The sequence below is a fragment of the Apium graveolens genome, chromosome 6, assembly GCF_009905375.1.
Source record: "Apium graveolens cultivar Ventura chromosome 6, ASM990537v1, whole genome shotgun sequence".
Classification (NCBI taxonomy): Eukaryota; Viridiplantae; Streptophyta; class Magnoliopsida; order Apiales; family Apiaceae; genus Apium; species Apium graveolens.
The window spans coordinates 221675576-221747664 of record NC_133652.1 but is presented as its reverse complement, the minus strand read 5'-3'; the positions used below and the strand labels follow the sequence as shown (position 1 = coordinate 221747664).

Genomic DNA, 72089 nt, shown 5'->3' with positions numbered 1-72089 from the left:
ACTGGATGGTCATGACAAGCACAATGTCAAGAAAAATCTGATTCTATTTCTTAAAGATGGAAGGACATATCAAATGTCAGAATCAGATGTGTTGAAGAAATCACTGAAAGAACTTCAATTCTTTCATTACCTTTTAGAGGTAAAGTCTGATATTACCAGGAGATAGTCAAACTTCATATTGAAGACCATCAGAGATAAAGCAAGAATTTCTGTTCAAGAGTTACAGAATTCATTCCTAATATTGTTGAAGATGATGGAAGTGAAACTCCAATGAAGAAGAATTATGCTAAGCTTGAAGTGTTACTGAATGAGAAATGTATGTGCTACAATGAAGATTCTTCTCATCCTAGGGTAATAAAACTGAATGATGGTTTAGAAAGAAACCATATCTCTGCTTTAAGGACTGCAATCTACCAGATTGGGAGTCAGAATGAAGAGATGAAGCAAGTCAAGACTACAATGTCTCAATTCCTGAGGATTAAAGAAGAAAAGCTGATATCAAACTTTGTCAATAATCATTATGGATTCAGATTGACTCAGTGAGATTGGTAAAAGCTTCAAAGACTGTAAGTTGTAGTTAGTTATCTAGTTAAACTCTTATTTGTATTTGTACTTAAATGTTTTTGACATCATCAAATCTATTAACTTGTATATTTTGCATAATTTACAAGTTGGGGGAGATTGTTAGATATATTTGAGATGTCATGTCTAATATGATTCATGTTTAGTTTTCAGATCTTAACAAACAGGACATATCAGGACTTACTGGAAGTCAGAACTTAATATCAGAACTTAAGGTCATATCAGAACTTAAGTGCGGGAAGACTTTCATATAAGGAATGAAGCTGATTTACAGTAGAAGATCGAGACTAAAATAAAAGAAGATATGCATTGAAAGAGTTAGAAGACTAGAAGACTTGTAGAAGATATCTGATTGATATATTTTAGGAGACAGAATTATATTCCATATCAATTAGAAGTTATCTTGTAACTGTGTACTATATAAAGACAGACTTAGGGTTCACACTATATGTGTTATCATTATCGAGAAGATTATACATTATAACCTAGCAGCTCTTAGTGATATTTGTTCATCACTGAGAGAGAACAACAGTTCTTATTATAACAGAGTTTATTCAATATACTTGATCTTTGTTACATACTTGTGTTAAATTGATTTGATTGTATAAACACTGTATTCAACCCCCTTCTACAGTGTTGTGTGACCTAACAAACTGTCCCATCTAAACTTCAAGACCATGAATGAGCTTGTCAAGAAAGAATTGGTTAGAGGAATTCCTCAAGTGGAGTTTACTAAGGATGGATTGTGTGATGCCTTCCAGAAAGGAAAGCAGATCAAAGCATCATTCAAAAAGAAGCTTGATTCAACAATTGAAGAACCTTTACAACTCTTGCACTTGGACTTATTTGGACCAGTTAATGTATTGTCTATCTCAAGGAAAAGATATTGCCTAGTAATTGTAGATGATTTCTCAAAGTTCTATTGGACAAATTTTCTAAAGTCCAAAGATGAAGCTAGTGAAATCATTATCAATCACATAAGTCAAGTCAATAATCATCCTGACTTTAAAGTAAGTCAGGATAATTGTTTTATTCTCATCCGTCGAATTGTCTCAATCTTAGTCGTTTGAACTCTGAACATTATCCATCGGATATACTTACAGTCTGTAAGTATAACACGACGGATAATTGACAGAATTTTGACAGATTATTTATTTTTAAATGGCTATTTTAGACTATTTTGATTGGTTACTTTATTTCACTTTATTACTTTTGACAGTTTATTTCTGAGACAGTATAAAAGCAAAATTCATTTTCATTCTTTTCTTTTATCATTCTCAAATCAATTGCTCTAACTCTCTTCTTCTCCAAAGAAAATACTCTCTCTCTGCAAATTTCTCTACTTTAACAATGGCACCAGTAGTCAAAATCATGTCTTAGTCTGGATTCAGCTATGAAAAGAACAAATTTGTAGCTCTTGTGAATAAGGAAATTCCGGCATCTGAAGACTTTCACAAAATGATGGATTTTGTGAAAAATTGCAAGCTCAATTATGCTATGATGGAATCACCCACAATCTACTGTGAAGTTGTGGAGGAGATGTGGATAACTGTTGTGTACCGGTCTTCAGACAAAACCATCACTCTTACCATCAAAGGTAAGGACCATTGCATTAATAGTGACATTATCAAAGCATGCTTTAAAATTCCAGATAACACAACTACTGTTCCACACATAGATGCTAATTTAGTTACCATGCTTAATTCTATTGGTTATGCTCTCTCTACCTCTAAGTTAAGTGAGATTAGGAGGCTAGGTCTTAGAAAAGAGTGGAGTTATTTGTGTGATATAGTTACCAAAGTGTTTTCTGGTAAAGTGAGTAATTTTGATTATGTTAATATTGTCATGCTTAACATGCTTTATATGTTTGTTACTAATAAGTACTTTAATTTCGGTGACATGATCATGTTTGAGTTAGTTTATAAGTTAGGGGAAGTTAATAAGAGAGGTAAAAGTATTTATTATGCTAGATTCTTTATGATGCTTGCTAACCATCTTATTAAGAATATTGCTATTGAGAACCCAACCAACAAACTGAATTGTTGGGTTAAAGAAAGGAGAATCATTACAGATCTCAATAGAGTAAGTCACCACAAAGAGGTGCTCCTCTTCTACTTTCCAATCATGGAGGGCCCTCAGGTAAGTGAGGTGAACGCCATTGTTTCTACTCTTCCAACCTCATAAATTTCTTTGCCTTTAAGTGTAGCTATGGCATCTGTGTCATTGACCCAACAGATGCCTACCCAAGCTACCAAAACAAAATCTTCAAAATCCAAAACAAAGAAAGCCCCCTTGATTTCTCTCAAAAGAAACCAGTTGCAAAATCTACCAAACCTAAAGAGGGGAGTGTGTAGGGGAGTGTGCAGGGTGAGGGACAGGGTAAAAATCAAAGAAACCCTAAGGATAAGGTTGGAGAGGTGAGTGCACCCAAGCCTAGCCATACCACAGTTTCCCAATAAACTGTGGTGATTAATAAGGAAATTAGCACAACTATAGTTTCATCATCCCAAAAGGATGTCACTATTAAAACAAACTCCCAACCAGGAGCACAGGCCAAGAGGGCAAGGGACACAAGTTCACCTCAAATATATGCCAGAAATAAAAGATCTAAAACCCTTGGGGATGCACAGGGAACACATACAGTGCAAACTGGAGCAAAAGACTCAGTCACTGCACCATCTCAAATTCAGCTTGATGTGGCTCCAATAAATGTAGAGTCACAGCCAAAATCTTTAGTGATAGAAGCACCTCAAACACCAAACTCTCCCACAATTTCTCTGGATGTGGATATGATAAACATATCAATTCCTGATTCCCCTTCTTTAACTCTGTTGGGGAAGTCAAAATCTGGTGCAAGTGAGAATCATCTTTTGGATGATTTATTGGCTCACTTGCCAATTCTTTCAGGATCTATTGAGACATCTGTGCACAAATTTTCATCAATTTGCATAGAGTCTACAATAGTCTCCACTCCAAACTCATTCATTTCTTCTATTCCGATGGATATTTTTCATCCGTCGGTTAGTGATTGTATCCCGATGGATGTGTCTAACAGCAGTCATCCGTCGGCTAGCCTAACTACTATCCTTTCTACACACACTAAAAATTTAACAATTGTAACAAGTGTAGATGAGTTAGTAGTTGTTCGATCACTCTTAAGACTGAGGGAAGGGAGTGAAATGAGTGAGAGGATAGGTTGCTCCCAGGAAAAAGGAGAGGAAAAGAGTGAACTCATGCAGGCTATTTCTTTCAGCCTGGAAAAAGAGAGTGAGAGGAGTCCCACCTTCAAAGGTGATGGTGAGGGTGTGAGGGTGGTGAGCCAAGGGGAGCCCTTGATGCAACAAAAGAGAGATCATGAGAGAAATGCAGGTACAGGAGTTATAAGGGTGGACAACATTACTAGTGAGTCAATGAATGTCAGATTGTCTAATGTGGAGAAGTCAGTGGCCAACATACTTTCAAATCAAGAAGCTCAGACTGCTCTGCTCCAACAGTTGGTGGCTCCACAACTACCTTCTTCTCAATAACTTGATGCTAATAAAAAGGGGGAGAAAGGTTCATCAAGTGGGGGGGAGAAACAGCTCAACATTCAAGTCAGTAAAGTAATTATACCAGCAATTGCTTTCACTAAGCCACCAGCTATAGATAGCATTGATCTCATCAATCTAGCAGCAGCAAAACTGGAATCAAATGACAAACTGACAAAGATTAATGTAGATGCAGCTGAGAAAGAGCTAGATGAAAAATGGAAGAAGATTGATGCAGATATTCAAAAGAAATTTGGTCAGCTACAGAAACAAGACAAGACTTTTCATCACCATTCTCAAGTCAAAAAAAATTCTGTGAATGAAATGAGTCTAGGTAGCTTGGAAAAAGGCCAAACCTCATGCATCAAATCTCCAAAAGCTAATCTGATTTTGAAGCCAAAAAGGAACTATTCAAAGTTCTCAGACAAAAATCCTGTGGATGTAATGTTTGAGACACATAGGCCAGATGAAAGGAAGTTATTGGCAAGGTCAATTGCATTTTACAAAATCCATCTGATTCAGCTCAAAAGAAAATAATTTCCAAAATCTACAGGAATGGAAAAGAAAACCGTGTGGTGGCTTATGGCGCCCCAGAATCCGGGGTCGGGAATCTCGGAGGCCACGCCATCTAAACCACTATAGACCACATACCTCACACCACTATATATAAATACTCACACTTTACGATCCCACACTTATCGCACACACACTTACAGGTTATTTTCTTGGAAATGAACCATTCATTCTTAGAGTAGATTAAACCGCAAAGTGATAATTATTACAACCCAAAAGTAATTAAGTCTTATCAGGGAATAACCTTTAAGTAAGGCTAGTCCGTCGGCCAAATATACGTTTCTTATTTATTACCTTACATAAGTCATAGTTATAAATAAGCCGAACTAAAAATAACTGAAAACCAATCCAGCTTATTCGGACTACCTGCGGTACAGCACCAAACAATCTACGGAACAGCTGGCCATTTCCTACCCGTTTCCTGGCTGTGGTTCTCACGGTAGGCATCTTGATTCGCTATTGTGTTGTGTCATTTAAAAGAAAGCAAGAGTGAGCTATAGTGCCCAGCATAATAATGTACAGTATGAAAATGACTATATGATAAACTTATGTAAAATATCATATATGATAATTACGTTTTATTCGAAAATAGTTTCACTTGGTGATACACACCTTTTATGAAAACAATCCTTTAGTGGATTTTATTAACCTGCGAATACCTTAATAGTAAACCCATCACCTAGGCTTGGATTACGGTATTGCATCACAATTCCAATTGGAAGCATAGCAAATTCGTTGGAGCCACCGCATACGATGATCAGTCATACTACGATAAAAGTAACCTTTGCTACTAGTATAAGGACGACACCTTCGTATCCCGGTTATCACCCTTGCCGCATACGGGCTATGTGTTCTCATTTCGGGTATACACACACTTCTCAGGTCCTTAGGTACATGTTGTACCGTCTTTTACGGTACCAGTAGTCTATCCAATAGACTAAGTACTTGGATCCTACCCCATCCTTGTCCTTTAGGAGTTCCTATCATATCCCGAGAACTCGAACCACATCGAAGTTCCCCCAAGCATTTTGCTTGTTGATAGGCATAGCTTTACTTCATATATATATGTACTTCCGAAAGTTTCGGAGGAAGTACTAAGGATGTGAGTTGACCGTTGTCAACTGATAATTAAATAAGGGGGAGTTTCTCTTTGAAACTATATTCAAAATATAAAAATAAGTCGAGATAATATTCTCCGACGATCTGAAATTATTCGAATGATTTTTCAAAAATCAGAAAGTATTTTAAATCAGGTTTTATGATTTTTAAATCATAAATAAACCCTTTAATGAATAATAATTAAATAAATAATAATCGATAAATAATTAAACCTCGAATGAGTTTACTCTTTACAAGAATATTTAAAATAATATGTCTCAATTAGTTTATGTCTACGCAATTAATAATCTTTAATGTTTAATCAGGTTAGAAATAAATAATCGTCGGAGTATACTTCTCCCATAATAAAGGAATAGGTATAACATATTTATTATTCGAACAATAAAATATATTTGAGGGAATATGATCGTTGGGAAATCGTTTTAATAAAAGTTCGAGGTATTTTTAATGTTTCATAAGTGGACGTTGAGTCCCTTTAAAATGTACTATTATGGACTTGTAATCGTCCTATAATATCACCTGAATGATTCCCGGATTTTCATCTTAAAATCCCGACCGACTCTCGGTTTTATAATCATACGTCACGCTTAAAGCGGAATCAAATATTTTACGATATATACTTATCGTACAACATCGCTACATTATGCGAAAAGTTCAATTACTATGTATCATGGAAAGCATGGTATTTATGCAATGATAATAAAACAATCCTTTCACAACACAATAGTACATGGAGTTGGGTTTGTAAACTTGCCTGGGTATCTCGAGGTGGAGGATGCTCTAGGTTCCGCTCGGAAATCTATAATCATGAATACAATTCATTTCATTAGATCCCGTTTTAATTTACGGCTACCCGCACTCCTGCGCTAATTATTATGCACCATCTCAACTTATTTTATCCTTATTATTCCTTTAAGCCCTTATTCACATCATGATCGCTTCATTTTTCAAAGAATCTTAAGTTCATTTTCATTTTCGCCGTCGGCTCCGCTTATGGATTCTACGGTTTCTAATCGCGTGGTCTCAGCTCCGATATTTTTATAAAACTGAAAAATCATTATTTTCGCTTGAAATTTTTATGGCAATTAGGAAACTCAATATGCTACTCTCTGTAAAAATTTCATGATTTATGAACACTTTTAAGTCGATCCTTTCTATCATAAAAAAGGGTTAATTTTCAAGAAACTACAGTTTAAATCTTCGGGACTTTCTGCAGAAACTTAAAGTTATGCTTTGTTTGTTTTAGCGAGATTACGTTTACGACCGGAGTTTCATTTATGCCTTAAATCTTTATACTACCACCAACAATCATCATATCATCATCAACACACTAACTCCTCTCAAGAATATCATGTTCTTGAGGCAACAACCATCAACCTTAAATCTACTTAACTAAACATCAAGATCTCAACAATATCACCACTAAAACTAGGTATACAACTACATACTAAAAGGATCTTGAAATTGAATCTTAAATAAAGATGGGTCAAAGATTTTTACCTTTCTTGAAATCTTGAGATGTGTTCTTGATTATGTTGATGTCTTGGGAGTGCTTGGTATGGTTTTTGGAACCTAAAACCACCATTGAAATCAACAAACCAAAGAAAAGTTACTATTCATACTATTCATTAGCAACTTTCTTGATTTTATTTCACCCATCAAACCTTAATAAAAAGGGATAAAAGATTTATCTTACCTTAGTTTGGTTGTTAGGAAGCTTGAGAATTAATGGGAGGATTTATTCATAATAGAACTTGAAGATTTGAATTTGTTTTCCTTGGTTTTGAAGAAGAAGCCGAATGGAGCTTCTTTGGGAGAGAGGGAGTGTTTTTATGCTTACTCCTTGGTTGATTATAGGAAATGATGTTGGTGATATCTTATATTGATTTGATATTCTCCTAGTTTAGGATCCTAGGTTTATTCTTATTGCCAAATCCATGGACAAATCTATTAGCTTGTGGTAGATTACAAGCTAAGCCACTTGCTTAGCTTCCTTAGCTTACTATTCCATTAGCCTTGGTTGATCATCCTATCTCTAACTCACTATTTGATAAAGTAACCATGGTTACTTTATTACCATGGTTAGTTAGTGCGTTACGTTTATTTAATCATTTACGCGTTCGCTCGGTCGCTTAAACGTTTTCGTAATACTTCCTCGTAAATGGTTCGCGACGTAATTCCTTTCGTATTTATTCCTTATGTTTTGAATTATCATACTTGGGTATAATTCCGTAGGGTTTTATATTCGTAATTATATTATGATTCCCGTAGTCCTCGATGATTCGTAAATATGGTCGTTTTTCAAAGTTTGTTTTCTTCGAAAACTAATAGCGTTTACATACACTTATTTGGTACGTATAATCATAATATCAACTCCGAAACTCATTTTCTCATGCACTACATAGTGTGGGCTCAAAAGTTTTTCTTGTCCGTCAGGGTTACTATTCATTAAACGTTTTACAAGGTCTCAAAAAATTGAGTTATTACATGGTTGGACACCCTTTGTTTGTAAAAGCTGAGAAGGAAGAGAAAGAAAGGATCAAGCAAGAAAAAAAGTAGTCTGTCTTAGATGCTAAGAAGCTTAAAAAAAAGAAGGAGCAAGCTGCTATCTTGGCCATTATGCTTGGTTAAATATTAGGTTCATGGTTTATAATTGTGAGTTAAGGTGGAAGGGATAGTGTAAGGTTTATTTTTTTTTCCAGAATGTTGCACTAGTTTGTAGGAGAGTTTTGAATAGGCATTCGTTGGGAATTGGGAGGCCCAAGCCACCAGAAGTTAGGACTTGACCTATAGTCGATCCCAGAAGATTTAAATATAAGAAATCAACTCATTTAGTTAGGTGCACAAGTCGAATCATGACTTCTGGTCAGAACAGAGTCAGTTTGAGTGAGGAGCACTTTTAAGCCGAGAAAGTGGTGTCATTGGTAGGCCCTCATTAGGCCTTTCTTAGCATTGATACTAGGGAGTTTGTGGGAAGCTTTTTAGGCCATAGTTCGAAGGTTTAGAGTTAAAACCAAGAGTATAAAGTGAGTTCAAATCAGGGCAGTTTGAGTGTCACTAGGACAGGGGAGAGCCATCTTTGAGAGTAGGCCCAAGGAGGCCTAGGTTGAGCCTTGGTATCATTCCAAGTGCACAATTTATATTTAAGATCTAATATTCCATTGTAGTAATTTGAGTATCAAACCTTGAGTGGAAGGGGTTCATTGTCACTTAGTACCATTCGGTGTCACCTAATAGTTGCACTTAGGAATACATTGTCCTTGCACTTAGATTTTTGCATTCTTAGAGATGAGGCATGAGTTGACCATTGAGTCTAATTGTTAAGAGGTCAGTAGGAGGTTGGGCCATAGGTGTGACTAAGTGAAATGGGGTTTGGCTAGTAAAGGCACTTCAAACTTGAAAAGCTAGTTGGGTTGCACTAGACTATGTAGCACTTCGAGTCAATCGTGTTGGTGGAGTGAGATCATTCAATACTCAATAGTGCACAATGACATCAAGGTTGTATATTATGTGATTAAATGTGTTATGTGATCCTAAATGTTTATTTGAGCATAATAAACGATTAGTAAATAGTCGAATGTGTAGTTAGGCCTTAGTGCCAATATGATTTGAAATCTTTAACTAGGATGGAGTTTTTCTGAGAGTCTGTCTTGATGAGGTCTAATATTTTGTGTAGGCTCAGGAGAAGGTCGTAAGCTTGCCGTCAAAGTCGAGTAGTGCTCCTGGTTGCTTCCACGATCAAGACGAGAGTTAGTCCATCCTTCTTAAGGCAAGTGTTTTTACCTTCGCTTATCATTCTAGTGATGTTTTCCATAAATTATGTTATACAAGTGTTCCCGTACTTTCATGATATATTGCAAGTGTCCTATGACCCTCTCAAGATATATGTTGAGAACTATTCTAAACTATTAAGATATTACAAATGTTATGAGCCACTCATTTGAATTACGATAGTATGCTCACAAATTGATCTCTTTTAATATTATTGTCACTATGATATATTGTTACAAATATTCTGATTTTAGATCGAGATTTTGCAAATGTTGTGTATACGCTTATAAAATCCTACCCTTATAAACTATAAAATCTCATATGTGATCTCTCTTAATTAACCGCTATTCTTTTGACTCTTACACCCCCGAGTTACCAACTCCTTACATAAATCCTTACAATCATACCCAAATTTTGTCATTATAGATATCCCATATATATAATCCTCAAATTTGAGACCTCTATCTTGTGGAACAATGTTATGACTCTTTTTCATATCTTCTTCCTTGGTTATCAAACTATTGCTAACTATCCTTGAAAACCCTGCTAGTGAGAAGTCATGTCATTCTGATAAGAGCTTCTTAACTCGAAATCCTTAATCAATGATTTAAACCCCTTTGTATAATTCTTTGTAAAGTTCTCCTTGGCATCAGTTTTATAAAAGTTAATTGCTCTTTAAATAAAAGAATGTTTTCTTGAGATTGGTGAATTGGACTAAGATGCAAGTCTCTTTCACACTTATTATGTTAGGCTTAAAAGATGCCTAAGGATCCCATTAAATTGTTAAGAACCCATCGAGGTTCGGGATTGCTTCGCGGCTGACCACCGGCTGTAATCCGTAGCGTCATAAAATGATTTTGAGCAATGATTTGGTTACAAATATTTTAACTTGAATAATGATGCCATACACATCAATTTCCAGATATAAATTGCTACGATGTTAAATTCTGTTTTATGATATACCTTGTTGAGTGCTTGGCTCACTTCTTGCTTTTCATTTATGTCATTCCAGCTAGCAAGTATGGTTAGATTCAAGCAGACTGCTCGTAAGTCTATCGGTGGAGATGCTGAGGCTTATGTGAGAGCTCAGGTAGTATAATTGGTGTTTGTGTGAGGACCGGTAACTTTAAATATAAGTTGTAATAGGTGTAGTATGGGACTGTTCAAACCCTAAACCTTTGCGATCTTGGATTATGTTGTTAACAGCCGTTTGTAATAACTTTGTATTAATTCAGTTATATTTTGTTAGTGTTATTTTGGGGCTATGACAGGTTTTGGTATCAGAGCTAAGGTTTAGAGTCCCTGAATAGTCCATATAGGCTATAGGATATATATATAGGAAATGCGAGAGTGTAAGTAGATATTATTCGAGTAAGTCCCTAATATATTCCTTCGTATAAATTATTTCTCAGCAAAGGATGCATTCTTCTTCGTCCTCGGCGCCATCTGACACTATAGCATTCTCCATGTACGCTGACTTGAGGCTCCAGTATGACAGGCTCTAAGGGAAGTACGACCGACTTATGGAGCGACTGGATGTGGCTTTCCAGGATGATACCCGGCTTAAGGAGGAACCTAAGGCGCAGTTGAATGCGAGACTCGAGTCTTTAATGCAGTTCGTTAACACTAAGCTTGGGGAAATGCCAGCACACCTTGACTGCAGCAGCCAGTACACCGCAGTAGTCTATAGCCACGACTTGATACTGAGAAGATTGAAGTTCAAGAACTTCCACGAAATAAGGACCCAAAGGGCCAAGAAGCTCTGGACATGGAGGTCTTGGGCTACCTTGGCCTCAAGGGCTTGGTGTCCAGGTCGACCAAGACTCCTTGAAGCCGACTCCTCCATATGGAGGGGTTAGGCCGACTAGACGTCCATGAAAGAACGTCTATAGATGTCTGGAACTAATAGGGATGGCCCACAAATGAAGGTTCTAGGAAAATCATGAACTAGAGCCAAGGGATGCTCTTGGTGAAGACTAGAACGTCCACGAGAACAAGTTTCATGAAGACTAGAACGTCCAAGAGAACAAGTTTCGTGTAGACTGGAACATCCACAGAAATAAGTTTCATGAAGAGTAGAACGTTCACAAGAACAAGTACAGAAAGTCCACGACCCAAGTCGTCAAAACGACTCTTGACCGACTAGAACCCTCTCGGAGGTGAGATTCTTAGACTACCAAGAGTTAGTGACGCCTAGTCCTCCACATGGAAGGGTTGGTCCGAATAGAACCCTCACGGAGGTGAGATTTTAGCCTACCAAGAGTCTGCGATGCCTAGTCATCCACATAGAAGGGTTAGGCCGACTAGAACCCTCATGGAGGAAAACAAGTTTCGTGAAGAGTAAAACGTTCACGAGAACAATACAGAACGTCCATGACCCAAGTTGTCAAGACGCCGGCTAGAACCCTCACGGAGGTGATATTCTGGCCTACCAAGAGTCAGTGACGCCTAGTCCTCCATATGGAAGGGTTAGGCCGGCTAAAACCCTCACCAAGGGAAACAAGTTTTGTGAGAGTAGAACGTTCACGAGAACAAGTATAGAATGTTCATGAGAACAAGTACAAAATGTTCACGAGAATAAGTACAGAACGATCATGACCTGGCTGACCAGAACCTCCTCAGAGGTGGAGGCTCAGCCGACCAAGAGACATCCCCGCTTAGTCCTTCATAGTGGAGGGTGAGGCCGAGTGAGATGCATTCAAAAAAAATCGAGAACAGTCATGACTAGGCCGACCAGGTTCTTCACGGAGGTGGAGTCCTCGCCGACCAAGAGTCCTTAGGGCTGATTCCTCCATATGGAGGCCTCTGGCCGACCAGAACCTCCACAGAGGTTGGTCCAGAGCCTACTAGAGGACTTCCCGTGACCCTCCTGTGAAAATTTTGTGAAAATTTTGATTTTTTTTAAAATTTTCAGGATTTTAAACTTAGCCCCGATTAGTGAGGATTACCCCGGTTAGGGCTAATTAGTGTATATTACACGTAATTAGCCTGAATTAAGGATATTAGTGGCTTGTGTTATATAATTAGCCCCGTTTAGGGTTGTTTAACTTATCTGCGCACATGATTAGTGTGGATTAGGGATAATTAGTGGCTTGTGCATAGTAATTAGCCCTGATTAAGATAAATTAGCTTTGTTTAAGGGCGATTAGCCTCGATTAAGGTCAGTTAGGGTACTTTAGCTTGAAATTAGGTTGTATTGGGCCTAATTAACGGTTTGTACAAAACAATTAGCCCTCATTAGGGCCAGTTAGCAGCTTTCACCCTATACTTAACCTTGACAAAGGTTAAAGGGTGATAAACGCTTGCTTTTTAGTCCTGATTAGGACTATTTAGTGTCAAACACTATTCAATTAGCATGTCTAAATGCCCTAAGTGTGTATACTCACACTAAAAAAGTATAAGTCATTATAAACATGTAGGTCGCTCCACACTTTACGATAAAATGACGATACCCATGAAGAGTTGATACCCATGAAAGGCCAATACACATGAAGGGCCGATATACGAGAAGGGACAAAAGTACCACGAGTTGCGAATAAACCATTAACTTCCACGAAAACTTGAGTAATTTCCCCGGGAGTTGGGGGAAAATGATATGGATAAAAAATACATCTTAAAGACACATTAAATGTCAAATTAATTACATTTGGAATTTTTGTCCAAAGCCCAATACAAACCAGGTTGGTTAAGACTTGTTACAGAATAAAGACGGCCTAAGTCGTCAAGGCCCATGAGTCAAGGTTGTTAAAACCCATGAGAAGAAGTCCTCAAGGTCCACGAACAAAAGTTCACTACTAGAAAAATGCCCTTAGACATCGGTTATAAACCGATGTCTTTTTTTTCAAACCGATGTCTTCGCATGTGTAGAGAAAGGTAGGGGTCTTTAATATCGGTTTTTAGCCGATGTTAAAAATGTACATAGACATCGGTTTTTTTAGCAAACTGATGTATAATATGGCATATCACATCAACTTCAATTAGGTTGGCAATGTTAAATATGGCATATCACATCGGTTTCACTTAGGTTAGCGATGTGAAAGTCCCTATTTACATCATTTTTCATGTCAAAATTGTTGTGTTTTGCTTATTTTTGACATCAGTTGGTTAATAATTAAATGATATTATATATATCCAAGATACATCCTACTACTTTAATTAAAATAAAAGGTATATCAATAAAAAACAATCTTAAACGAGAACAAATATATACCAAAAAAATTATATATCAACATTCAACCAACATATTTCTGTATCTACATCTACGTCAACATTAAAAACTATCTATTTACAATCACATTCCTAAACTATCTAGCTCACTAAAGCCGCATTCCTCAAGCAATTGTCCCTGGATGGATATGCTGCTAAACCATAAAAAGTATCAGCTGAAGCAAAGTTGGTAGCATCACGTACAGCTCCCTCTTGAGCTTGCAAGCCATTTACTAAATCATAAAATTTACATATATTCATTTAAATTGTCTTGTTCAAAAGAAACATAAAATACAATGTAATCAGAGCATTAAAAGAGCTGAATGCAATGATTAAGGACGTCATATTATGTCATTATATATTACTGCAACTGCAAGGCATAACTTATTACCCTGAAGGATGCTGGTCATCTCCAAGACCTCTTTCAATTATTGCAACAGCCCCAAGATCAAAAAGTCTTTTATCAAGCTTCTTTGCAACAAACTGTAGAACGAAAATAGAGATATAAGTTTCACAAACCACAATATAATTCTACCAGATAAATATGAGGTAAATATAAGCAAAATTAAAAAAATAAAAGTGTACATTGCATTGTATTTCTGATAACCTATTATAATCAAAATATACTCATCATCATCAGCAATATAAATCCTAGGACCTGAGTTTCTTGGTTTCTTCGGCTTTCTAGTATTACCTCCCTGGGGAAAAGCAAACCCGGTACCTCTTGAGGAAAAGGAAAGGCATTAACTCCTCGAGGAATATTCCACATCTTTGAGAATGGTTGCCAATTCAAAGCATCTGCTCTACGTTTCTCAAATTCGGACAATGAAATCCCAATTGGGAAATATCCCCAATAACTCACATGTATATAGATCAGGCTAGTACTTGCATGATCATATTCTGATTATTTAGCAGTGCAGATTTGTCTTCTTGCTTGCTTAACGGACAAAGTCAGCTAATCATGTGTTCCACCTTGGAAGTATCTCCTCTCCTATTAAGAGAAGACGGACCTATAACCATATATCCCTGAATTACCAAGAACGGAGAAAACTTTACACCAATAACCACAAGAGCAATTATACACAAATTTCCCTTTAAACAATAAGTTTTCTTACAATATCTCTAGTTGCATCCAAAATATGAACATGATTAATTTCCACCATCACACATAAGTCAACAAACCGCCATGAAAACATTTATGTCAAACCAATACTTAGGTGTTTCTAATATAAAACATATCTGTGTAGAAACGGCATCAGATTCACCATCTTCCCCATTGTCTTCATGTCCTCTCACAAGTGACTGCTAACAAAATCAAACATAATAAAATAGTGCAGGTCCTGCCCCAGTACATCAGTTGACTAAGACTTCAAACATCCCGTATTTGCCACATGCTGACTTACAGACCGATGTGATCCAACTACACGCCTATTTTATAAATTACTAAATTAAGATTCTACAAGCACTCAACTCAACTTAAAATGCTCGGAATCATTTCAAATCTCAGACATCTGAGCACAATTTACACATATTAATCTACACATATAAATAGAAAATAAATATCAGTATAAGAAGAGTTTCAGCATTTAATTTTGAAATCTAGTGGATAGCAAATAAACAACGTAACTGTTCTCATGTTAGAATATAAACTTTAAAACACTTCCATATATTAGTATTAACAAATACCTAGATTCATCAGAAGAGAGATGATTCTGGTATCTCTGATCATCTATACCGGTTATCTTTAATCATTTCCATGATATTGAAATGCACACCCCTCCTTTTTTCTTCTCCAACCAAACCTCCTGCAAATTTTGTTTTTTTGTAAAAAAACAATCATATTCCAAATCTTCTAGTAACTACTTGTACAGGAACATAAAAACAAATCGATTCACACGGTAACCAAAAACAAAGAAAAAACATGGAAGAAAAAACAAAGAAACAACACTAGCAGTAACAATAACAAGGCCACCAGTACAACTTATATAGATCTGTAAACCCAACTTCTTTCAAGATTAACAATACATACACGAACTTTTAATCGATTAGAAGTTCATTTTACCTAATCAAGCAAACTCGACTTCTTTCAACACTAACAAAACTCCAGAGTCCTGTAAACAAAACTCTATTAAAATAAAAAACATAAAATTTGAAAATAAATTCGAAATAAACTTACTTTTCTCACACAAATCGAGTAGACCCAACTTCTTTCAAGATTATTTAGCACCAATCAAGCTTGATTTAGGAATTAATCGAGTTTAATTAAAGGTTTGTACAAATAGGGGTATAATTAGGTTTAGAGAGAGTGATTGAGAAGAGAGACGGTGAGAGATGAGAGAGAATGAGAGAATAGAATAGAGAGACTGAGAGAAGAGAGAACAAAGAACAGAGACGAGACAGTGAGAGAGGAGCGAGAAGAGAGAATAGAGAATGAGAAAGAGAAAAGAGAGAATGAGGGAGAGAGGGGGGAAACAGTTTTGGTTAGGGGGAAACTGAGAATAATTTTTTTGGTCTGAGGGGGGAATTTTTTGGTATATTAATGGGGGAAAGAAAGAAGCGGGCTTTTTTTATTTTTTTAAAAACAATTATAGACATCGGTTGGTTAAGATACCGATGTCTTACAACACCTTTAACATCGGTTTTAAAGCGACCGATGTTAAAAATATTTTTAATATCGGTGACATTTCTAACCGATGTTAAAGGGATGATGTCGTAGACACTATTTCTAGTAGTGGTTGTCCACGGACTAGGCCCAATACGGCTGAAAGACCAAGACATGACGTCCAACATGGACACTAACTCCTACAAGAAAGAATCTACAATCCTTTACTTTACAGGAGTCCTAATTACAGTCTAAGTTGGAGACTTATTTATCAAGTCTCCCAACACGAGTCTAACCCTAGACTCGCCTCTATATAAAGGGCTCTACCCCTCAATCTAAAACCACATTTTTGGCCTGATTCTCTACAACACAGAGATATGTGTGTAGGCATCTTGCGAGGACAACTAGTCCACAATCGCAAGCGCCGCCATTAATGTTTGAACCTCGCAAACCCTAGAATTAAATACTAATGAACCTTAGTTTTTATTCCACAACAAAAATCATTTAACATTTTTTAGAATAAATTTTGATACCCAATTTGATATCCGTGGCACTACTCTTCTAAAAGATCCTTAATGTTTTGTATGCTCAATGTTTTTTTGTGAAATTTTGTTGTTTAATTGTACTCCCCCGTCCCATATTTCATGTCTCTTTTGAAAAAATTACGTATATTAAGAAAAATGTTATTTGAATAAGATTTTCCACCAAATACCCTTATTGTACATTGAAAAATGAGAATTGAGTTAAGTTTTAAAAAAGTAAAATTTTAGAAATAATATATACAAAAATAGCTTTTGAAAATCACCCTTATATTTGTGTTGAAATAAGATATGGATATATAATTTGGAATTTTTTTTTTCCAAAAAAAATATCTATGTTGGGACGATCGGAGTACAAAGATGACAGGGAGCGTGGGAAACGTAACATGCACATTGGAACTTGCGCGTTCCAGGACATGATTACAAGGTTACGCGCAGGCGCAAACACATCTACTCCTACCTACTACTGACGCATACTCACACATCACAATATTACACAATCTTACAACACCCAACATCATAGCATCCGATAATACATTTCGATGAAATTAAAATTGACTTAAATATTAATATTAAATAGCAAAATATTAAATTAGCAGTTAACTTTACACGGTGTATTTTTATAATTGACACGGAAGCATGTGTAAGTTAAAAGTTAGACCCAAATAGACAAATGAAAATTATTATGACAAGCATGGTAACGTGAAAATAGAGAAAAATTGTACTCCCTCCGTCCCAATCAATTCTTTATGTTTGTTTTGGGCACGGAGGTTAAAAAATACGTATAAAGTAGTGAAAAAAAAAAATTTGGGTGAAGTGGTGAGACCCATTGATTTTTAATGTATAAAAAAGATATAGTGGAGTAAAAGTAGTGTGAAAGGGAAGGAAAAGTGAGAAAGTGGTGGGACCCATTATTTTTGGTAAGTTTTGAAATGTAAAGAATTTGATGGGACATCTCAAAAAGGAAACCGTAAAAAAATGGTTGAGACGGAGGGAGTAACTAAAGTAAAAATGACAAAATATAATTATACTATTGCAATTTTAAATAATAATTTTAACTATAATATATTATAACTTGTTGTAATTTACTATTAGGCTAGAGTTCAAGAGATAACACTCTTAAAGTGAATGAGAATTTTTTTTAAAAAAAAATAATTTAAAAATCGAAAAATGCATTTTTTTTATTTTCATAATGCTTCCATAAGTTAATTACAAATAATAATTTATTCAAAAATTTTATAATAAATCAATAAAAAATTTATAATCTAATTTTAAATCTTATGAATTTAAAATTTTATATTTGAATCTTATAAATAATGATTCAAATCTCGATTCTAAAAATTATGTAAGAAATATTATAATGTAATAAATATTTCAAAATATTATAATTTTAATAAGTTAAAAAATATAGGGTTTTTTTTAAAAGTATTTATGTTTTAGAAAATAATTTCAAAAATACTACATGGCTTGAAAGTAATTTACAAAATACGTTTTTTTAGTTTTTATTTTTAAAAATACGATCTGCAACTCTTACAACTTCAAATGCAACTCAATTTCAAAATTTTTAAAAATAATTTTTCCGATCTGCAACCATTGCAACCTCAAATGGAGTTTGAGTTTTAATTTTTTCAAAAGTTAATTTTGGAGTTGATTTTGTTGCAGTAGTTGATTTTTGCTACCGTATTGTTGGCATATTGTGATCAATATAATGTAACTTTATAAGCAACCATAAATGATCGAAATTCAGTAACAAAATCGCTACAAATAGTTGGAGATTCATACAGAGTGGTTCGGAGATTCAACATCAAAGTTAGACATAGAAATTCCCCTGCCGGGGCCTAATTAAACAATCAAAACAAACAGATTCAACTTTTTTTTATCGAATAATTTATATGTATAATGAAAACATCCTAAACAACCCAAATTGATTCAATTTAAATCAGCTTAATAAAAAAAAGAAGATAAAGAGTGATGCAGACTGAAGAGAGAAAGAGGGTTCCATAAAATTGACATCATAATCTTCAATATTTAATCACGACTGGGTGTGTACACGTGTGTGGAGTGTTTGTGTATGTGTGTATAGACACATATAAGAGAAGGAGAGAAAGAGGACGAAGAGAGAGCGATGAAGAGAGTGAAAAAACAAAAAAAATTGAACCTATTCCGGCAATTCCAAAGGCGATGATAGTAAAAATGAGAATAGAATTAGGAGATCGTATAATCAGAAATAAGATTAAAAAATACGTATGTATAGCAATTTCCCCAAAATATATTTCAAATCACAGTTTGATTCTAAGAATTTCTCATTTTATTAAGATGGTTCTCCTGCTATCCTCGATACTATTTTTATTTTCAGTCGACCTTTCCCAGTCACGGTTACCGAAGCCATCTGTATCTTTGAAGAAAAATGAAAGCGTGGGACATGCAGCAAAGTCCATTGCACACTGCATGCGGCTCTTATTTTAGCCACAAAATCCCATGACCACAGCTGCTGCTTCTGTTCTGGTCCATGATGCTACTTTCCTCACTCATGTCTTTCTTTATTTCTTTTATTTATTGAAAAAAAACACACTCCTGTCTTTCTTATCCTCATTTAGGGGAATAAAATTTAATTATTCTTGGCCTTTATGTACAGTTCGCACCTCCCACGCTCCCGGCCAGCCTCCTCCAGTCCTCTTCATTGACATAATTAAAAATGTTTTTTAATGTGAAAAATATATTTTGACTCCATTTTTACATTAATGTACTAAAATAGGGAAATTACCTATGCATTTTCAAAGATATAATTTTTTTAATTACAAATGTAAACAGTATTTTTGATATAGGTAACTAAGTTACATTTATAAAAATACGATTACAACCAATACAACCTATAATACAACTTAATCACGTGTATTAAAATTACGGTTTATAACATTTGTAACTTGTTATAAAAATTAATTTCAAATTTTAAAAATGTTAATTATAAGGTTATATGGGTTGCATTTCAAGTTTGTAACCGAACTAATCTTAAAATCAATTTGAAAAAATATAAATAAAAAATGTGCAGAGATTGTTAATCATATTTTTAAAAGTGAAACTTAAAAAATTATTTTTAAAAAAATTACTGTATTTTAAAAAATAACCAATAAAACACAATTTAAACTATAATAACAATCGAAAATAGATGGTATAAAAATAGAGATGCACAAAAAGTTCAGGTCTGAAAATCTAAAAAGGCCCGATCCGGTCAAAACCCGGTCAAACACGGCCCGGTCCCGGCCCGGACTTCGGGCCTCGACGAACCCTATATTTTTAGGTAAAGCCCGGCCCGACCCGGTTAAAAGCCCGGGCTTCGGCCCGGCCCGGCCCGATTAAAAGCCCGGTTATAGTATGATTATTTTAATATATTTTCTTATATATTTATAAATTCACATTTACTATAAATATAAATAATATTTTAAACACATATATATTAACATATTTGTGATTCATAATATTATTTATATACTTCGTTGCATAAATAATGAAAGAAGATATAATAAATACACTATATATATTTGGATATTATTGTTATCATAACAATGATAAAACATATTATTCTATAAACATGTTTATTTTTTGTCGAACTTAAATATTTTCAAAGAAGTAATGTTTTCATAAAATATTTCATGTAAACTAATACATTTTTACGATAATATAGTTGCTAACATATGTATTCTTCGGAATTTTTAATGATACTCAATCCGATTTAAATTAGAAAAAAGCCTGGCCCGATCCGATCCGGGCCGAAAAAAAGTCCGGCCCGATCCGATCCGGCCCGAAAAAAGTCCGGTTAGGCCCGTCTCGAGGGCCCAAACGGGCTCTGACATTTTCAGAAAACCCGGTCCGGCTCAACCGGTCAAAGTAAAAGCCCAAAAAGCCCGGTCCGGTGGACCTTTTGTGCAAGATAAAAATAAGTCACAAGTGTAACCGCTACATATGCTTAAGTAGAGCATCCTTTGCCTTTTCCGCCCAAAAAAATCAGTAGACGTTCCATATTTTTGCGCCCAACCAACAACTTAAATGACAAGCTCATTCACAACCGAAACACCCAATTTCATGTATGTGTAAATCGAAGATGGCTGTTGAAGCATCTCGACCCTCACGAAGAACTCTATCCAGACGCACCAACTCAACCGAAACCTCATCATCACCACAACAACAACTCACCACCAATGAATCCTCCAACCCAACCAACAACTTCACCTCCTCCGGCTCCTCCTACCGTCTCGACACCTCCGTCGCAACCACAACCGCCCTCTCCTCCCTCTCCTCCTTCCGTAGCTCCTTACCCGAAAACCCTCACATTTATAACTTCTCCGAGATCAGGATAGCCACTAACAACTTCCTCGCCAAGCGCTTTTCACCTAATTCATCTTCCCCTTCCTGGCGCGCAATTCTTCGCGCCAAAGAAGTGATCATATTTCAACGCAAATTTCAGAAACAAATCGAAACCTCTGAGCTCAAAACGATACTTTCGACAATTTGTCGTAGTCATCATATTAGTATTATCAAACTATTAGGCGCTTCCATCTCGGGTAATCATATCTACTTAGTTTATGAATACATTAACGGCGCCAGCTTATCTGATTGTCTACGAAGCCCTAGAAATCCTAATTTCACAGTCCTTTCTACGTGGATGTCGAGGATTCAAATCGCCACAGATTTAGCACACGGATTGGATTATATTCACAACAATACAGGACAGAAAGTTAATTTAGTGCATAAATATGTCAAGAGCAGTAGCGTTGTTGTTACGGAGCCTTCATTCAACGCCAAGATCTGTCATTTCGGCGCTGCTGAGATTTGCGGAGAATCCAAAGGAAATATTGATTGCAATTATAATAATATTTTACCTGATTCGCCCATTCATACGAGTCGATCGGCGAATTCACGGTTCCAATTCCAAGGAGTGAGAGGATATATGTCTCCCGAGTTTCGATTATCCGGAATCGAAACTCAAAAGACCGATATATATGCCTTTGGAGTTGTTTTGTTGGAGCTTTTGTCAGGTGAAGAGCCGTTGAAGTACAAGTTTGATAAGAAGAGCGGAGATTATAAGCGAATTTCGGTGATTGACACGGCGGTGGAGGCGGTCGAAGGAGGCGGAGATGCAACGGAGGGACGGTTGCGGAGGTGGATTGATCGGAGATTGAAGGATTCATTTCCGGTGGATGTTGCGGAGAAGTTGACGCGTTTGGCTTTAGAATGTGTTGATGTGGAGCCGGAGAAGAGGCCGGATATGGGAAGAGTTGCCGGAAAAATATCGAAATGGTACTTAGAGTCGAGGATTTGGTCGGAGAAAGTTAGGGTTCCGACGGAGTTTTCTGTTTCTTTTGCTCCGCGGTGAATTTGAAGATGACAGTTTGATTGATACGGGAGTGGTTATTTTGATAATTTTTAATTATTTAAATGGATGATATTGTAGTTTACCTTGAAATAAATGGAGTTTTGTTACTCACTTGTTCTATAACGACAAGCAAAGGAGACTAGTCAAAAAGCCTAGTTCTAGACTTCTAGGATAGTTACCTTACTGTTAAAATAACCACTCATTTATACATCAAGCAATTAGCATTATCTGATTCGATTTGCCTTTGTTAAAATTCATCGTCATACTTGGAATGTATTTTTCCTTGTGAGAGTTTTTCGAAATATTTTGAATCACTCAAAATAACTAAAGAATAAATGATATATGATTATTTGAATTAATGTATGTTGAAACACCTATGTAATGTTCAAATATGTTACTTACACTTATGTAATGTTCAAATATGTTACTTATATATTGTTCCAACACCTACGTGCGTGTGACTGGGCTTGAACTTTTAAATTTTTAATTTGTTTTTTGACTAAGAATTATTATAATTGATTTGGTGTAATAATAATCTGGTTTTATACGGATTTGATTATTAATTAACGCGTTTTATTTAATTAACCGTGAAGTAGCGCACACGTTTCTCTCGAGCCTATATATCATCGTATCACGTTTAGGGTTAAACGATTATTCATTCGATATACACAGACGCCTCCTAAAAATTACAAACCCTATCCTCTCCCTGAACAACTCAGGTGCTCGGTTCAAGTTCGCCGAAGGTGTTGTTCGTGTAAATTCGTCGTTTTCTCATTTTATCATGAGAGGTTAACGACCTGCACATACGGTGAGGACCGTAATAGTTTTAAGGAGACAGTTATATGACTAAATTCGAAAACTTCCCCTTTATATATTTTTTATTGTTTTTCAGTTATTCTCATATTTTTATGTATTAATCGCAAGTCGTAATATTTTGTTGGGTATTGATTTGAATTCCACTAAAAAATGAAAATCTTGATTTTTATTTATCATAGCTATATGAATTCATAAATAACATTTTTTATTAATGATTAATTAGAGATTGACAAATATCAAATTATTAGAATATTTCTTTTATTGAAAGTCTTATTCAAATAACTTATTAGTCCTTTCATCCAATTTTAATAATCGTTTTTTGTAAAAACAAGATATATTAAGAAAAATTGGTTGGATAATACATTTCAAAAATTACCCTAATTTAATACACTACTTTTATACATAAGTGCAGTGGAATTGTATTGAAAATAATAAAATGGAGAGTAAATTTGAAATTTTATTTATAAATCAATATTGGATAGGTAGATGAACAATTGCTGAGGGATAAAAAATTGTCCAAAGTTACTCTCCCTACTTGGGAAAATTTTGACTTTTCTACACGTATTTTTTGAAGAACGTATTTTTTTTAAGAGGAGATTTGATCAAATACTTAAAAATATTATTTTCAAATTTTGCCATAAATAATTGTCTACAACAAAATTAATTAAAAATATCGCAGAAGTACGTGTCAAACGACTTTGCATCCACACAGAGGGGAGTAGTATTCTGTATACACACGAGTACATACTACTTTTGAAATCTACGGGCCTCACTGATTAGTGTTTGGCCCCGGCGATTGACATTACGCCAAATTTTCGTTTCCACTTTCTTGCAAATACACCGATCCTCTTTCTCTCCCATTTATTTTTATATATTTTTCATTTTTGAATATCTCATTTAATTCTATATATTTTAAATTTACTAAAAATAGTAAACAAACTATAATTAAAAAATCAACTACACTCATTACTTTCTCCCACTACATTCATTTTATTGATTAAATATTGAATGATCCCACAACTTTAATTAATTTTATACTTTTTTCACTAAATTATATTTTTTCTTTTTCTCTTATCCTATTATCGTAACAAAAATAATATTATTTTATTATATTTATTGTCCTCCAAAACCAAACCATTTATATACAAATGGCCGGGACGGAGGGAGCATTTAAAAATTAAAACACATGTCTGATTGCCAATCTATCTTCCAAAGTGACTGAATAGTGAATTTTTAGTTTTTTTTACCTCTAAAAACTGCTCCTTCCGCCCCTACATTATTTAGGCAGAGAGACCGGCATGCCTTATAAGACTATTCAGCAAGATCTCTATAAATAAATATTTGATTAATGAATTATTTTAATAAATGAATAAATTTTTTCGATTTCAGCTTGAACAAATAGATTTAATGAATAAATTCGTTAAATGCATTAATGAATAAAAAAATTAAGTCTGTATAGAACTTGTTTAAATATAAATAAATAATTATAATAATTCGAATATACATTTATCTTTATATAAATATATGAATATATTCAATCCAATAAAAACTCATTTGATTGATGATTATTAGTTTATGATTGTGATAATAAAATAAGATTTGGAAGATATAGTTGATTATGAGTGACTTTGTAAATATATTACATTTTAATACACATTTGAACGGATTACTCATTATTACACCAAGTCAATACACTATGTATTCATGCATACATGCATGTAAAACTAATTTAAAATGTTAAAAAATGAATATAATTAAATATCAAATAGATATTACAATCATAATATATTTTAGGTATATTTTAAAATAAAATATAGTAAAGAAATTATTAAAAAAACTTGAAAATAATATCTAAATAAATAAATATTCATTTATCGATAAATAAATAAAATATTCATTAATTGATAAATAAATAATCTCATTAAAAGAATATGTATTTTTGGTTACAAGAGTATTCATTTATCGAGATTCTACTATAATTTCTTAAGTTTTTGAACTTGTTTTCCAAATAAAATATAATATTTAAATTTTTATACTGAAAAAAATAAAAAAATATTATAAAATTATACTTTATAATAATTAAAAAATACCTATAAAAAATACTTATCAAGGATAAGAAGAAAAATTATACATGTGGAACCGAGCAATATATTATTTTTGTCAAATAGTCAAAGTCAAATCACAGGGAAGCTAACAGCAACTTTGAACCATATTACAAAGGTCAAAGGACAAACTTGTAGCAGCCGCCATTTTTTTGACAACAACATTAATAACCCTAACTCTAAGCCCCGGACAAACTGCACAGAACATTTTCTATTTATGGTAGATGTCAATATACACTTTTAATTGCTAATATCTTTAATTTCATATTAATTTTAAATATAAAAATTTTATTATATTAAAATATTTATAAATATAAATTAAACAAAATTATTCCTGACTATATTTGATTTTATAAAATAAATGTAAAATTAATAGTCAATCGCTTATCATGAAATCAAAAGAGGAGAAGTTTTATGGGACGGAAAAAGTAAGAGGAGAAGTTTTATGGGACGGAGAAAGTATGTTTCTAGCATTGCTCAATCTGAAGTGTCACAATTACTACAAAAGTCAATCTTCTTTTGCAAGCAAGTTGATAAGATCAAGTGATACTGGAGTGGTTAGTTGACTCTGAAATCCACAACTTACACATGCAATCAGCATTCAGCAATCTTAATTTGCAACTACGGTATGAAAGTTAAAGTCTCGTTTTTGAATAAATGTGACAAAATAATCTTCCTCTTTTGCTGACAAAATAATCTTCCTCTTTTGCTGACAAAATAATCTTCTTCTTTTGCTGTAACATAGATAAAAGAATCTGAAAACAATGTTTTTGGAATGATTTAAATACTCGAATGCATCTTACAACTCGCTATCTGTTATCGAATACAGATATGAAAAATGCAGGGAATCAGAATGTGTTGACATTGTAAACCTGGAACAGAAATCAGTTGCAGAATTATTTGGCTTTTTACTGTATATATGCACTCATTTATAAACTTATAGGAAGTGTAGATTTTACATGGACAACAAATACTGAAACTCGAACTCGTAAGGTATCTTATCAACAACCCGAGAGAGCTTGCCACTGCTAAGGCCTCTGAAGCAGTCCACCATTGATTTCCTCAGTGAACCTGAGGCTGGTAGTTGGTGACACACCCATTCCACTAGTGACTCCATACTATTATTACTATTTTGCCCAATTAATTCATGCATGTTTCTAATTAGTAGCTCAGGGATTAATACCCTTTTGGTACTTGTCACAACAATTGAAGCTTGCAGGTATTCTAACTTTGTTTTCTCCAGTTCAGCTACAACATCACTTGTATAGATTTTCACCTATAACAAAAATTGATCACAAGTTATTCAAGTCAATTTTATAAATATCTTCTTGCTAGTAAACTAAGAAAAAATCTGAATGCATCATTTGTAAATTCATTTCTGTAACTTACTGCTGGAGAGGAACGGGTTCCACAGCACAGCGCAAATGTGACATTGGGGTCACAGGATTCCAGTCCATAGAGTTCACGGACAATGGCTTCTTTATCATCCTTTTGGAAAATCTATAATTCAAATAATGCAAATGTGTGTTCTGTTTTTGAGTTTAAGATTACTCTTGATATAGATATATAACTGCATTAATTGTTATTAGTGATTTTTTTTTTACCTCTTTTCTCAGTGAAGAGGTTTGGTTTCTCAGTATAAAATGCTCAATAGATTGAGCATTAATAGTGTTTCCTCCAATGTTAAGAGTAGCCTTCAAAAACATGAACATTATATATCACGATTAAACTGTAGTGATTAAAAGTTAGGAAAAGTAAACAATTCTGCAAATGCTTCAATCCCGGCCATGAATAATTAAATAGATTACCTTATTCATCAAGGTGAGCAGCTTTTCGGGACTAGAAGGAACACCGTACTGCAGGAACCCCTGTAATTTACTCATTTGATGATGTAAATGAGGTTTACTAGATGTATAGTGAAAGAAAAGACTATAGATATGTGAAAAATAATATATATGTATAACTTACATGCATGATGCAAGCATTGTACATGTTGATCCAGAATGACAACTTCTGTTGGTGAGTCATAAATCTCATATCCAGCTTTTGAAGTCCATTCATCAAGTCTCTTCATGAAGTCCGAATGCAAATGAGAAATTCAATTCCTCAGGCTTTTATTTTGTGTGTTTGTGTGTGAATATATGTTAAATTTTGTACCTCAACTTCTGAAGCAGTGGGAAAGAACTAGAATTGGAAATGCATTTGGGGTCTAAGGAGCTTGATGTGAATCTAACCAAGTGCTTGTAAGGGCCAATGTCTCTTGGAATCGATTCTTCCATGTCGAAGATACCATAAGGATCTTGTTGCCTCAAATCTTTCTGCACCATAAGGTTTGCCTTTGTATTTAAGCTGGTTTCAGCTCTGAAGCTCAGTGAAAAATTAGCAGACCTTGAAATGGGACCTGATTTCTCAAGTTCCATGGCTCTTGATGTCCTTAGTAGCCTCACAAATATGTTAATCAGACACTTCATAATGTTTTCTGATAGTCTGTTTGGTGGCAACTTGTGAATGTTTTCCTCCTCGGTCTGATGTATCGGAGTTGATACATATTTTGGTGGAAGTTCCGTAGCCATCTCTTGGTTACGTTCTTTCTGAGACCAACACAGAAGTTATAGAACACTCATTATCTCCCTTATATCTGCAAATATACGTACTAAATACGAATATACTGACACCACACATGCATAGACCACGATCCATATAACTAATTAACTTAAATGTAAACAGAGTACTAGAACGACAAAGTGATGAAAGTCATGTCATTATGTGTACTGCCACTTTAGGTTATTCAATTGTTATATCAAGCTTACTTAGCTATTGATTTTTCTGCAAATGTTGTATGCAACACACGTAGAGAAGCTAACACAGACATGCACATAACAGAAATGTATTTCCACAAATTGATCTTAGAATGAAGTAACATGTCATATTCAATTTTAATGAAGCGATTTACCTTGGGAGTCTTGTGTCTTGAATCCCTAAAAGGTGAGGGAGGCTTGAGAATTCCACTTTTTCTGCTCATTCGCTCTTGAAATCCACCCTCATGATTTAAATGATTCTCTTTCTGCTCAGTAAAAGATGCTCTGGAACTTTTCAGCTTTTCATGTATATTGAAGTCACTAAGATTGTAGTCACCTTTGATAGCTTTGCTGATGAAATGTAATGCCTTGGTCTCAAATGCCATATTCTCACCAAATCCTTTAATTAATGATGGCTTAGGATTTGGTGGAAGTTCTGATGATGATGATGATGAAGATGAAGTATGAGTATTTTTTAAAATAGCCGCGTCTTTCCATTTTACAGATTTTGTTTCTCTAGTCACTTTCTTTTCTTGAGCCAAGTTGGTTTGTAGGTGGCTGATTTGGCTTTCCAATCGAATTATCTCTGTCTCAACCATAGCCAGTTCAGTTAAAAGCTCCTTCATCTGTCTCCACATGATTCAACATATCAACTAGGTGAAAATTTTATGATTCCATGTAATTGAGATGTGTGTATTAATTAATTGATCTTAATATATCTGAAAATTCCATTAGTTGAGTTGAAAATAACAGTCACCTTGGGAGGAAGAAAGGCAGGTACTGAAACAGCAGAACCACTCTGTTGGTGTTGCATGCTGCTATCCAAGATTTCATGCACCTTCTGTTCATGATGTAGCATCTTATGAAGTGTAGAAACCTACAAACATGTATCATATTTGTAAATGTGTATATGATGACGAGACTTAAACAAGGACAATGAATGGTCTGCTTTAAACATCAAGCTACAAAGTTTGTAGCTTCCCTTTTCCTTTGCTCACAGTTTTCAAAGAATATGATGCAGATTAGTTGTTTTCAGTAGTCTGTACGCCTTGAAAAAAGTAATGATATATTTTAATTTGAAACCAAGTTTTGGCAAGGAAAGACAGAAAATCAGTAAAATAAATACTACTCGTATTAAAATTTTATTCATTTTCCAGTAGTGATGTATTAGAAAATGAGAAAAATGTACTTTCTCACTCCAATTAAATTCTATACGCTTTTCAATGCTCATTTAAAACATAATTCTACAATATTTTTAATTTTTTTTTTACTGAATAAAAGTTAAAAAAAAAAAATTTTAAAAAAAACATTATAAAACTATACTTTATAAAACCTCAAAATACGTGCAAATAGTGAACGTATATTATTCAACGAGACGGAGGTAGTAGCTTTCTTCTTTTTCAGGGATACATTGAAAAAATTAGAAATTGATTTACTCCTCCCCTCCATACCTCTATTTCAAGCTCCTCTCTTTTTTGATGTGGACTAGCTTTCTTCTTTTTCTGAAATTACATTGATAAACAATGAGTACGACATACATAGATGCATAAAATTTACAGAACACCAGAGAAGAATGTAGATGTATTATGCATGCATTACTCTATATATTCATTAAATTTAAGCACACATATAGTTGAACATACATGGGAATCATCAAGTGCCTTGGTGTAGAAAGAAATATCAGAAAAGAGATTGAGTTTAAGCAAGTATTGAATATTTTAGAAGAGTTGTAACATGGGTTGGAATGGAAATGTGTTGATTATAGAATTACTACTACCATAATCATAAAAGAAAAGACGAATAATGTTAGCGAAATGCTTACAAGTGCGGTGGTAGGAAGAATGAGGGCCAAGTCGGGAGGAGTTGGCATGAAGGATATTGCGGAGCTTGATTTCATACAAAAATTACAAAGTAGAGATTAAAAGAATAATGTTGAAAAGCAAATGTTGAAAAGTAGTCTTGGTTTAAAAGCAAAGGATGGGTAGCTAGCTGAATCTGATGATGGGGTTGGGTGGAACGTTGCACTTGAGGTGGTTGTGGTTGCTGCTGGTAGTGTCTCTGTGTCAGTAAATTCATTTTTTTTTTTTTAAATTTAATCTGGTTGTTTGTTTGTCAAGTGTCAGTGGGTGTTATTCACAAATGTTGGCTTTAATTAATACAAGTATATTGCTCAACCTAAACAAATAAAATTTTCAGTAGCCTGCTTGTTTCATGGAGAAGAAGATGCTAAATTATATATGGAACTTTGGCAAATTCCGAATCAAGAACACACAATAAACAAATATTAGCAGCACCCCATGTCCCTATTTGTTTTTAAGAAGAGGTCTCTATTATTTAGGCCACAATATATATATATATATATATATATATATCATTATCATTTTCTGGTTTGAAATTCCCTTGATCCTACCTGGAACTCGTAAATTATAGCATGTGCATGGACTGAACAACAAATTCACCTGCAGACCTGCTTGTTCTGTAGAGCCAGTCCTCCGGTGTGATCAACACACAAAATAAAAGTGTACATCACATAAGAATACAAATACTACTTTTTATTTGCCAAAATAAAGTACAATCATAAAAGCAAATTAAAGTTTGGGTATCTCTGAGTCTGAGCACTAAAATTAATTAATTTGTTTTATGTTACAACTAAAGGAAAACATTCTTACGTCTCAACAAACAAATCTTTAATGCAAGATGCTAATTTGTGCTCTTTGGGGAGTGACTTCCACCACTGCGTCAAGCCAGAATTTTCCAAAAGCACATCCTTATCAACAACTTCATTCTTGTACCAATCTAGTATGTGCCCTTCTAGCTTTACAATCCTCTCCTTGACAGCTTCAAACCCCAATTTCTTGCTAATGAACTTTATTTCCTCCACCTCCCCCCAAAAACATGATTCTGAAATCGCCGCATATTGCATCATTCGTTTCTCGTGTTCATGCCATCTCTGTGGAAATTTGTAACGCCTCGGTCTACCTTTAATCAAGTAGCTTCCTGCATCATCATTTCTTCCCTGCATATAGTAGTTTGCAACATCTAGAGGCTCCAGTAATCGTCTAAATTTTGTCCCTAACTCTATCCACTCTTTTTTTACCTCAAAATCATCTGGAAGTTGACCTCTTTTTACCATATCTACAATTTCATCCCATACTCCTGCTAACTCAAGCCTCGCAACATCTGCCTTGAAGTCACTCTCATTGTTATGAATCTTGAAGGCCTCATAGCATCCGACTTTAGTGAGTTCACAGTCCCTTTTATATTCCTCAACTGCGGAAAGGTATTTATCAATGCTTTCTTTCTCGATTGCTTCTTCATTTTTCATTTTTTGTTTCTCAAAGTCTAGAGCAGCATGAAGAGATAGTATTGCTTGTGTGTGCTGCAATTTTAAAGTGTTCATGTTAGGAGAATGTCAATATCCTGAAAAGTTGTGCAGTGTACAAATTTGTTACTTTAAAAGGTACTTGTAAATTTCATAAAAGAATTTTCTGTTATTTACTTTTAAACTGATAAGTGATTTAATTCCATAACAGAACTTACCAAGCCAAGGTCATGTAGGGTGGTTTTAATATCCTCAGCCTCCAGATCAGATGCTTTTTTTAGATACACAAAATTTTGCATCTCTAAGCAATTACTTAATACTTTTTCGTACATCATATTTGCATTTAACGTCAGACAACCAGCCATTGAGCCGCCTTCTTGGATACCTAATTGAGAAAAATAGAACAATGTTTGCAAAACAGCATCTGCATTCTCCATCCCAACAAATTTCTTATCTTTGTCACAGAAAATATATGTACCAAAAGGCCTATATGGGCTAAGCTGAATGAATTTCGAGAAATTTCCCACTAATATATTTGTGCTTCCTCTGAAACTACAAGCAACATAGCTTGCAACGACTGATGCTTGTATCAATACGTTTAAGTAAAATGATGAGGCCACACTCGACGTTGAAATCATCGTGTGCTTGAAATTTTTTGAATTTGGACAGTGAAAATCAAGTATACGCGGAAGTTGTTGATCAAATAAATGTAAAGGAGTAAGCATTATAAGAGGAACAATGTCATATTTGGTGACCAAGTTTATGAAGCAATGACCCCAGTTTTCTCGCCTAATGGCGTGAGAAAAAATGTGGTCACCGATTAACGGAGAGCCAAAAGTAACACAAAGAGGAGTAGTGGCACAATGTTTCCTAGTGAATTTCTCTAGGAACCAAACAGTTGTGATCATGGCCAATGAACCACCTGAGGAGTGTCCTGCAAATACAACTCGCTTTTTATCTTCCACAGCCTTTTCCACCTGAGAATGATAATTATGAAAGCATCCAACTCAAGGTTACTTTACTGTACAATAGATAAAGCAGTTTTTGGGGTTTACAATTCAAAAATGGTTTTCCTAAAAAAATTGTGGCGAATATAGATTAAAATTTCGAGAATAATATTGGAAATGCCAAACTAAAAATGTAATATTTTAGCCGAGTATTGATATCATGTTAAGTTAACTACTATTGAGCTCTTAGTCTTTAGAATCATTTCTACGAACTTCAGAATTATTTCCAATAAAACTAACATAAATAAAACTTGCCGTTCAAGCATAGCCAAAAATAGTAAAATATCACTCAAATTGCTTAAAATTTCAAAAAAGTTAGTAATCTACTAGATGAAACTAAAGTCAACTAGGACATTCATATTATGTGATTCATATCAAAAGCAAAAAAAAACAAGATGTTCAGTATTGGTGTTGAACTAATTTGCGTACCTCAATTGCCAGATGAGATGTTTCAAGAATCGCTACAAAATTACGGAAGAATGCTTCATTTACACACGCAGTTTCTTGATTGCCAATGCTTCTCAGAGAAGGAAACAAAGCAAGATCAATCTTTATTTCGCCAAACGGATTGCAGCTAAACCAATCATTCACAGACCATGATCCTGGAAATGCAAAAACAATCTCACATGAGCTGCAAATTTCCTCGCGAAGATACTGATCAGAAAGTGTACAACAAAACTTGTGTGCTTTCATTGACAAGTCTAGAGCTTTCTTTATAGTTTCCGCTTCAATCTTCATACTTCCTACTAAACTTCTTTTTTCTGTCATTTCCTTTTCTTTTATTTAAGAAATAATGGAAGTGCAAGTGTTGGCTGAACTGAGAATACAGTCATTATAAGTATATATATAAATTAAGAGCATTTCCAACCGGGTCTCTGGCCACTCTATAATAAAATATTGATTTTTAGCAACTTAACATGTATTTATCTTCAACAACACTTTTTATATCTCCTCTTTAATAATATTTTAATCTTAAAATATATTTATCAAATAGGAGTATAATATAAAGTGGAGATAGAAAGCGAATGACTGTATTACTTTATAATAGAATATAATTTAAAAGCAAGTGGTTGGCCAAAAATAAGAGAGCAAAGGCTCTTAAAATTTTAAAGAGGCCTGTAAGAATCTTTTGAACCTCCAATTTTGTTAATAATCTTTATTTTTCTACTTAAGGGTGGGGAGTACAACGGGTAGGATGAGATCGGATCGTAAGATTCAAATTCAATCTATTATGTTTCGGTTTGGATTGGGTTCGGGTCCGAATATTAAAAATAAAAATCTAAATATGATTTATCGGGTTTTTTTCCGATTTTGGGTCGGTTTTAGATACTTTAAAAGTAACTAATTCAAAATAAATAAATTTATATTTTTATACAAATATGTTAGGTAACACGTTTTTTTAATGTTAAAAGAATATAAAAATAGTACTTTAAATATTGTCAATACAGTGGTCGAAGTATTATTTTCCTAAATGAAGGTTAAAGGTTTTGACTCAATCGTGCGTGTGCGTTTGTTTAACTAAAAAAATAGTACTGTACAAAATTAGATAATTCAATATAAGTGTCAAATATTATAAATTTAATTATCGATAATTATCTAACATCTCGGTTAAACATTAAATTTGAATATTTAATGTATATAAATCATGTATTATTATTATAAAATTATATAATATAAGAATATGCTATCGAATTCGGATCGGGTTTGGAATGGATTTCGGGTTTCAGATCGGGTATCGGTTTGGTATATATAATATCCAAATCCAGATTCAAACTCTTCCGGGTCTAAAAATAAGATCCGGATCCGGATCCGAATCCGAATCCCAATCCAAAAAATCGAGTTCCATAAATTTAAACGAATCGAAAAGAAACAGCTATACATCAAATCGGATAAAATATCATCCTCCTTGAGAACTTATTTGAAGAGACTGTTGACGCGCCGAGATAAATTAAAATTGAATTGCCCTTTGATTAGGTGATGTATGGGCTGGATTAAGCCACTAAAGCACACTTGCAATTTATTGTCGTGGAATGTTGACATTCAAAGTCGTTCTGCTTTGTAGTTTAGTGAATAGAATAAAAGAGCAGTCCTATCAACATTAAATCGCATTAAAAGCTTGCAGATTTATATACTATACTATTATAAGGAGAACACACTCGGTACAGTTGTTTGGTACGACAAATAACAATCGTCAGATCTAAAGTCAGAAAAATGAGAACCATTGGATACAATAATAAAATATTATTATATTAATATTTAAACTGCTCTCATGAATTCAGGGTTCGAACCCCGTTAACAGCTTATTATATTTAAACTTTTATATTCTTTATTTAAACAATATATTATATTATATTATTTATTTTCAGTCAAGTCTCAAATTATTATAAAACATATATTGTTATAATTTATTATATTCTTCAATTTATTTTTCAACTATTGAAAATTATATTATAAAATATATTATTAAAAACTATCAAATGTTAAAAACAATCTGTGCATCGCACGGGTTATAGGCTAGTATAATTTGTAATACAATTATTGTGTACATAGATGTTTATATATTGTATAATATCTCAAAAAATAGATATTATACGATATATAATATCGAAGTTGTATGAGAATTTTGACAAATTTAAAGAAGCAAACCTATATATTATAACTTGTTATACGACTTATTTTTGAGATTTGATATACATATTACTGTCGGTATAAGATATTTAACTTTAATTTATTTAATAAAAAAAACTTTAATTTGACCAATAAATTATTCACTTTTAGTTTTAGTATCGATATTATGTTTGTAAAAAAATTATTTACTCATTTTGATATTTTAGAGAAAAGTTATATGGAGACCACTTTTTATCGAAGACTTTGGAAACCACATATGTTCTGCAATCAAAACACTATAAAATATATTATTTGTAAAGTATGTTCTACGAGTATCACTAATTCATTAAAATTATTGAAAATTATTTAAGTTTAATAAGTAGAATGTGTATGTTCTGCAAGCTGAACAAATGTTCTGCAAACTTAACATGTTTTGCATAATAAAGTATTTTTGTAATGTTTTACATGCAGTACATATATGATATTCAAGATTTTGAATAAAATAAAAATCTTTGTAGAGCATTCACAAAATAATATGTTTTGCAATGTTTTTATGCAATATTTAACTTGCAGAACACACATGGTCTCCCAGGTCTCCAAGAAAAAGTAGTCTCCATAGAACTTAACCCTGATATCTTAATCATAAAAACTTTGTAATGCAATTTTAAAATATCATCAACATGATTTTTTATCATTTATCATAAACTAATTAATACAGATTTGAACTAATATTAAAATTTTGGTAAATTATGTATTGCAAATTATCCAATAACACATATAACATATACAATAAACTATCTAACTAAACTAACCAAACTAATACGCGGGTTAGAGAGTTTATTAAGATAAATGGAATATCAATTTAGATTATTAAACTAATTTCTAAATATCTTGTCTTTTGACATGGTGTGATTGTCTCTTCTCAATTTAGTTTGTCGTCTATTTAGTTTGATTCATATCTTTGTCTGGAATCAGAAATAATCATGGATCCTAATGGTAGTCTTGTACACGCTATGAACAATGTAACTCTAGATGTAGAATAAGATGATAGTCTGTCAACAGAAGAAGGAATTATTCATGGAAATGAGAAGTTGTTTACGGGTTTTGATGCAAATATGTATTGTTGCACGATTTATATCAGATGGCAACAATGATTTTCAGGCCATCAACAAATATTAACAACAATTTAGAAGCCAGGTATGGGTGTATATATCAAAGATCTTGAGACTAACCTCTTCTCACGAAGTTGATGTTATGTGGGTTATGGAATGTTGTCCATGTCATTTAATAGAAGAACATTAATTATGTCTCGTATGAAAGAAGGAGATAACCCACGATGTGTTGAGTTGAACCATGTGGATTTGTGAGTTCAAGTTTATGACCTTAAAACGGGATTCATGTCATAAAGAATTCTCTAGGAAGTAGGTAACTACATTGGTAAGTTTGTATCATCTGCATCTAGTAATTTTGTTGGTATTTGGAGAGATTATCTACGTGCACGTGTATCCATTAATGTCACCAAACCTCTCAAACGCTGAATGACAATCAGAAGTGCAGGGTGGAATGGTTTTGGATATCGTTTAAGTATGGGAATGTCCCTATCTTTTATTTTATTTGTGGTACTGAAATTATTGAAGAACTTCAGTGTCTTGTGAAACTCAAGGATTTAATTAAAGAACAACCAGAAATTCAGATGATTATGTAAACTCAACTCTGAATGTCACTGCAAGAATGTATAAAATTTGTACTTTTTAAATTTATCAGTTTTCATTTTAGTTTTAGCTTGGGGTTAGTCTTATTATCAGACATGAATTTGTGACAAGTAATCTTCTCACAAATTGGGGGAGATTGTTGTTAGGTAATTAATACAACACGGGGGGGGGGGGGTGAATGTGTTTTGGACAATTTTAATGGCTTTTTGAACTGTTATAAATGGTGAACAAAATAATTTATCTTGTAGAGATAATATGATTTAACATGAATAATAAAACATGCACATGAACACACTATCTTTCAAAATTCACTTAATTTTATATAAAAATCAAGCTAGTGTTTTGCTATAAATTTCTGGGTTCTTGGTATGTTAAGAACTTAGCTTCTCTCTTGAGAGTTACAAGATTTTCTAGATCTATTTTGTTACTCCTGAAATAAAGCATCAGGTGTTTATTTTATAGAACAGTAAACACTGGTTTTACACAACATGCAATAGCATGTACTAAACCCTACTTTAAGTTAACTAAAACTTTCTATTTCTTGTTTAGTGTATCTTTGCAAATCGTGCATGTCTGTGACTTCTACTTTGTCAGTTAATCTTGGTCTTTTATCTTGTACTCTTCAAGCTGTTTTTTGTAAACTTTTCAAATCAGTGATTGATTTGTTTGTTAACTGATAATCTTGGATATTTAACTGATCTGCATTCTGTACTTAAGTTTTATATCGAGATCTCCAGTTTGGTATATAGAGAACTCGACATCTCGATAAGTATAATGACTTATCGAGATCTCTTATTACTCTAGTTATTTTGACTTATCGATGTCTCTGCGTTCTCGAATGTGACATTGTCTTGTCGAGATCTCTGAGTTCTCGAGTATGATCTTGACTTATCAAGATCTCTGAGTTCTCGAATGAACTTGACTTATCGAGGTCTCCATTTCTTTACATGTAGAATTAACTTATTGATATCTCTGAGTTCTCTAGTGATATTTTAACTTATCGATATCTCAGAGTTCTCTAGTGATATTTTGACTTGTCGATATCTCAGAGTTCACTAGTGAAGAAATGACTTGTCGATATCTCCAATCTTCATGTCTTCAATTTAGCTTGTCGATATCTCTGAGACTTCTTTATAAGCTTTTCTTGACTTCTCGATAAGTCATTCTGGAGTTCTCGAATGACTTCTCTATAAGACTTAATCTGTGACTTGTAGATTTCTTGTCTTAGAATATTTTTCCCAAAACAGATTTATTCAACTCCAAGATTCTTCACATTTTCTATGAGGCATGATCTTCATGATCTTCTTCCAGAGCTTATTCTTAGGCTTGAGACTGTTTACAAAAAAAATACTCCAGTCTAATCTATTTACACTTTTACAAACTTAAGTGATACAATATAAAATGCAAACTTAGATTATCATACAACTTACTTAGGGCTGTCAATTTTGACTTAGTCTTGTTAAAGCACATGCATGTCTTGCACAACAATTGTTGTGCAAGGCATGTATGTATATAACAAGACTAAGTCACTTTGACAACCCTAAAAATCAGTTGTATGATAATCCTATTTTATTTTATATTTGTATTTTTTGAGTGTAAAAATGCTAGGGAGATTAGACTGAAAGATTTTTCTTTAAATAACCATCAAGCTAAGGAATAAACTGTGGAAGAAGATCAATCCTAATCATGCCTTGGAGAGAAGTGTAGAAGTTTGGAGTTGAATAATGTTGTTCGTGGAAAAATATTCTAAATCAGATATCAATAAATCACAAATCAAGGAATATAGATGTATGCTGAGAAGTCAAAAATGACTTATAGAGAAGTCCAAAGAGATATCAAAAAGTCAATTTACTTGTAAAGAACTGGAGATATCGACAAGTCAAAAAGTCCATATAGAGAACTGGAGATATCGACAAGTCAAAATCTACCTGTAGAGAACTAGAGATATCGACAAGTCAAAATCTACATATAGAAAAATGAAGATATCGACAAGTCAAAATCTACTTGTAGAGAACTGGAGATATCGACAAGTCGAAATTTACCTGTAGAGCACTCGAGATATCGACAAGTCAAAAGTCTATGTAAAGAACTAGAAAATATTGACAAGGCATTCGACTTGTAGAGAACTAGAGATCTCAACAAGTCATAATACTTATAGAGAAGTAGAGATATCGATAAGTCATTGTACTTATCGATATGTGACTTCTCTACATAGTAAAAGAGATCTCGACAACAACTTTGAAATTCAGAATACGGATAACTTGAAAATCCAAGATTATCAGTCAATAATCAATTCTATCACTGAATTGGAAAGACTACAAATGCAGTTGAAAGAATACAAGATCAAGGGTCAAGATGAATTGTGTTGTGCAAGACATGCCAGTATAATAACAAGACTAAGTCACATTGACAACCCTGATATTTAGTTATATGATAGTCTAAATCTGTATTATGTATTGTATTTCTTGAGTCTGTAAAAAGGTGAAAAGATTAGACTGGAGTATTTTTCCGTAAACAGTTTTAAGCCTAAAAATAAACTCTGGAAGAAGATCAAGTAAAGATCATGCCTCAGAGAAAAGATGTAGAAGCTTGGAGTTGAATAAATCTATTTTATGAAAAATGTTTTAAGTCAAAATATCGACAAGTCACATATCAAGTTATATCGAGAAGTCATTCAAGAACTCCAGAATGACTTATCGATAAGTCCAAAATGGCTTATAGAGAGGACTTAGAGATTTCGACAAGTCAAATGAAGATGTGAAGATTGGAGATATCGACAAGTCATTTCTGCACGTAGAGAACTCAGAGATATCGACAAGTCAAATAAAGATGTGAAGATTGAATATTGGAGATATCGATAAGTCAATTTCTCTTTAGAGATCTCAAATATATCGACAAGTAAAAATGTATATAGAGATCTCAGAGATATCGAAAAGTCATTTTTACATGTAGAGATCTAGAGACCTCAACAAGTCAAGTACACTTATAGAGAACTCAGAGACCTCGACAAATCAAATACACTTTTGCATCTGAGTAACCTATTAGTTTAAAATCTGATTCTCCGGGATACCACAATCCCAGATCAGCTGTTCCCTTAAGATACTTGAAGATTCTTTTCACAGCTGTTAAGTGAGGTTCTCTTGGATCTGCTTGAAATCTTGCACAAAGACAGGTAACATACATGATATCAGGTCTACTAGAAGTTAGATAGAGTAAAGAGCCAATCATACCTCTGTAATCAGTAATATCTACTGATTTACCAGTATCCTCATCCAATTTTGTTGCAGTGGCCATGAGAGTGGATGCACTTGAACAATCTTGCGTTCCAAATTTCTTCAGCAAGTTTCTGGTGTACTTGGTTTGACAAATGAAAGTGCCTTCTTTATTATGCTTGACTTGAAGGCCCAGAAAATAGCTGAGTTCCCCCATCATACTCATTTGATATCTTGACTGCATCAGTTTAGCAAACTTTTTGCAAAGTCTGTCATTTGTAGAACCAAAGATGATATCATCAACATATATCTGAACCAGAAGTAAGTCCTTTCCATGGTTGAGGTAGAACAGTGTTTTGTCTATAGTTCCTCTGTTATATCCACTTTCCATACCATGCTCTTGGAGCTTGCTTAAGGCCATAAAATGCTTTATCAAGCCTCTAGACATGATTTGGATATTTAGGATCTACAAAGCCTGGAGGTTGTTCAACATACACTTCCTCTTCCAATTCTCCATTGAGAAAAACACTTTTCACATCCATTTGAAAGACAGTAAACTTTTTGTGAGCAGCATAAGCCAAAAATATCCTGATGGCTTTCAATCTAGCAACTGGTGCAAATGTTTCATCATAATAAATTCCCTCCTGTTGATAATATCCTTTTGCAACCAACCTTGCTTTATTCCTTGTAATTATGCCATCACTATCAGTTTTGTTTCTTAATACCCACTTTGTACCAATAACAGATCTGTTCTTTCGTCTTAGCACTAGGGTCCAGACTTTGTTTCTTGCAAATTCATTTAACTCTTCCTGCATTGCTTGCACCCAATCAGAATCTTGAAGAGCTTCTTCCACTTTTTTTATTTCAGTCTAAGAGAGAAAGGAATTATAAAGACATTCGTTTGAAGTAGCTGTTCTAGTTCTGACACCTGCATCAGGATTTCCAATAATTAAATCAAGTGTATGTGATTTAGTCCACTTCCTTGCAGATGGAAGGTTTTCTCTAGAACTGGATGCTCCCCCATGATCCATGCCATCTTCATCAACATCTTCTGATGCTCCCCCTGAAACTATGCTCTCTGAGTTGGATCCTTCAGTATTTAAGTTTTCTGAGCTATCAGAACTTGACTTATCAGAACTTGATGAATTATAACTTGAAGAGCCAGTTGTATGTTCTGATGCTTCTTGAGATGTGGTTGTATCTTCAGTATGCTCCCCCTGCACAGGTGCATCCTCTTTTGACGTAATCACCACAGTTTCAATGACATCAGAGTTTAATCCATCAGAGTTTGCAGTATCAGGACTTAGACTGTCAGGGTTTTCAGTATCATAATTTAATTCTTCATTTTCGAATCTCAACTGACCATGATCATTGAAATCTTCAAGTCCAGTAATCTTCTTATCATCAAAAGAGACATTGATAGATTCCATGACCACCCTTGTTCTCAAGTTGTAGACTCTGAAGGCTTTTGTGGAAAGTGGATATCCAACAAAGATTCCTTCATCAGCTTTTAGATCAAATTTGGATAGTTGTTCAGGGTGAGTCTTAAGAACAAAACACTTGCATCCAAATACATGAAAATACTTCAGATTTGGCTTCTTTTTCTTCACCATCTCATATGGTATCTTTCCATGCTTGTTAATGAGTGTTGCATTCTGAGTAAAACAAGCAGTCTGCACAGCTTCAACCCAAAAATAGGTTGGTAGCTTTGCTTCATCAAGCATAGTTCGTGCAGCTTCAATGAGAGTTCTATTCTTTCTTTCAACAACTCCATTTTGCTGTGGAGTTCCAGGAGCAGAAAATTCCTGCTTGATTCCATGATCTTTGCAGAACTCTTCCATTGTAAAATTCTTGAACTCAGTGCCATTATCACTTCTTATTATTTTCATAGAGTCTTTAACCAATTTATCCAGTTGCTTGACATGATCAATCAAGATAAATGCAGTTTCACTTTTTGTGTGTAAGAAATACACCCATGTGTATCTGGTGAACTCATCCACTATGACCATAGCATATTTCTTCTTTGCAATAGACATGACATTTACTGGACCAAATAGATCAACATGTAGTAGGTGATAAGGTTCAAGAATTGATGATTCAGTCTTGCTCTTGAATGAAGATTTCCTTTGTTTAGCCTTCTGACAAGAATCACAAAGGCCATCAGGAGCAAATACTGATTTGGCAGTCCTCTCACAAGATCTTTCTTGACTAATTCATTTATATTATTGAAATTTAAATGAGAGAGTTTCTTGTGCCAGTTCCAGCTTTCTTCAATTGATGCTCTACTCATCAGACAGATTGCAGAACCATCAGTATTTGTTGAAAGCTTGGCTTCATAAATGTTACCATGCCTGTATCCTTTCAGAACAACTTTGCCTGTAGATTTGCTTACAATTTCACAGTGTTCTTCAAAAAAAATCCACATGATAACCTCTTTCACAGATTTGACTAACACTCAGCAGATTATGTTTAAGTCCTGAGAGCAGAGCTACTTCTTTAATGATGACATTCCCAAGATTGATATTGCCATATCCCAATGTTTTTCCAATGTTTCCATCTCCATAAGAAACACTTGGGCCAGCCTTCTCCACAAAATCTGATAGCAGGGCTTTATTTCCAGTCATATGTCCTGAACATCCACTGTCCAGAACTAGGATGTTTTTCCTGTTGCCCTGCAATCACAAAGACCACTAATGATTAGTTTTAAGGACCCAGACTTGCTTGGATCCTTTGGCCTTATTAGGTTTGTTAACATTTGCAGCAGATTTAGCATCAGAGTTTATGTTAACATTTTTCTTATCAGAATTTACACTATCAGACTTTGAATCAGAACTTACACTAGAAGGAACAATGCTAACTTTCTTTAAAGAAGGTTTTATTTGATAATAATCATAGTACAAACTATGATATTCCTTACAAGTATAAATAGAATGCCATAAACTACCACAATGAAAACAAGGATTTTGTGGCTTATATCTAACAGACTGACTCTTAACTCCTGACTTTGAAGGTAAGGAGTTTATGTTCTTATTCTTCCTGCAAAAAGAAGCCAGATGGTTAGAACTTCCACAGTTATGACACGTTTTTCTAGGAGCATCAGGAACAGGCTTATAATCATTGCTTTTATTCACACCTTCCTTTCCATTCCTATTTTTCCTAGGTGATTTTACCTTGTTTGCATTCTTAACTTCTTTCAGCTTATACTTAAGCTGCTTCTTTGTCATCAAGCCTACATTTACTTCAGTTGTCTTTTCCTATTTTAGTTTGTCAGAAGTTAATTCCTTTTTAACTTTTGATTTCTCAGTTTTAGACTTTACAGCTACAACCTTAACAGGTTTTAACTTTGGCTTTTGTTTAACAACTATAGGCTTAATATCTACAGTTCCTTTATCATTCTTATCATCTCCATAACCTAAGCCCTCTTTCCAGTTTCCACTACTTAACAAATTCTGAGTTGTTATGCCAGAGTTAGTCCAAGTCCTGATAATCTCTCTTTCCTTTTCTAACTCAGTTTTTAGAGATTCATTCATTTTAAGTACTTCATCCCTAACATAGAAAGCATCATCTCTATCTTTCTGAGTTTGATGGAACATGACTAACTCTTTTTCTAAATAATTATTCCTCTTTTTACAAGCAAGATTTTCAGAAGTTAATCTTTCACATGTTAAAGTTTGATCTCTATAGCTAATGAACATGGTTTTAAGATATCTTCTCAACTCATTAATATCATCAGTATGAAAGGCATAAATAGTTTGAGGTACCTTTAACTCAGCAGCTTCAGGACTGCTATCAGCATTTGCCATATCAGCATTTGCCATCAAGGCATAGTTCTTCTCACTTTCAGAATCTGAAGTGTCTGTCTAGCTTTTCTTCTTTATGACAAGAGCCTTGCCTTTGTCACTCTTTACTTTCTTGCAATCATGAGATATGTCTCACCACAGTTGTAGCATTTGACATTTGTGTAATCTCGTCTGTCAGACTTCCCTCTTTTGCCTTCAGATTTTCTGAAATTCTTCTTATCAGAACTTGCACCTTTCTTGGAAAACTTCTTTCCCTTCCTGAACTTCCTGTATGCAATCCTTGTGATTCCTTTCACCATAGGAGCACACAGCTTCATCATCTCTTCATCAGCATCCATCTCAGGCAAGCTTTCAATTTCTGAGTCACCATCACTATCAGAACTTGATAACTCAGTATTAGACTTTATGAAGAGCACTTTACCCTTGCCTTTCCTTGAGGTAGCTGCCTTGGGGGATTCTTCTTCAGCCTTAAGAGCAACTGTTCTTGACTTTCCTCCTTTCCTCTTGCTTCTTTGTTCCATCTCAAGTTCATGAGTCTTGAGCATCCCATAGATTTCATCAAGAGTTTTTTCTTCAAGACTATAGTTGTCTCTTATGATTGTGGCCTTCAAATCCCAACTTTCAAGAAGAGCTAACAGGAATTTAAGGTTTGAATCTTCAAGATCATACTCATTATCAACCAGTGACAAATCATTCAAGAGTTTGATAAATCTATCATATAAATCAGTCAATGACTCATTAGCCTTTAAGTCATAGTGTTCATACTCTTGAGTGAGTATTGTCTTCCTGTTCTTCTTAATCGAATCAGTTCCCTGACATCTTGTTTCCAAGGCATCCCATATCTCCTTTGTAGTTTTACAGTTTATTACCCTGTTTGACATTACATTATCAATGTCACTATGTAGTAAGTGTCGTACCTTAGCATCCTTAGCAATTGATGTGATATCTTCAGCAGTGTAATAACTCTTCTCTTTTGGTACAGACTTTGCTGCTTCACCTGCAACTGCAACTGCGAGTTTTGTTGGATTGTGAGGTCCTTCCTTAATTCTATCAAGATATTCTGGATCTGTAGCTTCCAGAAACATAGTCATCCTCACCTTCCATATGGGATATTCAGATGGTTTTAATATGGGAACTCTAATAGCCTCATATCGACTATGGATTTGTGTCTTTGGAGGTTCTTCAGTTTTGGTTGGCTTAGTTGGAGTTTCTACTTCAGACATGATTGTTTTTGGATCTTAAACTGTTTGTGTGTTAACTAGATAAGCTCTGATACCACTTGTTAGGTCACACACATTGTAGAAGGGGGTTGAATACAGTGTATAGCACAATCAAATCAAATTCTAATAACACAAGTAACAGAAAATAGACTTTATTCAAAGCAATAAACTCTGTTACAATATGGAACTGTCCTCTCTCAGTGATGAACAAATATCACGAGAGCTGTTAGGGTTACAATGAATAATATTCTCGATAATGATAACACTTATAGTGTAAACCCTACGTCTGTGTTTATATACTACACAGTTACAAGATAATCGCTAATTGATATGGAATATAATTCTGCTTCCTAAAATATATCAATCAGATATCTTTTCTTCCAAGTATTCTATTCTTCATAGAATTCCTTCTTCATGCATATCTCTTCTTACATTTATCTCGATCTTCTCTTTCTTCAATCAGCCGCCTCCCTTATCTGAACGTTTCCTTTAAGTCCTGATATTATCTTCTGATAAATATCTCCTGAACCTAAGTACTGATGACTTAAGTTCTGACTTCAGTATAAGTGCTGATTTCAGTTAAGTACTGATTTGTCCTGTTTAAGTAAGATCTGAAAACTAAACATAAATCATATTAGTCATGACATTATCAAATATATCTAACAGTAACTTCACCAGTCATTTTGCTGATTATTGAGCATTCTCCTTTGTCAAATGAAACCTTGAATCCTTCATCTGTGAATTGACTAACACTCAGGATATTCACCTCAAGACCAGCTAGCTACCAGTGCTACACCTTCAATGAAAATATTTCCAAAAACTAACTTACCATATCCCATTGTGAATGTTTTGTTGTTGTCTCCAAAAGTCACCAACGGGCCAGTCATTTCCTTAAACTGTGATAGAAAGGCCTTATCACCTGTCATATTCCTGGAGCATCCACTTTCTATGATCCATATGACCTTCTTTACTTTGGCCTGCACACAATGAGATTAAGTGTGTTTAGCTACCCAAGCAATGTTGGGTACTTCCTTCTTGTTAACAAAATCTGCAGAAGTAGAATTTGATGATTCAGAAGAAACAATGTTCAAATTTTGATTTGCAGTTTCCTTCTTGGATGTAGACTCAGTTTTTGCCTCTTTAAGATCCACTCTCAATCTATGACAACTTGTCATTACTTTCACATTGCAAGGAATGCAATCAAATTTGTCACAGAAGGAATAGGGGTCTTCAGCCTTTGCTTTATTGTATTTGCAGGCTCCCACTATTGGCTCACTAACAGCCTTTTTGCAAAGGTGAGTTAGGTGATTTGTAGAGCCACACTTCTGACATTGTTTCATAGGAGTTTCGACAACAAATACAAAGTTATTGCTTTTGTTCACTCCAATTTTCCCATTCATGTTCTTCTTTTTCTTTTATGCATTCTCAGTCTTGATTTCCTTGATTGGCTTCTTAGAAACTTAATCTACTATGGGATTCTTTTCAGTTTTAGGAGTTGGAGTTGTTTCCGGGCATTTCTTCTCATTGTCTTTATCTGCAAGCTCTTTCTTGATGACCAACTCTTCTTCACTAAAATTGACTTCACATGCCTTGAATAAAGGTGCATCAACTTTTCTCAGCATAGCTGGGACATCCTGATTTACAATTGCTTTTCCTTTATCACCTTCATTCTTCTTATTGTTGTTCAAGGCATCATAGTACAAATCAATAGCTATGTTAGCACATGGTTTGTTTTTCTCATGGTACTGTCCAACCAACTGAGATGCATTTCTGAAAGACTTCAATTTCACCTCATTCTTCTCCAACTTTTCCCTCAACACAGCTTATATTTTACTTGCACATTTTGGCTTGTTCTTCAGATATTCATTATCTTGCTTGAAAGTTTCAAACTCAATAAGCTGCAGTTCCAATTCTAGCTTCTAAATCTCAAGCTTCTGATTTATCTTTGATAGCCTACTCACTTCCTCAGCAGCTACCATCATGCTTGTATGGATATAAAACATCTCTACACTCATCTTTTTAACAGTTTCTTTATATTGGCTTGTATTTAAATAAATGGTAGTTAGAGTTGGTGCCTCTGATTTTGATGAGGATGATTCTCCTTACTCAAGAGCCATTAATGCATAGTTTCCAAACTCTTCATTCTCATCTTCATAATCAATATCATCCCAACGCTTGCCTTCAGCTATGTAAGCCTTTCCTTGCTGTTTCTTCAAGAGAGCTTTATACTTTGCCTCCAATTCCAAATAGGCTTTATCCTTCTTCACTTTCTTTGGCTTCCTGCACTTAGTAGCAAAGTGACCCAACTCATCACAGTTGAAGTACCTTATATTTGATCTATCAACAGATCCAGTTTTGTACCCACCTTTGCTAGCTGAGTTATACTGAGCTTATGGTTTCCAATTGTTGCTGTAAGAAGACTATCCCTTTTTCTTGAAAAACCTTGGCTACAAAACTGGATATGTCAACAGATCCGGTTTTGTAGCCACCTTTGCTAGCTGAGTTTTACTGAGCTTTTGGTTTCCAATTGTTGTTGTTGGAAGACTATCCTTTTTTCTTGAAAAACCTTGGCTTTTTGACCCTTATGCTAGAAAATTTTCTAGCCAATAAGCCATGGATTGGTCCATTTCATCTAGCTCATCAAGGGTGTAGAATTCATCTTCTTCTAGCTCCAAAACAACTTGCTTCTGAGGTCCTTTGTTCTTTTTCCCTACAAAAAGAATAACTGGAGCTTGAGCATCTTGTTCATCTTCACTTGCTTCACTGTCATTAACAAATAAGGCACTGGAACCATCAACCATATGTCCTTGGTTTGCCTTTAATAACTTTCTTTGTAACATTTCAAGTTCATATTTTTTAAGATCCCATACAACACTTCCAATATCATTCTGCTCAAGTCTCTTCCTTCTCTAATAGCTGATATTTTCTGTTCAAGGTGGTCAGGAAGAGCTAGCAAGAACTTTAGGTTAACCTCATCAGCTTTATAATATTTATCATGAAGTTACAATTTATTTATCAACTTGTTAAACCTTTGAAAAACTTTAGTAATTCCTTCTTTAGGATTTTCCATGAAACCATCATACTGAGAAACCAGTATTCTCCTATGATTTGATCTTACTTCCTCTGTACCCTCACATAAAATCTCAATTTTCTCCCAGATCTGTTTGGATGTATCATAGTTGAGAATATTGTTATACATGACATTGTCAAGTGACTCTATTCGAATTAGTTGCAGGCCACTATCCAGATAGAATTTCACCTTTTCGGATTCAGTGTATTTTTAAGGGTCTTTAGGGAAAAATGAGTTGGGATGACAATGGCTCCATCAGTAGATTAATCAACCCTTTTCATGGGAGTAAAAGGGCCATTCTTGAGAATCTGGATGTACAGTGGGTTGGCCATCCTTATGAGCAACATCATTTTCTTTTTCTAAAGTGTATAGTTGATTTTATCAAAGGCTGTTATCTTGATACTGCTTATCTTTTATGCACTCATACTTCCAAGATCTTTATATGTTTACTTTCATATTTTGCTCTAATACCACTTGTTAGATATTGAGTATAATACAGAGGGGTGGGTGAATGTGTTTATTTAATTTTTAGCCTTTTTAAAACTTGTTTGGATATGGTGTGTGAATAAAGCAGTTTAATTACAAAGATATTGTGTTAGCGGAATTAAAACAACAAGCACAATATTTCAAAACTCACTTAATTTTATATTAATTAAGTTTTTCTTACTACAAATTCCGTGTTCTTAAAAATATAAGAACTCGGCTTCTTCCTTGAGAGACTACAAGAAAATTTAGATCTGTTTTGTTACATCTCGAACAAAGGACCGGTATTTACTTTATAGACTAGTAAACACGGGTTTACACAGCATGCAATAAGATGCACTAAACCCTTTTTTAAGCTATCTCTGATTCTTTCTATTTTTGGCTTAGTAAATCTTTGCAAATCTTGTAGGTCTGTGACCATTATTTGTTAGTTAATCTTGGCCCTTGATCTTGTACTCTTCAAGCTGCTTTTGTAGACTTTCCAATCTAAGTGAATAGATTATTTGTTGAATGATAATCTTGAATCTTTAACATGTCTGTATTACTGTATTTTGCAGGTTGCAAAATTGACAGGAAAAGCACAAGTGGAAGCTGCCAATTTCTTGGCGGCAGATTGGTTTCTTTGTTTAACAAGAAACAAAAGTCCATTTCCACATCAACTGCAGAAGCAGAGTACATTGCTGCAGGAAGCTGTTGTGCACAAATTCTTTGGATGAAGAATCAGTTACTGGATTATGGGTTAACATATTTTAAAATCCCTATTTACTGTGATAATCAAAGTGCTATTGCTATGACAGGTAATCCAGTTCAATACTCAATAACAAAGCACATCAGTATTAGGTACCACTTCATAAGGAAACATGTGGATGAAGGTACAATGGAATTGCACTTTGTTCCAACAGATCAACAACTAGCAATATATCTTCACAAAACCACTGTGTGAAGCTACTTTTACAAGATTGGTAAATGAACTTGGAATGGTTTCAGGTTCTTTCTCTAAATCTGCTTAGCTTTTGTTCTACTGCATCAGAATTTATGATCAGTATTTACAGATATTACTATCTTTGTGTATTCTGTGCTTAATTGAAAATTGCAAGTACTGATTATTGTCTGATGTGAATTTCTAAACTCTTATAGTGATATGACTGTTTCTGTGACTATTCAATCCTATGAGGATAACTGTGCTAGATGTTGACCTAGTAGTCTTTAATATACTAGAGATCCCATGTTAGAAGTAATTATTTATGTGGAAATCTATTGACACAAGCAAATTCTGATATTGAGCTTAGTTAAGTTTACTTCGTCTATCTTATTACTAAGTCAAAAACTAGAATAAAACTTCTCATCTGTTAAGTTCTGATGTTAGTAAATCTGCTGAATGTACTAAATGCTGATAAACCTCACTTATCAAAAGAAAAAAAGGACAAGAACAAGGAATAAAAATCAGGTACTCCTTTGAGATCTAGAGTAAAAATGTGGAAGGGACGACCCAAGTGCATTGCTGGTATTAAGTAATATGCATCAGAAAAGCAAATAATTATTTTTCTTGGTGACTTTTCACGCTCTATGATTACTGAAGAAATACTCTGATAATAGCATAAATTCTGATAAGCAGTCGTGACTCACTTACACTGAGAAGCCACTGTAAAATGGAATTTCAAAAGATGCATAAAATAAGCACAAAACAGTTGAGGTGGACTCATGCATGAACTCATTCAATAGTAGGCTTCAGAATAATGACAGATTTTAAGTAAAGTTCTTAGTTATGCCTTATTTCTAAGATGTATTGAAGTGAATCAGACTTTACTCTTTGTCTGATATTTAGCTTAATGCACACACTTACACTCCATATGAATGATGAAAATTACTGTGGTGATCAATGTTGTTTTAGATGAATAGTTTATGTGTCAGATTGCATACATTCTAAGGACAAGTTATGATGGAAGTTCTGATGATTAAGTTCTGAAGAACCGAAATCAGAATTTGTGTGAAGAATTACAGAAATAGGCATTCATTTTTCGAGTTAAGGAATCATGTTCTGATGACTGTTAAGTTCTGATATAAGTCTAAGTTCTGATATTAAATTCTGATTCTTTACTTGACATTTTTATGGTTAAAATCTGAAACAGTCCTATTTTACATCAGAATATGTTCGGGTGAGATATTAACAGTCACTACAATTAGGGTTAGTGGTACACGTCCATGCCCAGTAATGTTTACTTGTTTCTTGTGCACATTAAACCCTGTTTTACACTTCCAATGACTGTTTTTATTCTCCTCAGTCTAGGGAGACGAGGTAGAATTATTTCTACCTGTAAGCATTAAATTTTCCTTGCGTCTCCTGGCATTCTATTGCCTATATAAACCAACACTTCATTCCAGCCAGTACTTCTCTCATTTACACTCAAACTCTCAAACTCATTTCTTTTTCACTCATCACAATCATGGTTAATTACAACTTAGCTCTGAACTATGATACTTTCTCTCTCACCATGAGTTGTCCAGAATGGCAGGAGGAATGGCATGTTACTGCCATTCCTGATGAGGTTTGGGACTCTGTTCCCCAAGAGGTTTTGACAGACCTCTTGTTCTTCTATATGGATTACCATCGCCATGTTGAGCGACTGGAAGAAGAACGGTTGGAAGCTCTTCGACAGCAGGAGCGAATCATTCGTCTCGCTATTCTTTTTGTTGAAAGTAGGAAGAAGAAATAGGATTTGTAGCTTAGGGCAATCTTGTAATTTTGTGCTGTAATTTCAATTTCATGAATGTATTTTCTCTATATATTAATAAAATTTTATATTTTTGCAAGATTTTGTCTCTGTGTTGTTTGAAATTCTGATGCATTTTTAAATCCTGATTTACCCATATTCTGATGACCGTTTTTATATCTGATACAAATCAAGTTCTGATTCTGACGTGGCAGTACCTGTTTACTTGATTTATTTTTTTTGGTCATTCTCTCACTTAGTGTATTTATACAGAATATTGGTCTCGCAGTAAAAATAATTTTTTAAGTGGGAACAGTTTAAATTTTAAATTAAAACTGAAATACCTTAATTAATGGGATTACTTGGTAAGTGGAACGGTTTTTCCTTGAAAAACTGTATGTGATAAGTAATGATTACTGTTTTCCCGTGCCCATTAATTATTCTTTACTACTGCATGTCTGACAGGTGTCCAACGGTTACTTTTTCTACCGTGTATAAGTAAAAGAGAGAGACGATTGTAAAATCTTTTATTTACTTTCACACTTTATCTCTCTTTCTTTACTTCTATTCTCTCTCATCTCCTAACGTTTTTTTTCTTACAGACATTTTATCAAACACCTTACAGGCAATCTCATTTTTTCACTTTTTCTCATGGCACCTAAGGATTTGATTATAGATGGAGCCAAGTTTGTACCCAACAACTATGCTGCAATCTTAAACCATGATGAAGCTCCATCTGATTTGCACTTTGTGCAAGATCTTTTAGCACACAGTGAGATTGGGTATGCATTAACCCAGCCTCAAGTCATTTCCAGCCAACAAGTCCTGACGTTCTGGCGGACTGGGCATTTTGATAATGGTGGTGCTACTGGTACTCCAAGCATTATTTTCGAAGTAAATGATGTTGAGCATGTGGTAATTCCTGGAGCAGTTCGTAAAGCTCTACACTTACCAGAAGGCTGCGTTTTCTCAATACCGGAGGAACCCGTTCTACAGCAGCTCATGGCCAATTTGGGGTATGAGAAGAGTTTGTCCAAGCTTGGACAGTTGAAAAGAGCACATATCAGAAAGGAATGGAACTTTTTCTTCGACTGCATCACTAAAGCATTCGACAATAAGTGTTCCAACTTTGATTCCATTCCTATTATGAGTCAGCACATCGGGTATGCTATTATTCACCAAACTCATTTTGATTTTGCAATTGCTGTGCTAGGCTTTATAGGGGATAGGATGACAGAGGATAGGAATGTAGTATACTTTGCTAGATTCTGTCAGCTTATATATACTTTTTGCTGTGCTAATGAACCTCAACCAGCCAGTTCTTAATTTCCACACTTTAAACTTGCAAAACGGGCGTTTAATGACTTGGTAAATGCTGACCTTAAGAAAAAGGTGGTTAGACCCTTACAGATACCTCAGTCTATAAAACAGATCCTGGTAAATGCTGATCCTCACACTTACAGATCTGTTTATCCTGATATTCAACCCACCAGCACATCCCAGACACCGCAACAACCATCAGAACATACCATACATACACCTCAACCTACTCAACCCTCTATCAGAACACATCTCAAACCTTCACAGATAACTCAACCTTCATCATCAGCATATACTGTGAAGCCTTCATCTTCCAAGCCCAAGAGGACAAAGACTGTACCTCAGACACCACAGAAGAGAAGGAGGATTGTTCTGAGAGATGAGTCAGACAGTGAGGAACAGGTTCCTGCATCAGAACCTGTTGTTACAGAAGCTGAGAAGGTCCCTTCTCAAAAGGATACTGGAATTGGGGGATCTAAGCTTCTCAAAAGGCTTAGAAGAATGTCTTATGCTGAAACTCCCAAGGAATCTCCATCTTCAAAGAAAAGAAAGAAACAGAGAGCTCACAGGCCAGTTTCAGATGATGAGGAAGCAGCAGCTAAGGAAGGAGATCAGGATTCTCTGATCTCACAAGAGCCAGAATTTGATGAAGCTACTACTACAGATAAAGCATCTACACCACCTGTGTCTCCTGTACATGAACCAGTATCTACTGCAGACCCAGGCACAAGTGCTGAAATTGATATTCACAACCTGGTTGTGCCTGAGGTTCTCTATTTAGAAGCTCCAACAACTCAAATTAATCCATCAACAACACCAATTACTGATGCTAATGAAACTCCAGAATTGTCTACAACACCTTCTTTGCATCTAGATGTTAATGATCAGATTATAGGTGAGCATCAGACTATGGCTGTTGACCAGAACTTGGAAGCAGATCAACACTTAGAGGATGATGTTGAAGCCTCAATTGCTTCTCATATTGTTCTTTTATCAGAAGATGCTGACTCTGTAAGTTCTGATGCTGCAAATGCTGATACTACTGGTGATGCTGCTATAAATGAAGATGCTACTGCGGCTGGTCTATCAGGACATGCACCTCAACAAACTGTTCACAAAAGTGAGATAGTCAAGAAGTTTGTTACAGGGGAAGCACCAGTACCTTGAAGTGAAACTCCTAGAGGACAGGAGTGGACTAAGGAGTGGAACACAACTACTTTTGTTCCTTCTCAATCGATTCTTGCTGAGCACTTGGCAAAAGCTGATGAGATGCTAATTAATGATGATTTCAAGACACAGCTTCGAGTTACTGCATTGAGTACTAGACATCTTCAAGGTCTACATTCAACAACTCATGCAGAGGTGCATAAGATTCAGGAAGAATTGCTCAAGCAAGAAATGACTAAGAAAATTGACAAGAAAAATTTCTTCCAACCTACCTTTGACAAAGTTGCTTACATTGAGAAGACCCAAGAGAAGCAACAGTCTCAGATTGATGAAATTTTGAAAAATCAAACTTCTCAGCAATCTCAACTCGATGAGATCCAATCCTCAGTGGAATTGCTTGTCTCTCTTCTTTTACCTGCTGATGCCAAAAAGGGGGAGAAAGTACTTAAGTCCAAATGCACAACTGTTAAGACACTGAAGGGGAAGGATGATAAAAAAGATGACCAGGGAAACTCTGGGATGGGTGGAGGTCATAGTCAAGGTAGAGGTCTCTCATCAAGAAGAGTTGAAACTACAGGTCATAGAACAAGTTCTGATACTGGAAAAAGAATTACTTCTGATACTGGTAAAAGGATAAGTTCTGATGAACTTTTGGATCCTGATGAAGAAATTTCAAGAAAGTTATTTCTGAAGGAAAATCCAGGAATGGATTTTGAGAGTCTATTGGAAGAAGAAGCTAGACTTAAGTTAGAAAAAGTTAACTCTAAATCTGAAGCTTTTATTGGTAAATACAAACTTCCAAAGGCCAAAGGCATTGTGATAAAAGAAAGGACAAATATTGAGGCAACCAAGGCCAAATCACAATTGCAGATAGATCCAAGGTCCAAGGGCAAAGAAAAAGTTGGTGAACCTATAAAGGTTTATGTGCCTCCTGTGGATGAAGAAATTTCTGTTGAAGATGCTGATCTTACTCTGACTTCAAGAAAGATTTCTAAGACAACCTCTGACATGGCTCAAGTTGTTCAGAGTCAAGATTTAGTTAGTTCTGATATTACAAAGAAGCAAGTAACCTCTGACATAGCTCAAGTTGACTTGATATCAGAAGATAAATCAAAGGAAACCTCTGACATTGCTCATGTTAAATCCTCAAAGTTACTCCTACAGGGATTCATCAAAGCCAAACAGACTCAACCTTTGAAGACTGCAGTAAGTGGTTTTGAAGCAAGAGTGGTTACTGTAAAGGAAGCAAGAGATAAATCTGGATTGGGTAGTGCTGATGAAAGAAGAGTACAGAACACAACCAATGATCCAACTTCCTTAAGTGAACCAGGTGTTGGAGCAACTCCTGAAAGATTGAATCAACTAGAATCTGTACAGATGGTTTACCATACCTACTTGAAAGAACACATCTTGTTATACTTCATGACAGATGGTAGGGTTTACCACATGAGGGAAAATGACATTCCACTGAAGTATTTTGAAGAACTGGAACATGTTTTATTTTTACTTCAAGTGAATGACAGAATAACAGAAAGTGCTGCAAACTATTTGAAGACTCAAATTCAGAGACAGAAAAGGCTTTATTCTGTAAAGTCTGACAGCACATATCTTCTAAAGTACAGAGATCACAAGGGTGATATTGTTGAGATGAATCCTAAATCTGCTAAGATTATAACTACCTTTTTGGGTTATAAGGCTGTAGAATTCAATCTTGAGTCTGACAAGGCATATTTGATCAGACTGGATCAGGACATAAGGAAAACTAGAATTAATGATCTCAGGGCTGCTATCTTCCAAACTGGTGAAGATTCTGCAGAGCTTAAAGATGCTAAAAGGAGGATGATTAATGAACTTAGATATGCTGAGAGATGTGTGTTAAAGAACTATCTCAGAACAACTCCTGACATCAGAAAGATTAGAAAGTGAAGCCAAGTCAAGATCTACAACTGCTCAAATTCTGATATGAATACAGACTGAAGTTGTTATCAGAAGTTAAAGTTGGTAAAGCTTTAAGGACTGTAAGTTGTAGTTATCTAGTCAAATTCTCATGCATTTGTACTTAATGTTTTTGACATCATCAAATATTTGTTAAACTTGTATATTATGCTAATTTACAAGTTGAGGGAGATTGTTAGATATATTTGATAATGTCATGTCTAATGATTTATGTTTAGTTTTCAGATTTTACTTAAACAGGACAAATCAGTACTTAACTGAAATCAGCACTTATACTGAAGTCAGAACTTAAGTCATCAGTACTTAAGGTTCAGGAGATATTTATCAGAAGATAATATCAGGACTTAAAGGAAACGTTCAAATAAGGGAGGCGGCTGATTGAAGATAGAGAAGATCGAGACAAATGTAAGAAGAGATATGCATGAAGAAGGAATTCTATGAAGAATAGAATACTTGGAAGAAAAAGATATCTGATTGATATATTTTAGGAAGCAGAATTATATTCCATATCAATTAGCGATTATCTTGTAACTGTGTAGTATATAAACACAGGCATAGGGCTTACACTATAAGTGTTATCATTATCGAGAATATTATTCATTGTAACCTAGCAGCTCTCGTGATATTTGTTCATCACTGAGAGAGGACAGTTCCATATTGTAACAGAGTTTATTGCTTTGAATAAAGTTTATTTTCTGTTACTTGTGTTATTAGAATTCGATTAGATTGTGCTATACATTGTATTCAACCCCCTTCTACAGTGTGTGTGACCAAACAGTTACTTTGAAAGGAGAAAGAAATAGAAGCTTATTTGTTGCAAATTTATACTCATCAAATAAGGATGGAATATGTTGCTTCTACACCAAGGCGTCTATTGAGAAAAGCAAGCTATGGCACAAGAAGCTCTCTCACATGAATTACAAAGCAATCAATACCTTGGTTAAAAAGGAGTTAGTGAGAGACATGCAAAATTTGGAGTTTGCTCATGATGAAGTTTATGAGGCTTATCAAAAGGCAAAATGAAGAGGTCTAGTCACAAAAGCAAAACTGTGAATTACATAAGTGCACCTCTGCAACTTATTCACATTGACTTATTTGGAGCAGTTAATGTCTTATCAATTTCAAGAAAGATATTTGCACTTGTGATGGTGGATGACTATTCAAGGTACACATGGGTAGAGTTTATGCATTCAATGGTTGAAAATCCACACATCGTTATTGAACACATCAAGAAAATTAAGAAATAAGATGAAGATCAAAATTGTGTAAAAAGATTGTGGAGTGACAATGACACAAAGTTCAGGAATGCAATTCTGCATGAATTCTGTAAAGATAAGGGTATTGTTTAAGTGTTCTCAGCTGCAAGGACACCTCAGCAACATTGGGTAGTTCAGAGAAAGAATATAACTCTAGTAGAGGCTGCTAGAACAATGATGCAAGATGCCAAATTGCCAACAAGTTTTGGGAAGAAGCCGTCAACAATGCATGCTACACTCAAAACAGATATCTCATCAACAAAAATCTTTGAAAATCACCCTACTCAATCTTATCAAAAAGGAAGCCTATTGTGAAGCATTTGCATGTGTTTGGAAGCAAGTATTATATTCTAGAATACACCTCTGAATATGTGGGAAAATTTTGCTCTAAAGTTTTTGAAGCATTTTTTCTGGGATATTCTTTGGAAAGAACTGCCTACAAAGTTTATGTGCTTGAACAAAATATAATTATGGAAAGCACATATGTGACTTTTGATGATGACAAGTGTCCTGGCTTGGAATGCCTTGAGAAAAATGAAGTTGAAGCCATTAAGTTTGTAAACCTCAACATTGATAGTGATTCTGAAGATGAAGCTGAGATCAACACAAACAATAAAATGAATGAAGAGTCTGAAGGGTTTCGAGCACATAAACGCAATAGAAACAGTATTTAAAACATGAAAAAATAGAATTTTCGAAACCCACCGCAAGATCCATGTGAAAAATAAATATTTAATTTGTAGATCAGATTATTTACCTTAAGAAACTTTACAAATTGGTTGATTAATGGAGATCCAAAGCTTGTTCAATCACCACGCATCCTGCTCTCACGATCTACGCTCTATCGGTATCCACACGAATGCTTGAACGCAAGGATTGAATGTGTACTAGCACAAACTTATTTCTTCTTGCTCTCTCCATATTCTCCCTTGGTGGCTAGGGTTTTTGTAAAAGTCTTTTTTTCACACCAAAAATCAGTCACACAAGAGATATTATATAGAGTAGAAAAATGAATTATAACTCTTAACTAATTAGGAGTTATTATTAATTCGAAATTCATATTTGTATTATAATTAAGTCTCACTTAATTATTTAACAAATAAATTTCATAATTAATATTAGTAAATTCGAATATAATTATTTATCTAATTAATTAAGTCAAACTTAATTAACATTATAAATAATTCAATTTACTTTAATTTAATTTAAATCCAATTTAAATTAAATAATCCTTCAAGCATTCTTTGCGTGTGACCCTATAGGTTATTATTATGTTGGCAACGAATTTTAAATCTAATATAAAATCGTAAATAATGAGCGGCATCTAGTAATACATCATTGCTACCCAAGTAATAATAATTAAATCGGTGATCGATTGAACCTTTTGTGAATAATGTAGAATGTAATATAATCCCTTTAACCAAATATTATAGATTAAACTAGAGACTTGTAATGTGTCATCCTCATCATAGTTTAATCCAAGTTTCCTTGATCAATGAGTACTATCATATCAAATCAACATTTGAGCGTAGCCACGCATTTCATAGTCTAGCTCACACAAGAGGCCAATAATATCACTCCTAAAATAGGAGGGTTAAATCCCATCCAGATCATTCATCTTTCTCATACGATTCATAATATATGCAATGTCCACTTTTATCATTACCCGGTCAATGATAACTTTTTATGGAATCAATGTATATTAATTCTCCTATAGAAATATAATGACTTCAGGTCTAAGGTCCATTACATCATTATCACTGTGAGAATTACTAATGATACAACAGACATGTAGAATTTCACATCGGGTCTATCCAGCACCATGCATATACATCTGCCTATATTTTTGACTTTGTAATCACTATACCTATGATCAATGAGATGTGATCATCAGTCAACAAACACACCGGTCTTAATTCATTATTATTGTCCCTTAATAATGATACTCGACTAGGGACCTTTAGGAATATTGATACTATTCTCATAATCTCATTTCTAAGTCACGTACTTAGAGATATAGAATTGCATATCATATTCCAAGAACATTTATTAATCTAACATTTATATCGCAGTAAATTAAGAATTAATAAATTATAAAGGGAATAGTCGATAGAACATAAATATTAATTAAACTAAAACATCATAGTGTTGTCTCTAGGGCACAAACACTAACAATCTCCCACTTGTACTAGAGCCAATAGCCCATATATCTAATACTCATGGAACTAGTATGACCATCGTACTTCTGCTGCGACAAAGCCTTAGTCAGTGGGTCTGCAATATTATCATTACTATGCACTTTAAATTTATATCTCCTTAATCATTAATCTCATTAATAAGGCGATATTTCCTAAGGACATGCCTAAACAGTCTCCATGGTTGTTTCAAAGAATATCAATATATTCGGCTTCCATAGAATCATCAATGTTCTTGCTGTGAACTATTCAAGCTAACATTAATTATATTTAGACAAAACACAAAACAGACATAAACTCGTAATCATCCTTGTCTGTCCAAAAATTAGCTTCAGAAACTAGTATGAGTGTAACCCTTTACAACAAGTTCCCTATCTTCTCCACACACCAAAAATAAATCTTTAGTCCTCTTTAAGTACTTAAGAATATTCTTAAAAACTATCCAGTGACCCTCACCTGGATTAGACTGGTATCTGATCTTCATGCTCAAAGCATACGAAACATCAGGATAAATAAAGATTATTGTACATATTATAGATCCAATTGCTGACGCATCTGGAACTTTCTCAAACAACCCTTATCATCTAATGATTTAGGGGGAAATTATCTTTTGAGATCACTATCCCATGCGACATCGAAACTAGACCTGACAACGTTCTGTGTACTTTTGTGTTTTCGTGTACCAAACCTTAAACCCAAACCCGACTCGGATTTGCATTCGTGTACCAATTTGGTATACTAACCCTGAACTAATATATTCGTGTTTACCCGCTTTAGTACACTAAACTACACGGATTATATACAAAAAATATTAATTGTTAAAAAATGTAAAATATAATTAAATGGTGAAGTGCTCACTCACGTTGTCAAAGAATAATAAAATATATTTTAGCATTTACAATTATATATATGTTATTTAGAATAGGTAAAATTCACATTTGGTATATTATATATATATGTAAATTATATATTTTCAAAAATTTAATTAGTAATTTATTCCATGTACTTTCGTTCTGTGTCGTGTACCTTTATCGGAACCCAAACCCGACACTAATTATATTCGTGTTTTTTCGTGTTCGTATACATTCGTGTCCGTTTACCAAATTTTTGAACCCAAACACTAATTATTCGCGTCGTTTCGTACCGTGTTCACGTGTCATATACCAATATTGTCAGGTCTAATCGAAACATATCCTTTTTTTATCTCTTGCATCATAAAATGATGTAATAATTTATCAATATATGTACTCTGACTAGGTCGATTAATCTTTTTAATCTATCTCTATAGATCTTTATCCCTAATAAATAGGTAACATCAACTAAGTCTTTCACCGAGAAACTATTTCTCAACTAAGTCTTAACAGCCTGTAGAGAATGTATGCCATTCCTTATTTGTTATATGTCATCTATATATAGTACTAGGAATGTCATATGGCTCCCACTAACCTTCTTGTAAACACATGGTTCATCTTCATTCTGAATAAAGCCGAACTCTTTTACCGTTTCATCAAAATGAATATTCATTCTCCTTGAGGCTTGCTTCAATCTATACATAGATAGAAGAAACTTACAAACTATCTTGGAAAACTTTGGATCGACAAAACCTTCAGGTTGTATCATTTATACATCCTCTTCAAGGCTCCCACATAAGAAAGCAGTTTTGACATCCATTTTCCAAATCTCATAGTCAAAGTAAGCAACTATTGCTAACAAAATCCTGATGGACTTGACCATTGTAACCTGTGAAAAAGTCTTAGCATAGTCCATACCATGAATTTGTTTGAAACTTTTTGCCACTAGTCGCGTCTTATAGGTCTGTACTTTACCATCCATGTCAGTTTTCTTCTTGAAAATCCACCTGCACCCTATAGGTTTTACCCATTCGAGTGGATCAACTAAAGTCAATACTTTATTTTGATTCCATCTCGGATTTCATCTCGGATTTCATGGCCTCTAGCCATCTCTCGGAGTCTGAACTGTTCATAGTATCTTGGTAGGTGAGAGGCTTATCATTATCCGTAAACATCACATCACCATCTTGAGTCAAAAGAAATTCATAATTTCTCCCTGGCTCATGGTGAATTTTACTAGATCTATGAATAACCTGTGTTTCTTGGACATGATTACTTTTAACATTTTGATATACATCCTGATCTTATTCCAACTCTGGTTCAATATTATCATGTGGTTCTCGATCTTCATCGAGATGTATTATACTCCCACTAATTTTCTTAGAATGAAGTCCTCCCTCAAGAAATACAGCGGCCCGAGCAATAAACACTTTGTTCTCGGAAGGATTATAAAAACTATATCCTAGTCTCACTTGGGTATCCCACAAAATAGCATCTATCTAATTTTGGTCCAAGCTTGTCAGAGGCTAAACATTTTACAAACGCTTTACGTCCCCAAATTTTCAGAAATGACATGCTATGACATTTATCACTCTATATCTCATATGGAGTATTTTGAACCGTTTTAGTCAGAACTTGGTTAAGTGTATATGCAACCGTTTCTAGACCATAACCCTAGAAACTGAATGGAAGATCCGCTTGACTCATCATCGATCGCACTATGTCCAACAAGGTACGATTTCTCCTCTCGGAATCTCTATTCTATTGAGGTGTTCCAGAAGGAGTAAGTTGTGATACAATATCACACTCCTTCAAGAAACTCTTGAATTTGAGGCTTAAGTATTCTCCTCTACGATCTGATCGTAAAACTTTTATACTTTTCCCTTGTTTGCTTTTCTACTTCAGCCTTATATTCTTTGAACATTTCAAAAGAATCAGATTTGTTCTTCATAAGTAATACATTTCCTCATCAGTAAATGTTGTGAAGTAGTATAAGCCACCCCTTGCCATTATACACATTCGACCACATACATCATTATGTATAAATCCTAATCATTCGGTGGCCCTTTCACCTGATCAGGTAAAAGAAGCTTTAGTCAGTTTTCCAGTGAGACAAAGTTTGCATCTTCCGTATGATTCCAAATTAAATTTATCCAAGTATCCATCTATATGTAACTCAGAAATGCGTTTCTCATTAATATGGATTAACGACAATGCTAGAGGTAATGTTTGATTTGAGTCATCTTAGAACATATAAATTGTTAACTAATTGTGCAACATTATAAGCCTTATCATTAAAATAAAATAAACAACTATTATTTATTTAATTAAAAATTATTACCTTTCTTATCCTGACAAGAAATTGATTTAATGTATCCGCTAAAGGCAGACACCTAATAACAATTTATCAAGTTCTCAATCTCGCCTTATGGGAAAAATTAGGTATCGAGTTCCTTCAACTAGAGCAACAACTCTTACTCCAATTATAACCTGATACCTGAAGCTTGACCATTACTAGTCTTCTTCTTTAGATCTTCCAAACAAGCTCGCCAATTTAACTTCCAATCATCCAGTTATTTCCACAGAAATGAAAATCATCTCCTTTAGCAACACCACTATCAGGCTTCAAAAGCCCTTTGGGATTGGAATTTGGTTTGGCACTGAATAAGATCAAATCTTCACCTTGCTTGTCCACTTTCCTTTCTCATTTGCATTCCATGTGTACATCATCAATATGGACGTAATTCATGCCTTTACCGTGTTATTTTCAGCAGTTCTAAACATGCTTAACAACTCAGTGAGTGTTCTGTCTATCTCATTCCTTTTGTTCTTAATAAACTAAGAATATAAGTTGTTCAAAGATTGTTTGATCAAATCAAGCTGAGTCTCTAGACAATTCTTGAAACCTAAAATATCAAGGTACATATACGTATCATCTTTAGAATATGTGGTCCAACCGGATATCATTCTCCCATTAATGCAAAAGTATGGTGCCTTATTATTGTCAAATCGTTCTAACGAGCCTATCCTTCAAACATCCTTTGAAGGTACTCAATCATATCATAAGCATCATTATACTCTTGTTGCTTCTTAAGCTCAGCACTCGTAATTAAAAGCATGAGACATGAAACATCAGTTGTGTTATTCCCAGTGGACTAACAATGAGATTTATAGAAGGGGGGTTGAATGTAAATCTCAAAACTTTTTCAAGTTTTGAGCAGTTTGTAAGACTAAGTGTTTGGGTGATCAAATGTGTGTGAATTGCTTGGAGCTGATACAGACAGATATATATTCAAACACAAATGTAATGAACACAAAGAACTTAAAAACTTTTCTGGTGGATTTGTTGTTCCACCAGAGATGTGTTATTTCAGAAAATCTGTGATTCAAAACTAAATCACAGCTGCTTCCTAGTACAAACTAGATGATTTTCTCTCTTGATATTTCTAAACAGCTCAGGGAAAAATCTTCTTTAATTACTAGCTACTACTTGGTTTATATAACACCAAGTTTACAAGTGAACACAAAGATAAAGTACAATAAGACAATAGTTCTCCACTTGTTTCTGTTCCGTTTTTATCCAATGTAATATAGAATTATCTGTTGACTTTCTATTATAAACCAGACTAAAAACGGCTGCTTTTTCTGCTGTTCCTGAAATAGGCTACCACATCTCTGTCAATCCATGTGCCTTTGTCAGCTTTATTAACTGTCACTATCAACTGCTATGAGACTGAGCATCCATTGAAGCTTTCATCCGTTGATGGCTTTATCCGTTGATGCTCTAGCAGTGCATCCGTTGAAGCTTTCATCCGTTGATGGCTTTCATCCGTTGATGGCTTTATCCGTTGATGTTCTAGCAGTTGAAGCTTTATCCGTTGAAGCACTTATCCGTTGATGGATATTATCCGTTGAAGCATTAGAGACATCCATTGAAGCTTAGTTTCTTATCCGTTGAAGGTCTTCAATATCCGTTGACACTTCTTCACTTATACAAAATTACAAGGCATGAAATATTTACAATTAGCCCTCCTATTTGTACATCCATTAGTAGTCAACATGACTGATTATCTCCTAACAACATCTAAGAATTATAGATGGAAATCAGAGAGTAAGATGTGCTACAATACCAAACTTATTGCTAAGTAAGGCTACTCCTTCAACGGATAGCCAAGATGGTCTAATCCGTTGAGGCTACAAATACTAGATTTCTACTTAAGTATTTTGCTGAACTTATCATCAAACTAATACACATATTCCTAACAGTCTCCCCCTATTTATGTCTACTAGAACTGTAGGCATAAATTTGGGTTTAGCTTGATGATAACAAAACACTTAACAAATATATAAACTGTAACAAAGCAGAAATTCAAAAGTGCTGCAAAAGTGTATATGCTGAGATGAAATTGAAGAAATACATTGTTTCCAAGGGTGCTCCTTTTGCCTGAGCAAATTACTTTCTTTTCCTTTGATCCCTGGTTTTCTTTCCTAGCCTCCTGTCATTCTCCTCTATTTGAAGTTGAAGTTGTCTGTAGAATTCAGCTTCATCTTCTTCATTGATATCTAACTTAGATTGCATATCCTTGAGAGTTTCATTACTGGCAATCTTTAGCTGATCTTCAATTCTGAAAAATCTTCTGACTCCTTTGTTGTCTCTGAACTCCATCAACCAATGAGGTGATTTGTGAATTGTAATACCTCTCTCTTGAATGAGTAAAGTTCTAGGCAAGGCATTGGGCTCCCTCCAAGTTTTCCTTATGTTGGCAATCTTGTTGAGAATCTCAGTCCTGGCAGTTCTGGTAAAGCCAGAATCCTTATGTATGGCTGAGTAGACTCTAATCAAGGTAGAGTAGCCTTCATTCAGAATTCTGTGAAGAGGCCATGTTCTTTCCCCAACTCCTTTGTATTTGAACACTAGTCTTTCTGGTAGCTGTCTGTAGGCAGCTATTCCCCTTACATCCTTCAGCTCATCCAGATAGAGTTCAATGTTTGAAAATTCTTTTATGTCACAGATGTGAACATAATCATCTTTAGAGGTTTTAGGTTTAGGCTTAGGCTTCTGTGTGAATTTGATTGAGGCTTTAGAGGGTGTTGATTTGATTCTTCTTTTCTGCTTCTTTGATGGTGGAGAAGAGGTTAGGAAGGTGGGCAATTTGATGGTGTCCCAATCAATTGGTTCCTCCTTGGGAATGATTGTTTCACCATGAATGTTCATGAAGGGGTCAGGTACAATGGGTTCAGGAAAAGAGGGTAGTGGTTTGGATATTGATTGGGTTTCTTCAGTCTTATCTACCTTCTTTCTCTTTGCATTGACCTTCTTTCTTTTTCCTTTCTGCCATTCTTCCTTACTTCTTTCCTCCATCTCAGTGCCAACCATGTCGCCCATAGCTTCATCTTCACCTATGTCTTCAATTTCTTTCTGTTCTTCAGCCTGACTTGACTTTAGCTATTTTTCAAGCTTTGCTTATGCTCTTTTGTCAGCCTTTAGCTGTTTGGCTTCTTTCTTCAACCTTTTGGTTTCTTCCCTCTTGGCTATTGAGAATTTGGGATGTCCTTGCATCACACATATGCTCTTTCCCTCTCTGAAGATAATAGCCATGTTTCTCCTTACAGCCTCATCCATGGTCTCTTTGAGATAATGCAATACTTCTTCCTAAAAGCTTGTCCTCATCTGCTTTTGGAAGAGGAAAATCCACCTCTTTTAGAGGATTCTTTGTAGAGTCCTTATTGGATCTGTTGTTGGGCTTGAGAACCATAGGTTGCAGATCTTTGGAAGAAGTTTCTCCATCCTTATGCCTCCCTACTGGCTTGAGTTCCATAATAATTGATTCCACTTTTGTGTTATGCTTCACAGATTGTGATTGAGAAGTTGTAGAACCAAATATTAGTTGCATGTTTTCATCAATCTTCTTCCTTTGCTCTTTGACTTGCAATTCAGCTGCTGCTATCTGGATTAGATCAATTCCATCTAGCTTTCCTTTGACTTGAATTGGTGGAGAAGTTGTGATGACAGGAACTAGCACTTGAGAAATCTGAACTGTTGTAGATGGCTCTCCTTCCCCTTTCCCTTTATTCTCCCCCTTTTTGTTATCATCAAGGGTAGGGGTCAAGCCTTGTGCTTGTGCCAGCTGCATGAGTAGATTTGTTTGAGTTTGTTGATTCTGAAGAATGGTGACCATAGAGTCTTCAATGATTTGAACCCTATCTTCCAATCTGGCCAGCCTCTTGTCAGCATCAGATGCCTTCCTCAGTCTCCCCAAGAAATCTTGCATAGTACCATAGGGTATTACTGAATCCAATTTCTCAGCATTGTAGGATTTCAGATCAGCAATGTCCAGCTTGAGCTCATCCACACTTAGATTTTGCTGGTAATGCTGCAACTGCAAGAGATGCAGAGATTCCAGATGAGCTTGAAGAATTGCCTTGGTACCAGCATCCTGAGTCTCCTGAATGGCCTGTTGAATTGTCATGACTTGTTTGACCAAAGTGACACCAAACTCTCCTGGTGTTGATGGTTTTGCCCATGCCCATGCAGGAAGATTAGGAACAGAACTTGGGCCTGCTACTCCCCCTAAGTTCATGCTCTCATTCAAAGAATTAGAGTCATCATCATTAGAATTTACTCCAAATTCTTCAGATGGCTCACCAGCTTGAGAAGGCAGCCTGTTGACAGCAGCTTTGTCTCTGAGAAGAGATTCTGAAGTGTGGACAATGTGTAGTGTCTGTGCTGCCTCCACATTGCCTTGTGCAGCCAATAATTGATAGGCTGAAACAGGGTGAGTAAAAGTGTCAGCATCCAAGGAAATGTTATCAATGACAGCTTTGTAATGTTGCTGAAATTGTCTTTCCTTATCTGCATCATCCACTTTCATTAACTCACTAGCAATGGCTGGATCCACCCTTATAGCTTCTGTACCTGCCTTTCTCTCAATTTCTCTCTTTTCTTGCATCAGGGGCTCCCCCTGGCTCACACACACCCTCACACCCTCACCTTCACCTTCTAAGGTGGCACTCCTCTCACTTACTTTTGCCATGCTGGAAGAAATAGCATGCATTTTGTGACTCTCAACCTCTCCTTTTGCCTGGGAGCAACCCAGCCTCTCACTCAAAAAATCACTCCCTTCCCTCAAGCCTAAAAGTGATTGTACAGTTGCCATGTCCTCTACAGTTGGAGTTGTTTCGGTTAAGTGTGTAGAGGCCATCAACGGATAGGGAGTATCCGTTGAAGTAGAAACTGATGGTATCAATGGATAACTGCTGTTAAGCTTATCCGTTGAAGAACAACCACTTGTCAACGGATGAGAGATATCCGTTGAAGAAGGAAATGATGTAGAGATAGAAAGTGATATAATTGTTGAATCTGTGTGGATTGATTTTAAGTGTGGTGACACAGATTCTGCAACTACATCTGAAAGAATTGGCTGATGATCCAACAAATCATCTAAAAGATGATGATCACCAGGTTTTGAGTGGGGCTCCTCCCTGAGTTTTAATGAGGGAGAATCAGGAATTGATGTGAATATCATATCCACATCCAGAGAGGGTGTTGGAGAGTTTGAGGAATGGTGTGTTTCTATATTGAGAGAATGGGGCTGTGATTCCACATTTGCTAGAATCACATCAAGCTGAATTTGAGAAGGCACAGATACTGGTGGACGTATCTGTGCTGTGTGTGTCCCTTATGTGGAAACCAGGGTTTTGGCCTTCTTCTTCCTTGAAAAGGCTTGAATTGGTAAATGTGTAGCTTCAGTGTCCCTCCCTCTTTTGTTCTGTGTCCCTGGTTGGGGACTATTTTCAATAGTTGCATCCTTTTGGGAGGATGCAATTAGGGATGTGCTGGACTCCTTTTGAACCACTACAGTCTTTTGAGAGACTGTGGCTTGGCTGGTTTGGGTACCACTCACCTCTCCCACCTTATCCTGGGGGGCTTTTTGATGTTCACCCCTCCCCTCACCACTCACACCCTGTTCACTCCCTTCAGGGTTTATAGTAGTTGTTACAACTGTTGTCTTTTGAGAAACAACAGAGGTAGGTTTCTTTGACTTGACTATGGAAATTTTAGATTTGGTGGCTTTGGTAGGAGCCTGTTTGGACAATGACACAGGTTCCATAGCCACACTAGAAGGCAAAGAAACATTGGGGTTGGAAATAGTAGGAGTTATAGAAACATTTACCTCACTTACCTGTGGTGCATTCATGATTGGCAAGTATACCAATGGCACCTGGCTGTTGAGGTTCATTCTCAAAAGGTCTGCAAGGACCCTTTTCTCTTGTGCCCAACATTTGAGTTTATTATTTTCATTGGATATAACCAAACCTTCAACAACATGGTTAGCCAATAACACAAAGAATCTAGCAAAGTAGATGTTATGTGGTCTATTAGCTTTGTTGCCTAATCTGGAACCTAATTCTAGCATAACACAGTTGCTAAAATTAAAGTACCTATCAGAAACTAGCATATAGAGCATATTAACAAGAGATGAAGTGATAGCATCAAAATTGCTAATCTTCCCAGAGAAAACCTTAATAAAGGCATCTCCAAGAAAACTCCATTCTTTCCTAAGGCCTTTCCTTCTAATACTACCTAAACTAGCAGAATCAAAAGCATAGCCTATGGAATCTAGCATTGCAGAGACATCTTTATCAGTATGTGGTGTCATGGCATTATTCTCAGGCAACTTAAAGCAAGATTGTATATCATCGCAATTAATGCAATAGTCCTTACCTTTGAGAGAGAAGGCAATAGTCATATCTGTGGAGTTGAACTCTGTAGTTGTCCAAATCTCCTCAATCACTTCACAGTAGATGGTTGGGGCTTCCAGCATTGCATAGCTCAGTTTGCAGTTCTTGATGAAGTCCATCATCTTGTGATAATCAGAATGGGCTTCATTCTTTTCAACCAAGACTATGAAATTATTCTTTTCATAAACAAATCCTGTTTGAGACATAATTTTGACTACTGGTGCCATTGTTGTGAGTAGAGGTTGCAGAGAAAAACTTGAGAATTGAGAGAGAAAGAGAATGATAATTGCAAGAAAGCGTAAAGTGAAAATAAGAATTCAATTGGGCTTTTATACTTTCTTGAATTAAAACACAAATAAAATAATTAAATGATACTTTTAAGTAAGTGATGGCCGTTCAGGAATGAATGAAACTGTAGAAATTCTGAAAACTACCGTAAATACAAATACATACAACACTGTATATCTGTATCAACGGTTGAGTAAAAGAATCAACGGCTGTGACTCACTGACGTGACACATCAACGGATAAGGTAAATAGTTATCCGTTGATGAACAACACTATTTTATCCATTGAAGGATAGAATTACCAGAAATGTATTTGTCTTTCAACGGATAATGAATATCCGTTGATAGAACAATTTTGGCTTTCAACGGATAGGGAATATCCGTTGATAGGATTAGTCTTGATAAAAGCCAACTTTGTTCTTGCAGCAAATTCATTTCAGGCTACAATACAGATTACATAGATGACAAGATTATGAATAGTTAAGCATACCTAACTCACTTACTAATCTTGTGAATATTGATTCATCAAGTGGCTTGGTAAGTATGTCTGCAATCTGCTTTTCACTTGGAACAAAATGAAGTTCCACTGTACCTTCCATCACATGTTCCCTAATGAAGTGGTACTTGATATCAATGTGCTTGGTTCTTGAGTGCTGCACTGGATTTTCAGTAATGGCAATGGCACTTGTGTTGTCACAAAATATTGGAATTTTGTCAACAGTTATACCATAGTCAAATAACTGGTTCCTCATCCACAGTATTTGTGCACAGCAACTACCAGCTGTAATGTATTCAGCTTCAGCTGTTGATGTGGAAACAGAATTCTGCTTCTTGCTGAACCATGATACAAGCTTGTTTCCTAGAAATTGACAGGTGCCTGTTGTGCTTTTCCTGTCTATTTTGCAACCTGCATAATCTGCATCTGAGTAGCCAATTAGATCAAAACCAGACTCTCTAGGGTACCAAATTCCTAGATTTGGAGTCCCCTTGAGATATCTGAAAATTCTTTTAATAGCCACTAAGTGAGATTCTTTAGGGTCAGCTTAAAATCTAGCACAGAGACATGTAGAAAACATAATATCAGGTCTACTGGCAGTTAAATATAAAAGTGAGCCAACCATGCCTCTATAACTTGTAATATCCACAGACTTTTCAGCCTTGTTTAATTCAAGCTTGGTGGCAGTGGCCATGGGAGTTTTTGCAGGTGAACAATCCATTAAGTCAAACTTCTTTAAAAGATCATAAATATATTTAGTTTGACTAATGAAAATTCCACCACTAACTTGTTTAACTTGTAAACCAAGAAAGTAAGTTAGCTCTCCCATCATGCTCATTTCATATTTACTTTGCATTAGTTTAGCAAACTTTTTACAAAGTTTATCATCTGTAGATCCAAATATAATATCATCTACATAAATTTGTACAAGTATCTTAGAGCCATTAACATTTCTAAAGAAGAGAGTTTTGTCAACAGTACCTCTTGTGAAGTGATTATCTAGAAGGAACTTTGATAAAGTCTCATACCAGGCTCTAGGTGCTTGCTTTAGTTCATAGAGTGCTTTCAGCAAATAATACACATGGTCTGGAAAATTTGGATCTTCAAAACCTGGAGGTTGGCTTACATAAACTTCTTCCTCCAATTCCCCATTTAGAAATGCACTCTTGACATCCATCTGATAGACTTTGAAATTGGCATTAGCTGCATAGGCTAGAAAGATCCTGATGGCTTCAAGTCTTGCAACTGGAGCAAATGTTTCATCAAAATCTATTCCCTCTTGTTGAGAATAGCCTTTGGCAACCAATCTGGCTTTATTCCTTATGACAATGCCATTTTCATCTATCTTGTTTCTGAATACCCATTTTGTGTCAATAGAACTCTTGTTCTTTGGCTTGGGTACCAGCTTTCACACTTTGTTCCTCTCAAATTGGTTTAGCTCCTCTTGCATTGCTAAAATCCAATCTGGATCCAAAAGAGCTTCTTCCACTCGCTTAGGTTCCTCCTGTGATAGAAAGCTACTATACAGACATTCATCTTGAGTAGCCCTTCTAGTTTGTACTTTAGATGTAGCATCACCAATGATCAGTTCAAAAGGGTGATTCTTGGTCCATTTCCTTTGAGGTGGTAGATTAGCCCTTGATGAGGTTGCCTCAGTATTGTCATGATGTGAGATAGAATGTTGATTTGTTGAAACTCCCTCTGAGTTGCTGATCCTTTGAAAGGAATTGGGAGTTCTATCAACTGATGAGGTGAATTGATTATCCGTTGACAGACTGTGATCAACGGATGCTTCGTTATGAACTTCAACGGATGATGCACTTTGTCTTTCAACGGATGCTGCAATGCTTCTTTCAACGGAAGCTGAATTATGACTTTCAACGGATGCAGCATTCTGTGCATTATCCAAAGGCAGACTCTGGTTTCTTTTTGAGATGCCTTCTTCATCATTCTTATCTTCACTATCATCACAATATATCTCAATATTGTCAAATTTGAGTCCTTCATGATGTCCCTCATCTGCTAGTCCATCAATCTTTTTATCATCAAACACAACATGTACAGATTCCATGACAATGTTGGTTCTTAGATTGTAGACCCTATATGATTTTCTAGCAGAATAACCAACAAATATTCCTTCATCAGCCTTTGCATCAAACTTTCTTTTGTGATCAGATTGATTCCTTAAGATGTAACATCTGCAACCAAAGACATGTAGAAAGTTTAAAGTTGGTTTTCTTCTCTTGAATAATTGATAGGGAGTCATGCATTTTGCTTGATTGATTAGAGAAATATTCTGAGTGTAACATGCACTGTTAACAGCCTCAGCCCAAAAATAAGTTGGGAGTTTTGACTCCTCAAGCATTGTCCTTACAGCTTCAATTAGTGATCTGTTCTTCCTTTCTACCACGCCATTTTGTTGTGGAGTTCTTGGAGCTGAGAACTCATGCATGATCCCATTTTCTTCACAGAACATCTTCATGGTTGAGTTCTTGAACTCAGTTCCATTGTCACTCCTAATATTCCTTACTTTGAAATCAGGATGATTGTTGACTTGCTTGATATGATTGATGATGATTTCACTAGCTTCATCCTTTGATCCAAGAAAATAAACCCATGAAAACTTTGAGAAATTATCTACAATCACTAGGCAGTATCTTTTCCTTGAA

General features: G+C 35.0%; 3 protein-coding genes and 1 long non-coding RNA gene across 7 annotated transcripts; 1 reads left to right on the top strand and 3 right to left on the bottom strand.

Annotated features, from left to right (window-relative positions):
- Nucleotides 1-13814: 13814 nt before the first annotated feature.
- LOC141668152 (uncharacterized) lies at nt 13815-16250 on the bottom strand. Of its 3 annotated transcripts, XR_012552940.1 has the most exons (6): nt 15841-16250; nt 15465-15583; nt 14894-15206; nt 14437-14804; nt 14170-14261; nt 13815-14011 (listed from the first exon to the last, which is right to left on the bottom strand). It is a non-coding gene; the product is annotated as an uncharacterized LOC141668152 (long non-coding RNA). The 3 variants fall into 3 exon arrangements; XR_012552939.1 differs by lacking the exon at nt 14894-15206; XR_012552941.1 differs by lacking the exon at nt 14894-15206 and having other exon boundaries at nt 14473-14804.
- A 4645-nt stretch (nt 16251-20895) lies between these two features.
- LOC141666821 (lysM domain receptor-like kinase 3) lies at nt 20896-22397 on the top strand. The gene has a single exon (XM_074473029.1). It carries the CDS (start codon nt 21004-21006, stop codon nt 22288-22290), a length of 1287 nt encoding a protein of 428 aa, XP_074329130.1. The 5' UTR covers nt 20896-21003; the 3' UTR covers nt 22291-22397.
- Nucleotides 22398-25912: 3515 nt separating this feature from the next.
- Nucleotides 25913-29952, bottom strand: LOC141663934 (uncharacterized). Of its 2 annotated transcripts, none has more exons than XM_074469778.1 (10): nt 29829-29952; nt 29458-29508; nt 28764-28883; nt 28162-28632; nt 27366-27799; nt 27177-27276; nt 27017-27076; nt 26813-26902; nt 26598-26708; nt 25913-26484 (listed from the first exon to the last, which is right to left on the bottom strand). In XM_074469778.1, the coding sequence occupies exons 1-10, from the start codon at nt 29901-29903 to the stop codon at nt 26164-26166; spliced, it is 1833 nt and encodes a 610-aa protein (XP_074325879.1). In that variant the 5' UTR covers nt 29904-29952; the 3' UTR covers nt 25913-26163. The 2 variants fall into 2 exon arrangements, with proteins under 2 accessions (XP_074325879.1, XP_074325880.1); XM_074469779.1 differs by lacking the exon at nt 29829-29952 and adding an exon at nt 29650-29805.
- Nucleotides 29953-30539: 587 nt separating this feature from the next.
- Nucleotides 30540-33227, bottom strand: LOC141668104 (protein EDS1-like). Its single transcript, XM_074474798.1, has 3 exons — nt 32765-33227; nt 31547-32305; nt 30540-31385 (listed from the first exon to the last, which is right to left on the bottom strand). Exons 1-3 carry the CDS (start codon nt 33101-33103, stop codon nt 30672-30674), a joined length of 1812 nt encoding a protein of 603 aa, XP_074330899.1. The 5' UTR covers nt 33104-33227; the 3' UTR covers nt 30540-30671.
- Nucleotides 33228-72089: the final 38862 nt, after the last annotated feature.

Coding starts and splice junctions, on each gene's coding strand:
- LOC141668104 (XM_074474798.1), bottom strand. CDS start 33,103: ATGACAGAAAAAAGAAGTTTAGTAGGAAGTATGAAGATTGAAGCGGAA. Junction 32,306..32,764: donor CATCTCATCTGGCAATTGAG/GTACGCAAATTA, acceptor TATCATTCTCAG/GTGGAAAAGGCTGTGGAAGA. Junction 31,386..31,546: donor CCCTACATGACCTTGGCTTG/GTAAGTTCTGTT, acceptor TTAAAATTGCAG/CACACACAAGCAATACTATC.
- LOC141666821 (XM_074473029.1), top strand. CDS start 21,004: ATGTGTAAATCGAAGATGGCTGTTGAAGCATCTCGACCCTCACGAAGA.
- LOC141663934 (XM_074469778.1), bottom strand. CDS start 29,903: ATGAAATCAAGCTCCGCAATATCCTTCATGCCAACTCCTCCCGACTTG. Junction 27,800..28,161: donor CAAGACACAAGACTCCCAAG/GTAAATCGCTTC, acceptor TGTTGGTCTCAG/AAAGAACGTAACCAAGAGAT. Junction 26,903..27,016: donor TGCTCACCTTGATGAATAAG/GTAATCTATTTA, acceptor ATGTTTTTGAAG/GCTACTCTTAACATTGGAGG.